Here is a 71,780-nt window from a genome sequence, read left to right on the forward strand (position 1 = left end):
GTTGATGCTTATTTTGCTACCATGTGTTGGCTTGCTTGGATTTCTGTTGACTTTACGATTTTCATTGACCTACTTCCTCTTGTCCAAATGGCATGAAAATTGATGTGTAGCTCATTGAATGTGTTCTGTTTGAGCTGGAATTTTTGTGGAATTTTTTGAGCTGCTTTGATATTTGTTTGGATGTAATCATTCTGTTTGCTCATATAGGATTCACAATTGCCTAGTTTGACTTAATTTGTGCATGAAATGAATTTAGTGCATAGTTTTGATGTGAGACTAATTGGATTCTCTTTTTAATTGATTAATCTTGGTTTTGATCATGTTTCACTTGCTGTTTTGACTTTTTCACTTCCTTTTGACCCTAGGCTTGTCCTAGTGGTCTTGTATCTTATGTTTGAATGTGATTTTCAGGTTGAGAAGCAAAATACCTTAAGGAGGTGGATTCACATTTGATTGAGTTGTCTCTTTTGATATTGTAAACTAACTTGTTTGTTTTGTAGGATGTTTGGCTCCTTTGAGTTGCTTGCACTTTGGTGCATTGGATTGTGTTTGTCTGTGTATAGCTAATTGTGAACCATTTGCTGTTTAATTCTGTGATTGGTATACTGATGATATTTGATTGATTTCAGGTACATTAGTTGCTAATATTGCTTTGCTTTGCTTGATAAGCAATTTGCACTGAGGTATAACATTCTTGTCTCCATGTAGTCTGGAAGACCTGGCCTGTTACTTGGCCAGGCAACTGTCTGAAGTCCTCCTTAAGAGGCGATGTTTGTGCTTGTTTATTTTTGTCCTCAAGCAGGTAAAGACCTTCTGATAAGGCAATTGGCAGAACCCAAGGGATGTGCAATCCATCCCCTGCTATTCTGTTGAGTTATCCCTCTGCTTACACCACTGTGTTGATGCATTGGGATACAAACCCAAGATCTTGTACAGTGTACAGTGTCAGTATCTTAAGTGTAGAAGGGTTCCCACTTTCTGGACCCACACTTCTTTGTCTATAGCTCTCCCTGACCAGGGATTAGAGCTGTGAAGTCTAATCTTCACTCACCTTTCATCTGGCTTCACCTTGACTCTCAATGTCAAGGTTAAGAGCTACCTTTACCTCTGTACAGATGACTTGCTCTTGCAGTCTTACCCCTTGATTGAGCCTCACTTGTGTGCATATAGTGTGTGCTGTTTGTGACTGTTTGCTATTGCTTGTGCTTTAAGATAGGCTTGCTTCCTGTGCAAGTTAGCTAGAAACCTTGACTTAGGGATGATTTTGCATGATAACATCTAGGCTCGAGTTAGTCTCCCTAGTTGTGTCTCCCTATGTTATCTGGTTAGGCTAGCCTTGTGTCCCTTCATAGGGAAACTACGTCGCCCTGATCCTCATACCAGATGAGGTACGTAGGCAGGAGATGAGCAGATCTCTCCGGGCGCCTGTGTCTTTGTTTTGTGTTGTTGTGTGCTTGGAAGCTGATGTAAGTCCATCGAGTGGCATTCGGGTTCTAGTGTGGGTTTGTTGGTTCGGATGCTGATATAAGTCCAGTGATTGGCATTCAGGCTCCACGTTTGCCTTCTTGTGTGTGTTTGGTTCGGATGCTGATATAAGTCCAGTGATTGTCATTCGGGCTCCACGTTTGCCTTCTTGTGTGTGTTTTGGTTCGGATGCTGATGTAAGTCCAGTAATTGGCATTCAGGCTCCACGTTTGCCTTTGCCTGTGTTTGTTTGCGTGCGTGTTAGCCGAGCTACGAATGCTCTGATTCTCCTTCGTCCAAAGGAGATACGTATGCATAGGATGCGATATCCTAGCGAGCATGTGTCGTTTCCCCAGTCCGAACTACTTTGACTCTGATGTCTATGCCTGATAGACTAAGTAGGCCCAGGACGCGATGTCCTGCCGAGTCAGTTTCAGTCTGTTTTCTTGTGTCTCTTTCAGCCTGTGTGTGTGTGAGCAGTGTTTTAGCAACCGTTTTCCCTTCCTATTGGGCGTGGATCCCGTCGAGTACGACGGATGCGTAGGGGTGCTAATACCTTCCCTTCGCATAACCGACTCCCGATCCCATTCTCTTTGGTCGCGAGACCATGCTTTTTCCAGGTTTACTCTGAGCGTTTCCTTTCCCTCTTTTGGGATAAATAACGCACGGTGGCGGCTCTGTTGTTCTTGTTTTCCCGCCGGTTTTTCGCGTAATGCGACACATGTGTTATCGGATTCTTGGCCAGATTGATAGCTGACATACTGTCGATCTTCATGGTAATTGCTCAATGACTCTTCGTTGTTATCTCTTCCATCAGATTCACCATCCACGTTGCTTGAAATACCTAAAGGGAAAAAGCTATGTATTATGCTTCGCATGATGATAATGCCACTACCGATTCCTTTCTCTAACTCCAAGTGGTACACTACCTAGCATTGACACATAACCAACTGTGGATTTTCGAATCCTCAGCATCACTACACCAACTTGAGTCAGTGTGTCCCACTAGTTTGAATTCTTTTACTTCATCAGTTGCATGAAACAAAATGCCATGGTCGAGAGTCCCTTTCAGATACCTTAGTATCCTCTTCGTCGTTGCTAGATGTGATACCTTTGGCTTCTGCATGAATCTACTCACCATACCTACATTATATGGTAAGTCAGGCCTTGTGTGATAAAGATATCGAAGTGACCCAATAAGTCTTCTATATTGGGTTGGGTCGACATCATCTTCATCTGAATATTTCAACAGTTGTAATCTGGGCTCATCTGGAGTCGAAGTTAGGTTGCAATCTTGCATCTCAAATCTCTTGAGTATTTCGCTTGCATACCTTCTTTGATGCATCATCAAACCTCTACCTCTCTTGTAGAATTCTATGCCAAGGAAATATGAAATGTCACCCAGATCTGATATTTCGAATTCCTTATTGAGATCACCTTTGAAGTCTTCGATCTTCTTCTTGCAACTACTTGTTATAGACAAGTCATCGACATAGAGACATAATATAAGCAATCCACTCTTGCTTATTCTTACATATACTCCATGTTCAGTTATGCACTTCACAAATTCCTTCTCCCTTAGAAAGCCATATATCTTCTTGTTCCAAGCTCTTGGAGCTTGTTTAAGTCCATATAGGGCTTTATGCAGCATGTACACCTTTCTTTCTTCACCTTGATTCACAAACCGAGTTGGTTGTGCAACATAAACTTCTTCTTCTAAGGGGGCATTCAGGAATGCCCATTTCACATCCATCTGACACATCTGGCAGTTGTTCATGTTTCCTAGACCAACAACTAACCTGATTATTTCGATCCTAGCAACAGGTGCAAAAACTTCGTTGAAGTCGATTCCTTCTTTATGAAGAAATCCTTTCGCCACAAGTCTTTCCTTGTGTCGATTGACTTATCCTTTGGGATTGAAATTCACCTTTTATACCCACTTCAAATCGATTGCCTTCTTGTCTTGGGGCAATTCGACAAGTGACTAAGTGTTGTTGACTTCGATTGACTTCAGTTCTTCGTCCATTGCTTTCACCAACTTTGAATCTTTGAATGCCTCAACTGCAATGACTGGTTCGACATCTGCGTAGAAAGCATAGTGTACCAGATCACCTTTTTCATTGACCATATCATCTGATGTAATCATACATTATTGCAACCTTGCAGGCATGTGTCTTGTTCTTTGAGGTCTGCTTCGGCCTGCTTCGCCTCTAACTTCTTGTCGAACTTCTCTTTCGACTTCACTAGCTGGTTCATCACATAAGATTCTCACTGAATCCTTCTTAACAGTCTCAGTCCAATCTCATTCCTTAATCTCATATATGATCATGTCCCTGTTGATCACCACTTGCTTGTTCACTGGGTCGAACAACTTATATCCCCCAGTCGAATGATATCATATCAGGATCATCTAACTCGACTTGTCATCAAGTTTTCTTCTCAACTGATCTGACACATGTCTATGTGCTATAGATCTAAACACCTTCAGATGACTCAAGCTAGGCTTGACACCAGACCAACATTCTTCTGGTGTGATTTCTTATAGCTTCTTCATCAAAAATCTGTTCAGGTTATATGTTGTAGTCACACAACTTATCCCCATAATTCTTTGGTAGATGCTTGCCTTTCAACATACTTCTCACCATATTCATGATGGTTTTATTCTTCCTTTCTGCGACTCCATTCTGTTGTGGAGTGTAGGGTGGCACCACCTCATGCACAATCACTTCTTTCACACATAATGCATCGAAGTCTTTCGACACATATTCTCCACCACCATCAGTCCTTAGAATCTTAAGCTTTCGACCGTTTTGTCTTTTGACCATATATTTAAACTTGACAAATACCTCGATCACTTCACTTTTCTTCTTGATCAGGTAAGCCCATAATTTTTGACTGAAATCATCTATGTAACAAATTATATGTTACCTCCAATCAAATCCACATGGATAGGACCACATACATCAGAGTATATGACTTCAAGAATTTCCTTCAACATGCTTCCTGCATCCTTACTGAAGTTGTTCTTGTGTTGCTTCGCCTGCACACATTCTTCACACACTTCGTTTAGAATGTCGATTTCTGGTAATCCTGAAACCATATTTCTTCTCTTCAAATCTCGGATCTCTTTGAAATTGAGATGGCCAAGTCTATAATGCCATATCCATTCATCTTTGTTGGTTGTTGTTGCAAGGCACTTATGCTCCATCACATTAAGCTCAATCTTGAAGGTTTTATTCTGAGACATTGGAGCCTTCAAGATCAACCTTCCATTTGAGTCAATAATTCTCATCATCTTGTCTTCGATCGACACCTAGTAGTTCTTTTCGAATAACTGCCACATGCTGAGCAAGTTGCTCTTCATGCCTGGTATGTGCAACACATTTGAAATTATTGACCTCTTGCCATCTTTCCTCATAGTAAGAACATCACCAACACCTTCAACTACTAGAGTATTGTCATTTGCAAATTTCACCATGTTCTTCATTAAGGGCTTTATGTTGACAAACCAATCTTTCCTTCCAAACATGTGTGATGAGCATCCTGAGTCCAAGTACCACTAGTCCTTGAATCTCTCTTCATCTCTCGTTGTAACCATCAATAACATATTTTCTTCTTCATGTTTCGCTAGCTTTGCATCAGTTTCTTGATTCTTCTGCTTTTATGGACAATCACTAGAATAATGATCATTCTTCTGACAACTGTAACATTGAATGTGACTTTTGTCTGACTTTCGACCACCACCCCTTCCTCTACATGCAGCACCACCTCTTTGGTTGCCCTGGTTCCAAAGTTTTCTCTGATTCGACCAGTTTCCTTCTTGTTGATTTCAACCAATCAAATTGTTGTAGCCTCCTCTTCCTTTGTTGTCATTCCAGCTTCCTTTGCCTTTCCTTTCTTTTGTTGATTGCGCTTGCAAAGCCACATCACTCTTCGAATTTCTCGCAACTCTTTCAGCCATTCTTTATTCAAGAGATTCAAACGTCCCTTGGAGCTCTTCCTTTGTCAATTTTGACAAATCTTTCGACTCTTCTATGGCTAATACCATGTGGTAGAACTTTGGAGCCAACAACCTCAAGATCTTTCCAACAACAGATCTCGATGTCAACACTTCTCCACATATCTTGATTTGATTCACTAGTTTCATAACCTTAGTGGAGAAATCAATTATGCTTTCATTGTCTTCCATCTGAAGCAATTCATGTGTTCTTTTGTGAGTTTGTAACCTCACCTCTTTCATCTTCTTTGCGCCTCCAAACGATTTCTCCAGAATTTCTCATGCTTCTTTCCCTGACTCTACTTCACTAACCTTTTCAAAGTTATTTGGATCAACACATTGATGGATTATAAAGAAAGCTTTATAATATTTCTTTTTCAATTCTTTATGCGCAACCCTTTCTTGATCCGTCTCATTTTCTGTAAGCGTTGGTACTCCTTCCTTCACAAGATCCCAAAGATCTTGATAACAGAACACAACCTTCATCTGCTTGCATGAATTCTCATAATTATTGTTCTTGAGAATCAGAAGATTCCCTGGAAAATGTCTGTTTGGATTATTCATTGCCATCATGATTTTCTTCCCACGAATCGCTCAAACTGGAGCTCTAGATACCAAAAGTGGGAAATCCACCACAACCTATGGAGAATTTCTATCAATCTTGATGAATAAGATTGTTATCAACCACACAATGACAATGAAAAGAAAAGAACGGTTTTGAAAGAAAGAAAATAACGTTGAAGAAGAAGAAGAATATTTTATGCAGAGTTTTCTCTCTGCCGACAACCTGTGGAAAACTTCTTTATTCACTTTGCAACTGCACAATTCTGTGAATACAATGTTATGAGTTGTTGTAAGAATAGGGGTTACTCCCTCTATTTATAGAATTATGTTAGCTTACTCTAAGCCAAAGTCTAAAACTATAAAAGTCCAAAATAGTTAACACTACTAAAAATATGCCTAAGTCAAAATCCTGTGTGAAGCAGCATGCTTCGATACTTCGACACACTAATGCAACTCTACACACTAAGCTATTCGACACATCTTTGTTCTGTCGAACAACCTGCTTCGACACAAGAAATATATATATATATATATATATATATATATATATATATATATATATATATATATATATATATATATATATATATATATATATATATATATATATATATATATATATATATATATATATATATATATATATATATATATATATATATATATATATATATATATATATATATATATATATAATAATAATAATAAAAGGTAAGAGAAAAATAAAGATAAATACACTATTGATATTGTAAACTGAATTTTGTATTATTATCTAAAATAATATATAATAAAAAACTAACATAATATATGTTAGAAAATAAACCAATAATTAATATTCCAATGTGAGGAAAGACCATTGCAAAGGAAACTCTTCAAGATTTATGCTTTTCCCAAAATTGTGGCCATTAATTAAAGACATTAGAAAGAACCCTTTCATTTGATTTTGTTGCAGTCTCAATAAATTAAAGCAATAACCATTCAAGTGAGACAGAGTGACACAGCGAGCTGTATGCACTCACGAGATTCAACTTCAAAAAAAAAAATCCTCATTTTATTTGTTTTTCTTTTTCTGATATTTTTATATAAATAATTATTTAATAAATGCAATAATAAAATTCATACTTATATATGCGACTAGTGGAAAAGAGTTTCTTTTTAATATTATAGAAAAAAGTTCTTTTGTTAAGTAGTTAGTTGTTAAAATTCATAATCTAATTGTGTATTTTTCTTTTGTACAAGTTACCGGCTGATCTGGTTTGAGTTTCTTTTCTATTATATCCATATTATTTTTACTAATTATAGATCTATATTTTTTATTATATATGGATATTTAATTATATATATATATATATATATATATATATATATATATATATATATATATATATATATATATATATATATATATATATATATACACGATTAAAAGGCCATTTGACACGTAAAAAAGTTATATATCTTTTTTAGAGTCTCGCTCATAGACAGAATTCCCATTGCTATCCTTGTCAACTCAAATTAACCCACAATAGAAAATTCACAGATTCATTTTATTTTCTCTCATTGTTTCTTTTGTTGTCATATTTTCAAAATAAATTCTTCAACATTTTCTTAGTTCTGATCTTTTTCTCACCCAAATTTCTTTTTTCTCTTGTTTCTTCAGCCATCATTCCACAAAACAATAACCTCAACAAAAAAAACCACAACAGAAAACAGAAAAAAGGTAGGTTGGGTTAAATGCTTCCATTTTTGAAGCAGAGATACAAATCCAATTGTTGAAAACACATCGACCCAATTGAAGAACTATTTCAAAGTTTTCATCTTTTGGTATTCTGAGTAACAAGAAGCTTCAAACATTAAAAGGGTATGTAAATAATAACATTATCATTAATAATATCAAAGAAGAAACATAGTATTTTTGAGATAATAATGTTTCTTCTTCTTGTTGTTGTAGAGTGCGCAGGGGAAAGGAAATTACGGATCGGGGAAAATTGGTAATTCAGAAGAGATAATTGGGTGTGCGTTCATGAAATCGTTGTTGAGATCCGCCGTAATATTGGTTTTGCCGGCAGTGTTAATTGTCGGCGCGTTGGTGTACACGCGGTTCATCGAAACACCGGTGAGTATTGTTTTGCTTGATTGGTTCGTGTAGTTTGCTATTTTTAACGTTAGTTATTTGTTTTGTAAGTTACGGTTGTCCCAAACTCAAAACAGACATGAGAATCGCTCGCTCTCAAATTCTCTTCCACCTAGGCATATTTGTCAATCTCGAGCCTATTAAAAGCTATGACTATTTTTTATTTACATAAGTTAGTTTTACAAATGACAAAGGGTTTATTTAAGATTCATAAGGGTCAATATATAGTGAAAATAGTACGTTTAATTTAAAATATTAAAATATTATTTAAAGGATGAAATTTTACTCAATACTAGTAGACTATTAAATTAAAGAATTGTTGTGACTAGGTGATATTTTATTTTACTATCAAACCCATATGGCTAACATTTTTTTACATTTCCTTAAATGTTGTATATCTATAAAAATTCAGAAATGCTATATATTTTTTAAAAAATTTAACACTAAATACAACCAATTTATATATATCATAGATTTTTGAAAAGTTAAAATGAACTATTTAAACTTATTTTCTTTATGTATCTATACAATTTATATATTTCATGAGTATTGCCAAAAAAAAATTTAAATAATAGACTTTTTTACAAATATAATTATTTTACTCTATTAGAAGATTTCTACACCAAAATTTTGATATGTACTACGTAATTTACCTGTGAAATTAACTTCACTTCATATCAAATTCCTATTATTGTCGTTTATAAAACATTGTCTGTTTTAATGTTAAATTTTATATAAATTTATTTTAAAAAATAGTTCATTAAATTGAAGAATGTAGTATTATTTAGACTCGATTAATATTATTTTAGTGTATTAGAACATCTAGCTAATAAAATGTAAGTAACATAATTTTAGTTTCAATGGTACTTACTCCTTCTTTTGTTTTTAATTGTTAATTTTTTTTGTCTTTAAAACATATTAAGTTAATAATAATAGTAATTTTTTAAATTATGACTTTTTTTATAATATCACTATTTTTAATTTAAAAAAAATATTTTTATAATAAATACTTAAAAATAATTTTAACAAAATAATAATTAATACTATTTAAAATTTTAGGGATGACAATTATAACTTTTTTTTTTATAAAAGTGACATTTAAAAAAAATCGAGAGCCAAAAAAAATAAGAGGACATGAAATTTGTATAGATGAAAAGAGTGTATTACAAGTTCAATGACTTTGGTATTATTAGGTTAACTCTTGCTAACCAAATTACCCTTTTGACACCTTTTTCCACATGAGATAAGATGTCACTTGGTTTAATTGTCAACAATATATTCAACTGTCCAATAACAATGAGGATATAATGTTGTCCAATAACAATGAGGATATAATGTTTCATTATCTTTTCAAACTAACGACTTTCTTTATATAAAAATAAAATCAACTTTAAAGTTCTGAAATGGAAAAATGATTTGAATACTTAATTTAGAAGAAGGATGTAGAAATTTTGAGGCTGAAATGAGCGCCGCTAATGTCGGCCAACAAAACATAGAAAATTAAAATCCTAAGATCTATGGTTGTAATGAGAAGAGTGTTAGTATGCCACGCGTCCTTTAGGTCCCACACGTTACTTTTACAACTCACATCACTTTATAATTTTGCGCCAATTGTTTTAAGCACGTAAATTAAACTTGGATTCATCTATGATTGCTCATTTATTGCTCCTTTAGTAGGTTTTTTTTATAAAAATAACCTACTTGTTTAAGCAATTCCCAAAATACTTTTGATTTAAAAAAAAAATCCTAAAATACCCCACTTTTAGGAGGAGTCGCCAATTGAATTGGAGACTCCTCTTAAAATTTGAATGGAGGCGTCAATTGGATTGGTTAGGGCAGGTGCCCTAGTCAATCCAATTGACGCCCCTGTGTAGGTTTTAAGAGGAGTCGTCAATTCAATTGGAGACTCCTAAAATGCAATTTTTTGTGTTTTAGGGTATAAGTGATAGATAAATTTGCTATAAGACCACTTGATATTAATAAAATTTTCCGTTTACACAAAGAAACCTAATGGTGATGACCGGGATCACCTAACCGACCTCCGGTCCCACATCCTCTAGCTACCCAAACCCTTGGTCCTAACCCACGTTGACGATTCTGCACCGGTGTTTGATCATCTGAGGGGCCAGGAGCGTCACTACCAACTACAGGAGAAGGTCCGTTGAGGTATTCGGACAAGTCGGCATAGTCTTCAGTATGCATCGATGGTGTACCGCCGTAGCTGAGCTCATGACCCATGTCAGAGAAGTTGGGATGTGGTTGACTCATTGATGGGCGACCGAGAAGGTTGAAGGGAGACATGGGTGTGAACGATGCGTCGAGGAAAGGTTGGAAAGGTTGTTGGGGTGTTTGATAGAGATAGGGTTGTTGGATGTTTTGGTTTTGTGATGTTTGACCTTCTTGGCTACGGTAGGAGGATGGGCGGTTGGTGTTGAATGATCGTTGGGTGTTCTGGCTAAGGCGATTTTGGTAGGGTGACGGGGTGGGTGCGAAGCAATGTTGGGTCTCAGGTTGATGGTCAATTTGCTGGTGGTGGTATGAGGTATGCTCTTGGTATTAGGGTTGGGTGAATGACATGCTTTGGTTGTATGCTTGTGTGTTTTTGGAACGGAAAGTTTGACGGATAGGGGGTTGCGAGTAACCGGGCTGACAATGTTGTTAGGGGTTAGATGTTGATCCTTCTGGTGTGTAAGTTGTCTGGCGTGGGTCGTATAGGTACATATCCTCGGCGATAAACTGAAAACCAACCGATCTGTACCAAGCCGTATAAGTACGACTTGGTTTTTCTTCAGTTGGCATGACTGCGTCAGTTAACACATGGTCATGACGGTGCTTCCATTTGCGACACTCCGATCTTGCGAAGATTTGCCATGGATTGAAGTTCCATTGGTCGTTAACTTTACGCAAATGCCATTCTCCTAGGCTAGCTGGGGGATCTGGGATATTCTGGAGCATACTGAACTGCAGCTTCACACGATCACTGTTGTGCATTTCCACAGTTGTGAACCGTATTATCGGTGTGCATGCAGTCCATACGGTTGCGTCTTCAGCGTTGACCTCATGGTCATGATCCAAATTAAGGTATGGACGCCAAATGAACTGAAATGTGAAAGAAGATAGGATTATAATCAATGTAGAAAAAGTTAACAAAATATAATGAAATAATTAAGTTATTTTGCTTACGTCTGTCGGTCGAAGGTGATTTAACAGGTTGCGATACTGAGTAATACAGTGTCTTGGACATCTGTTGTAACTCATACCACGTGCAGACCATCTACACCAAAAAGTCAAAAAAAATTAGTTAGAGGTAATAAACTTTAAAGAAGTAAGTAAAGATATAGCAATTTAAACAACTTACTTTTGTGCATACGGAAATGTGAAAGGGTTGTTATTGACCGGTGCTAGAGACGGTAGTCTTGACCAACCCCATGCTTGTAGCAAAACATCATATCCAGAAAATATAGACGTGTCTTTGTGTGAGTTTTTGCACAAGGAGCTATAGAGATAGGCTAGACAAGCAGATCCCCAACTGTAACTTCCTATTCTATCTACATGTCTAAGTAGAGGTAAGTACATAATATGAATGCTAGAACCACTACCTTCGGGAAATAAAAATGAGCCAATTAATAGCATAATGTAACACCTAATTTTTATTATTCGAGCATCTTCGGTAGAATGCTCATCTAAGTATAAACTATTATAGTATGACTTAAGGCGTGAGAGTAGTATACCTTGACCTCTTGCATTATCATCTAACAAATCAGTCTCTAAGAGCTCCATGCAAATTGAATTTGCATAGTTGGTCTTACCATTAACAACCTTACCTTCAATGGGTAGTCCTAAAAGCATGCAGACGTCTTCTAACGTCACGGTACACTCACCGGTTGGGAATCAAAATGTGTGTGTCTCTGGTATCCATCTTTCGCATAAAGCTAGAATGAATTTTTTATCTATGGACCAAGACAAAATCTTGCTAATATGACCAAAACCGGCGAGTTCAACATAAGGTTGAATCATCGGGTCCATAGGGACATATTCGTGGACCCGAGTTCGGAACCTTGATACATCCTATAAAAGAAAGAATAAAAAACTTGACTAAGTTGGTATGTCAAAATAAAAGGGGGTTGGTGAAGATGAAAGATAAAAAGTTAACAAAAGAAAAAACTTACATATGTTGCGATGTTTGCAACCGTTCCTCTATGTGCTTCGTCCATTGTGAGGATAGACATTTTGTCGAGGGGTTGGTGTAGATGAAACTACAAGAAGTTGTTGCAGATGAAAATGTAGAAGAAGTATTATAGAAGAAGTAGTGAGAGTGATGGTGTGGAAGAAGTGTTGATGGAGTGGATGTATTTATAGGCAAATGGATGAGAGCATGAAAAGTTGTGCTTGCATGGTGTCTCCATTTGAATTGGAGACCATGTACAACCTTTAAGAGGGGTCGCCATTCAAATTGGCGCCTTCATAGGGACATGCATGCAAGACCTAGGTCTGATTGATTAGTTTCGAGGTCTGAATGCATGGTGTCCCCACTTGAATTGGCGCCCATGTGCAAGGAATGAGTGGGGGCGCCAATTCATTTGGAGTGTGTGTCTGCATGTATGACACGTGTCTGTCTTGTCTCTTGCATGCTGAACATGTCACTTCTTAGTAGCTTGCATGGTTGACACATCATTTCGGAGAAGCTTGCATGTGCGACACGTTATTTCGGAGTAGCTTGCATGTGCGACACGTCACTCCGAACTAGCTAGCATGTGAGACACTTCACTCATATATTTAAGTGTCTTACTATCAACATCCAAGACACTTCACTCACATTCATCTGCAGTAAGAAAATAGTTTTCATCTGCACAATGTCATCTTCATCATTATACAGTGTCAACGTTCACTGCAACGGTGAAACATACGAGTCTGAGCTACATGGTTTTTGTTTTCGAAACACTGATACCATTAGAATCACGATCAAGAGAAATGCAACCTTCTTGAATTTGAAAAAAAGAATATAATCCTTTATAGGATCGGGTATTGTGTCAAAGATCACATATCAAAATCCAATATTTTTTGAGAATGGTCAATGCAATTATTTCCCCCTTAAGGTACGAGACGATGAAGATGTTGAATACATGTTTGTTAGTCATGAACATTCAGGCTGCAACTGTATTGAGTTGTACATTACTCTTCAACCATGTATACCATCTCAACAGTCTCAACTAACCGGTCAGGATGAATCTGGTGAAGATGCTCGACAGTGGTCAGATGAAGTCAACCCAGAAGCAGAGGCAGAAGTGGATGTCGTTGATGAAGAAGAAGAGGAGACCGAGATACAGGTTGATCACATGCTGAACAACGACGATGAAGATGATAATCAACCACCATAAATACCTCCTAGTCATGTCTACAATCCGCCTCAACATATGACAAATATGGATCTTCACGACGATGAAACATCCAACAGTGTTTTCTATAATCCGTATCCGATATCAGATGGCGAATTAAAGGTGGGAGATATGTTTCGTACCAAAGAAGAATGTGTTCTGGCAATCAAAAAATTCCACATGAACAACTCCGCTGACTTTACAGTGAAACGCACTGATTCTAGAAGGTATGTTTCACATTCTACAAACCTACTATTCAAATTGATGGCACTTGGTTATATGGAAAATACAAGGGTACTTTGCTCATAGTGGTTGCACAAGACGGCAACAACAATGTCTTTCCCATTGCCTTTGCTCTTGTTGAAGGTGAAACGACTGGTGGATGGGGTTTCTTTCTTCGACATCTCAGAATGCATGTGGCTCCACAAGCCAATCTCTGTTTGATTTCTGATAGACATGCTGCCATTGAGAGTGCCTACAACAACCATGACAACGGATGACATGATCCTCCTTCTACCCATGTCTACTGTATCAGACACATTGCATAAAACTTCATGCGTTCTATAAAAGATAAGAATCTTCGTAAGAAGGTGGTGAATGCTGGGTATGCTCTAACTCAGTCGTCATTTCAATATTATCGTGATGAAATTAGACTGTCTAATGAAGACGCAGGGAGATGACTAAATAAAATACCAGTAGAGCAGTGGACAAGGGCATTTGACGGTGGTTGTCGATGGGGCCACATGACAACAGACATTGTGGAATGCATGAACGGGGTATTCAAAGGAATTCGAAATCTGCCGATAACCGCCTTGGTAAGATCAACCTATTATAGGTTGGCTTCTATGTTCGCAACCAGAGGTGAAAGATGGAGTGCGGTGTTAATGTCTGGGCAAGTATTCAGTGAGTGTTGCATGAAGGTCATGAAAGAGGAGAGCATCAAAGCTAGCACACACGCTGTAACAGTCTTTGACTGTCATAGACAAAATTTCAGCGTCCAGGAAACAATGGACCACAACGAGGGGAGACCAAATTTAGCCTACGTTGTTAGACTAAATAGAAGTTGGTGCAATTGTGGAAAATTCAGACCTTCCGCATACCTTGCTCCCATGTCATAGCAGCATGCGCTTATACTCGTCAAGACGCTTACAACCATTTATTTGATGTGTACAAGGCCAACACCATCATGAATGTATATACTCAAAGCTTCTCAGTACTACCAATGGAGGATTCCTGGCCTCCATATGAAGGTGATATTGTCTGGCACAATGACGAGATGCGTAGAAAGAAGAAAGGAAGGCCAAACAGCACACGTATCAGAACAGAGATGGATTCCACAGATAAAATGATAAGATTATGTAGTATCTGTCGTCAACCAGGACACAACAAGAACAACTGTCCCAATCGAGGAGCATCATCTAGGTCTTAAGCTTTTTGTAACATTGTATTTCTGTAACTTTTAATCATTATATATCATTAAGTTTTTGTTACAACGGGGTTCACAACAAACATCAGTACAAAATATCTGAAAACATATATATTTCTAACTGATTACAACAATCAAATTGATGTTGTCTCGACCGAACATCATTTCCCTAACATCCTTATCAGTCTTCATTCGCACCCAACCAACAATACTGTCAAGTCTCTCAATACTTCTGATTTTTTCCCCTTCTGGTATTTTCCCATCTAACCAACGAACCAACTCCCTCTTCAGTTGATCGAACGTGGTGATGTTCCAAAACAACATCAGCATTTGAGGCTTGTCTCTCGCATAAATCACCTTTCTGTATCGGCGACGAACACCAAACATGATTCCCAAATGATTATATGAGATGTGGAACGATTAGTCACACAACGCATCTATTTATAGGACAAAAATTGCATTTTAGGAGGAGTCTCCAATTGAATTGGTGACTCCTCTTAAAACCTACACAGGGACGCCAATTGGATTGGCGCCTCCATTCAAGTTTTAAGAGGAGTTGCCAATTCAATTATAGACTCCTCCTAAAAGTGGGGTATTTTGGGATTTTTTTTTTGAAATCAGAGATATTTTGGGAATTTCCTTCAAAAAGTGGGTTATTTTTGTAAAAAAAACCCTTTAGTACATTACAGTATTGCATTTTCTTATTGGATGTAGATTTATTTATATAATCTTTCTGTCTCAATGATCCATAAAGACTGTGTTCTAAACTAAATAATTTATTTTAATTTTTAATATTTTTTAATTATATTATTGAATTAATATTATTTTTATCATTTTTAATATTTATAAGGAATATCTTGATAAAAATATTATTCTCTTTTATTTTGTTTAATACATATCAATTCATTCATTAATTATAGAATAGAGGGAGTATTTTATAAAAAGTGTATTATTTTTAATTTTTAGTATTGATTTGTATTTTAAGTTATTATAAAAAATAAAACTTTATTTAATTAATTTCTAATTATAATTAATGAGTAAATTTTAAAAAATAATTTTTTAATTATTATTATTATTATTATTATTATTATTTTATTTGATATTTTTAAAAAACTATGAAACACAAATATGGCCTTTTTATAATATAGGAAGAGTAATGTCTTTGATCTTCATACTACGCAATTCTTTAAAGATTTGTTATTTTATTGACAAAAAATTTATAATTTATATATAATTTTTTTATAGGTGAAGTCAAATGTCTTTAGTTTAATAATTATAATAAATTGACAGTGTAAAATATATTTGTATATTTATAAATAAAATCAAAATAATTAATTTTAATTAATTAATATTTTATTGATATTTTTTCAATTTTGTTATAATTTGATTAAGATGGAGCAACATAGTGCTATTAGTATCTAAGTAGAACTATAGTGACTTACTCATTAGTTGTTAGATTAGAAAGTGTATCTATGTGCACCGACGGTTATATATATATATATATATATATATATATATATATATATATATATATATATATATATATATATATATATATATATATATATATATATATATATATATATATATATATATATATATATATATATATATATAATATATATATATATATATATATATATATATATATATATATATATATATATATATATATATATATATATATATATATATATATATATATATATATATATATATATATATATATATATATATATATATTATGATATAATAAAAGAATGAGCATTGAATTAGCATTGCCAAAATAATGTAGAGTAACGGCAACGCAACGGCACTTTAATTAAATTGCCCACATCTAGTTATCAAAGGAGTTAAACCGTGAATACCAACCCTAAGATAGATCAAATTAAACTTATAAAAAGTACTATACAAAAATGAATCGATTTTTCTTAAATAACCATAATGTAATATTTGTGTGTGTAGGACATTTTCTCCGGTGTTTCATCTACCGAACCAATCCTAATCACCAAAGCATACGAAACACCAATAAAGCCCCTGAATCAAATTGAGATTCCACTCAATTGCAATGGATACAACCTCACCAAAACATGTCCATCTAACAATTCTGAAATTTCTTTCTTTAATCAAGACCGTTCATCTAACTCCACGTGTCCCGATTACTTCCGTTGGATCCACGAAGATTTAAGGCCATGGGCCCACACAGGAATAACAATGGAAATGGTAGAGAAAGCAAAACCAACAGCAAATTTCAAATTAGTGATATTAAAAGGAAAAGTATATTTAGAAACATATGAGAAAGCTTTTCAAACAAGAGATACTTTTACTCTATGGGGTATCCTACAATTGCTAAGGAGGTACCCTAGAATGTTACCTGATTTGGAGCTTATGTTTGATTGTGTTGATTGGCCTGTTGTTTCAATTGGTCAAAATAATGTTATTGACCCACCTCCACTCTTTCGATACTGCGGTAACGATGATACATTAGATCTCGTTTTTCCTGATTGGTCCTTCTGGGGATGGTAAGTACATATCGATCATTTGATAGATTTTTAAAAAGTGATTTTTTTTGTTTATAATAATTACTGGAGATTGTAATTGATTGCATAGGGCTGAGGTTAATGTAAAACCATGGGAGATTTTATCGGGAGAGTTGAAAGAAGGCAACAAGAGGATTTCATGGGATAAGAGAGAACCTTATGCTTATTGGAAAGGTAATCCAAGTGTTGCTAAAACAAGACAAGATCTAATGGCATGTAATATTTCAGACAAACAAGATTGGAATGCTCGTTTATATGCTCAGGTATTCGTCTTCATTAACCTTGATTAACATATATGTAATTGAGCGATATCAAATATGATTATTGAACAAACTAATGTTCACTTTTTTTTCTCGTGATTTATATGAAATGTGTCTCTTCTAATCTAATTTTATTTTGTGTGTACAATAGTAATGACATTGTCAAAATTAACAAATGAAAGTTATTTTAGGATTGGGGACGAGAGTCACAGGAAGGGTACAAGAAATCAGACTTGACAAATCAATGCACTCATAGGTATAACACTTATTTTATAACTTGTTTAATTCGTGTTTTTATATACTTTTTAACTTTACATTTTCCCATGACTTAAACACGAATTAAAAATAAGTGTTATTATAAATATTTTCATAACTATTTGATATTTATAGCTATGAAAATATGAATGTTTAAATTGAATCATGATTATTGTGTGTAGATATAAGGTGTACATAGAAGGGTCAGCTTGGTCAGTGAGTGAAAAATACATTCTAGCATGTGATTCTCCCACTTTACTTGTGAAACCTCATTATTATGATTTCTTCACAAGAGGGTTAGTTCCGGTGCATCACTATTGGCCCATTCAGGAAGATGATAAATGCAAGTCCATTAAATATGCTGTGGATTGGGGCAACACTCACACTAAAAAGGTAAAAAATCTACTTTTGTTTATCTACCTTAATCTTGTTTCAATGTTACATGTTTTTATTCTTCATCAGGCACAAAATATTGGAAAAGCAGCAAGTGATTTCATTCAACAAGAGTTGAAGATGGATTTTGTGTATGACTATATGTTTCATCTCTTAAATTCCTATGCTAAACTCTTTAGATACCAACCCTCCATAAGTGATAAAGCTGTTGAACTATGTGTGGAATCAATGGTGTGTAATGCACAAGGAATAGAAAAGAAATTTATGTTGGAATCATTGGTCAAGGGCCCTTCAAACACTGATCCATGCATCATGCCTCCACCTTATGATCCTCCATCTTTGCAAACACAAATAAAAAGAAAACAAAGTTTAATTGAACGAATCGAATACAAGGAGAAGAGTTATTGGAAGAAAAAAAATGTGACATCGTAATGTATATTTTTATTACGGAATTTTAATGCAAGTGGTTGATACGTTGAACATATGAATGTTGTAAACCCTTCTATTACGACTTTGGTTTTTAATCATTGCAAAAAAAAATGTCATCATTGTTAGAGATTAATGTTTATCCCTTCCCACATAGAGTTTTGGGGTAGACAAAATTTTTGTATCCATTGTCTCGTATATAGTTTGCTAAATAAAATATATCTACAAAAAGTAGTACTATGCTTCATCATTCTTCTAATTTTGATCAACTTGCTCAAATAATTAGTTCTTAATAATTCTAAATAAACTAGAAACTTCAGAAAATTTTAAAATAAGCTAGTGAACTTGCATTCTTAACACTACATACACAAAATCAACTATACAACCAAGAAAATAAATTAATACCAAATTCATTAATTTATCCTCAACTGTTAGACAATTTACACTATAAAAAGGACAAATTAACAAATAGACCAATTAATTCAAATCAATAGTCTCTACCGCGGAGACACCTCGCAACGCATTTTCACTCCTCCCATTTTGCCTACTATCTCATTTCCCTCCTTTCATTTTCTTGAACACTATCCCTTTCTCTCAGCTCCACGCACTCAAACCAAAAATTTCTTCTCTCTCACGTTCTCTCCCCACTTTCAATATCTTCTTCAACTTCCTACTTTAACATACACTTCATCTTCTTCATCAATATCAGGTTATATCTGTCAACCATTGCTTATTCTTTCATTGATTTCTTCTTCTTCTAAACATTGCATTTCTTTCATCACGTGTTACTCTAATTTTTCCTTCCATTTTTTTTACTTCATTTTGGTTTCTACACTGCATTTTCATAATTCAAGGTTTGTCTTTTTCGGTTGTTTTATTTCCCTACCTTTCATTTTTTATTCCCAAAGTTTAACACTTTTCAATATTCTGTTTTTTCATTTTTCGATTGGTTTCTTCCTTTTTTTTTAGTTAGCTTTGGTATCTACATTGCATTTTCATCATCTAAATTTTGTTCTTTTTGGTTGCTTTTTCATTCCTAAAGGTTAACACTGACCTTTCATCATCCAATGTTGTGTTTTTTCATATTTCGGTTACTTTTTTAAAACTAGTAATCTTTTTAACCACTACCCATTTGTTTTTGGATCACTACAATTCATTTGTTTTTAAAAAGTATTTACATTTTCTTGAATATAGTTTGGTCATAGTTGTTTCATTTTTTTAAATGATTGTTGAACAGACAACAACAAACCATTTATGTATTAGTTCCCAAGTGATGTCAATTAGGGGTGGTAATTGAATCAATTAAGACAAAATTCATCCAATCCATCCATAAAAAACTTCATTCAATCTATCCATAAAAAATTCATCCAATCTATCCACTACATCAAAATTAAGTTAATGAATTGAATTAAATCTATCCATTTATAAGCATGGATGGATCCAATCCATCCATTTATAAGCATGGATGGATCCAATCCATCCATTTATAAGCATGGATGGATCCAATCCATCCAACACATTTTAATGATTAAATAGATTTTTTTATCTAATTTAAAAAAAATAATTTTTTTCAAATATTAAAAAAAAAATTTGAAAAATAAAAAATAAAAAAAATTTCAAAAAAAAATCAATTTTTTTTTGAAGAATAATTTTTTTTTTTTTTGAAAATACAAAAAGTTGTTTTTTTCCAAAAATTTAAATTTTTTTTTTTGAAAAATACCTAAATTTGATTTTATTTTTGAAAATTTATTTTTTTACGAATATAAAAAAATTATTTTTTTTCGAAAATAAAAAAAAACGATTTTTAAATTATTTTTTTCAAAAATACAAAAATATATTTTTTTTGAAAAAAAAATGATATTGTTTTATTAAAAAAAATAAAAAACTTTTTGAAAAAAATAAAATTTTCAAAAAAATAAGTGACGTTTTTTAAAAATAAAAAATTCAAAGAAAAAGAAATGGATGGATTGATATCCATCCACTAAAAATATGATAATGGATGGATTGGATTGTATATTTTTAAAAAACTTTTAGTGGATTGTTAATGGACTAATGGATTGTTTTGATCCATCCATTAACGATCCAATCCATATCCATCTAATCCATCCATTAACGATCCAATCCATATCCATCTAATCCATCCATTTTGCCACCTCTAAATTGTCAATGTTTAGAACCAGTTGTACTTGAACCTGTCTAACTATCTCTTCACACCTGATCTGTTTTTTTTTTATCTTCACACTTGGTGTGATGTATACATGATCCATTATGATATTTATTAGTCTACATGCTTTGATATGTTTATACTTTTATTACCTAAACCATCACTGTATTTTGAAATGGTACTCATATATTTGACTTATAAGTTACTAATATGTTTGTTTGACTTATGCTTGTTTTTCCTCTATGCATTTTTTCTCCGATATACATGATCCACTGTTGTGTCCGTTTATTGATATGTTTGATACTTATATGATTTTTACACTAATATGCTTTGATAGTGGTATGTTTACTGATATATTTTGATATTGATATGTTTGTTTTAGTTATGTTTACTAATCAACCATTTCGTTTATTATATGTCAAGACCACCTATTTTAATCAAATATTTGCATAAAGGCAACAATGTATGGAAGATGGCAATCATAATTGTTGACTTATGGAACGTGAAAGAGCGTAGTAGGCAGTTGTATCTTGAGATGGTTATTGAAGATTCCAAGGTATAATGCAACTTTTAAAATAATTTGTTCTTTGTTTGTTTGCTTTATTAAACATTTTCCAACTTTAGAGATAGTTGTGGGGCCTTGTTTTGCAGGTGATATGTTTTTAACAAGGACAACAATTTTTGACGATGACAACTAATTGATGATATCAACTAATGTCTTCTAACAAGTCAAACTAAGTGATTAAGTGAATAAAGATGCAAACCTAAGTATTAGGGTTTGATAAACTTGATTATTCGATGATGGCAATTAAATGGAATACATACTCAACCTCATCTCAAGTAAACTCGGGCAAGTGTCTACAAAGAAAGCATATGAGAAAGTCTTGAAGTATAAGAAAGTCCTAACCTGATTAGTCTGAGTGAATACTTTATAAAGCATAAGGGTGTTCTCATAAAAGTGCATGGCTAAATCTCATACACACACTAAAACATGTTTTCAAATTTATTTTTCTCAAGAAAATACCTTCAAAAATATCTTAAAATTGTGCTAGATGAATTGGGAGTTGTTAGAATAGCTTTGGACAAAGTTTTGTATTTTCTAATCGGCTAAAACATTTATCTAATCGATTAGATCAGTTCAAAATTACGCTCTAAGCGATTACGATAACATCTTAGCGATCAACAATGGCTAGATAAATTTATTTCCTTTTTTGAACTGGTAATCGATTACCTTTGAAGTTTCTAATCGATTAACACTAGGTTTTAATCGATTAACTTGTCTTAAAAAATATTAAAATCAATTTCCTTTGTTATCCAACCTCTAGCCAATAATTAGAGGTCCCTTCCCAAATTTCAAACAATTTAGAATCGTGTTTTAACACTTTTTTTCTCTCTCTCTCTCTCTCTAAACCTTTTCTTTTACTTTCTCTCACTAATATTTTAGTTAATATGCTTTTGTGAGAAAGTTCTTTTCTGAGTAAGGATAAGTTATAATTCTGGAAGGATAGAATTGTAACATTCACCAAGAGAATTTTTTGTTTATACCTTGGTTGAATATTATCCATTTAGGGATTGTTTGGTTAGAAGCTAAACCCGAATAAGCTTTCAATTTTGGGATTATATGATCAAGCCCTTATTTAGGTTTGAGATCAACCAATGGTAAAACTGCATAGATTCTTGGTTAGCCCGCGGTAAACCAAGGTTAGGTTAAAGCTTAGCCCAATATTAAAATATTGGATACGGTTCGAGATTAGCCGAGTATTAAATTCTCTCAAGTTATTGATTGGCCCATGTAAAACCAAGGTTTAAAAGTTTGTGAGCTCAACCCGTGGTAAAATCTTACAAAATTTGTTTGAAAGCTTGAATACTAACCGCTCCAAGATTCTCTTGGAAAGAAGACTAACTACTTCAATCCACCGTTTGGAAGAAAATACTCAAACTGCTAAGTTTGCAGTCTTATTGTTTGGTTGGAATCCAACCATTTTCCTTGTACAAAGGGGTTTGTGAGTATTATCTACTAAAAACCCTTAAAGTTTATTGGATACTCTCAAAATCAATTCTTGAAAACATGAATAGGTCATTTCTTGATTGAACTTATATAATTCTTGGTGTTCCTGTCTTTCCCTTAAATCTTTATTTTCTGTAATTTATACTCTGCAATTTATTTTTCCGTTACTTAATATTTAAACTATTTTCAAAAAGATTTTAAACTCTAATCATAATCCATTTTTTTTCAAAACCAAGTTTTTCTAGACCACACAATTCATGTAATTTTAGTCTGTTTTATTCATATTTTATGGTTTTATGTTGGTGTATTGTGTTTAATTCAGGTATTTTTCAAGTAGGAGCTTTCCTCCGAGAAATCGGGACAAAAAGAGCAAAGAACAAAGAAAAATAACACATACTGCACTCATGGCATTCACCATGGCAATGGCTGTGATGTGGCAGTCAAAAGCCAGCTCAACAAGAAGAAAAGTCAAGAAATACATTTTAGAACTCATGGCGTTCGCCATGAGCCTCAAAACCCATGTTCTCCCACTTTGCGCTCATATCATTCGCCATGAGGCCATGCCGTCCGCCATGGACTTTGAGGGTAGAAAAGTAGCAACAAATTGACACAGTCTCCTCCCACTTCAACATTATTTTTTCCATGAATCTTACAGGATTTCAACCTATTTTCAGAGTCCCAAGCACTATATATAGCCCAAATTTTTATATTTTCATGCCCCAGGTTTATTTTAGAATTATCAGATTTTTGGAATACTAGTTTTAGGTAGAAAATTACTACTATTGTAGCTACAATTTCTCACATTGAGGGACTGCTGCAATTAGAGTTAAGAAATTCTCTGTACTTTGATTATTACAATCTTGTCGGAATCAATTTCAATTTTCAATTTCAGTATCTTTTACATGTTTTAGATTTTAATTTCGAGTTTATTTTCATCAGTATTTTATTTCTGTTTATTTGATTCAGTCTATTTACTTTCATTTCATTTTTGTCTTAATTTTCAGTTGCTTATCATTGCTGTCAATTTTATTTCCAATCTAAATTTACACTTCTATTTTTATCACTCACTGCACTTATTTGTTTCAAAGTAGTTTTATGTTCAAATTGCAAATTTGTACTATTTTTGTTTGTTGGTTTATGTGTTTTTACCATTTGTAAGTGCCACTTTTATATATATATATATATATATATATATATATATATATATATATATATATATATATATATATATATATATATATATATATATATATATATATATATATATATATATATATATATATATATATATATATATATATATATATATATATATATATATATATACTTTTTTCTAAACATGTTCCTCTAAGCTTCTAGAGTCCAAGATATGAGGATCGTCGTTCCGTCGGGATTCAATAAATTTTATTGACGCTAATTTTTAACATTAAATTATTTTCTCGATTCTGAATTTTTAGTTTTTAAATTAATTTTTTTTTTTGCCGAAAGTGAAAACACTCAGATACTGGCCAACAACGCAATAATGTGAGACTGATATCCGATCAATAAAAATTGGATTTTTAACTTCTAAAAACAACGACATCGCTTTAGAAATTAATAAGGACTTATCAGTTTTCAAAAATTGGTTCGAAATGGTAACTTGTCGAGCGACAACATGACTTGTACGATTTCGAAGCATAACACGGGTTGTGCGAAAGTTAGTTGTGTTTTTAAATTAAATATTTCCTCCGAAAAATATTTTAAGCAAAACAAAGTGCCGAGATTTATCTGAGTCCCGAAGGTACACCAAAAAGCACACGATCTCCGTTTATTTAATTTTTAAAACTTCTATTATTTTACATCCATTCTCTAACCAACCAAATTCGATTAGCCTTAGATTTACAATGCAAAGATAAATCACAGTAGTTTGACATTGGTCTCTGTGGGTTCAACATTTTTTATGTTACAATTGATTGGTCTGTGCATTTGTAGATAAATCACATCAAGTTTTTGGCGCTGTTGCCAGGGACTGACAATCAATATTGTGATTCCATTGTAGCAACGTATAGACTAAGGTATTTTATTTTTCTTCTTCTATCGGTTGTATGCCCAAGACTCGCTCAACCATAGAGGATTTAGAATAACCGATCCTTGAAGTCGAGTGTTACATTCACCTCAAACGCCGAATACAGGAACTTAGAGCCATATTCGATCATATGGCTGAACCAGATAATCGTCCACTCAAAGACTTTGCAGTCCCATCTCAAGATGAGCCACACCCAAGTATTATTCCACCTGTATAGTATGGAAGACAACTTCAAATTGAAATATTCTCTATTGCAAATCATGCAACATAACCAGTTCACAGGAAATCCCACAAAGGACCCAAATCTTCATCTGTCAGTGTTTGTATAGTATGCGGACACGTTAAAGACTAATAACGTGAACCCTGAAGTAATTCACCTACGTTTATTCCCAGTTTCCCTAAGAGATAGAGCTAGAGCTTGGCTATAATCTTTACCTACTAACTCTATCACTACCTGGAATGAACTAAAGAAGGAATTCTTAGCCATATATTTTCCTCTGAGAAAAACAATAATTCTAAGATATCACATAATCAAGTTCAGAAAGATAGAGGGATAATCACTTTTTGAAGCTTGGGAACGTTATAAGGATATGATGAGACTATGTGCTCATCACGGTCTAGAGAAATGGCTCATCATACATACATTCTATAATGGTTTACTCTATAACACAAGAATGACCATAAAAGCTGCAGTTGGCGGTACCTTAATGGATAAACCCATAAATGAAGCATACCAGCTTATTGAGAACATGACCCATAACCATTAATAATGGGGAAACGAACACGCTCAAGTAGAGAAAACACAACAAAAAGGAAGAATGTTCGAAGTAAATGTCCTAGACCATGTGAGTGCTAAGGTCGATGCACTCACTCAAAAAATCAACAACTTAGCCATTACCACTCCAGCTACTGTAGTGTCCGTAACTCCAAACTACGAGATTTGTGGAATCCAAGGACATATCACTACTAATTATCAGTTTTTGACAGGGATTGTGTCAGGCCAAGTTAACTACACACAAGGTAATCCCGATTCAAAGACATGTAATCCTAGATGGAGGAACCATCCAAACTTTTCCTACAAAAATAACAACACTTTGTTTGCTCCCAGCCAACCACCAACGACCACACCCTTTCCAACACCATCAACACCTCCAAATTTTCATAAGGGAACTGTAGTTGTTCCCTCTTCTCCTAGAAAATCAAATTTGGAACCGATGATGGATAACTTTAATGCAACTCAAACAAAATAAAACAAGTAATTTATGAACCAAAATGCTCACACAAATGAGTTAGTGAAACAATTGGCGACCAATGTTGATGCCATGGCCACACATAACAAGATGCTTGAGACATAAATCTCTCAAGTAGCCCAGCAACAAGCAGCCACTACTGCCCCTGTTGGCATATTTTCAGGCCAACCTCAACCAAACCCAAAGGGCCATGCTAATTCCATCACACTGTAAAGTGGGAAGGAACTAGATGGACCAGATGACCCGAGAGTTTCAAACTTTGTGATGTATAGAAAAGATGATAGTGAACCAACGAAAGTAGTTGATGAAAGCCAGGAAGAACCATAAAAAGTTGACAACAAGGAAGAAACTGAAACCATTGAAACGGTTGAAAACGAGAAACCTTATGTACCTCCACCTCCTTATAAACCAAAGATCCCGTAGCCTCAAAGACTCGCCAAATTAAAGAATGAGGGCCAATTTAAAAAATTAATAGAGCTTCTAAAGCAACTTCATATCACTATACCTTTTACAAAAGCATTACACAAATGCTCTACTACGCCAAGTTCTTAAAGGAAATTCTATCAAATAAAAAGAAACTTGAAGATGACGAGACTGTGGCTCTCATTGCAGAGTGTAACGCCATTATCCAAAACACATGCCCCCAAAATTGAAATACCCTAGTAGTTTTTCTATCCCATGTGTTATAGGCAAGTTTGTCATTGACAAGGCGTTTTGTGATTTAGGAGCTAGCATAATTTTAATGCCCCTTTTGATTTGTGAAAAGCTAAACTTAGGAGACTTAAGACCTACAAGAATGTCCCTTCAGTTGGCAGATCGCTCACTTAAATACCCTATAGGAATGTTGGAAAATATTCCAGTACATATTGGCCAAGTCTACATCCCTAGAGACTTCATAGTAATGGGTATAAAGCAAGATTCTAATATACCTATCATATTAGGTAGACCTTTCATAGCCACTGCCAGTGCGATAATAGATGTAAAGCGAGGAAAATTAACATTCGAAGTAGGTGAAGAGAAGATTGAGTTTATTCTTTCCCAATTTCTTAAATCTCCAGCTATAGATGAAACCTGTTGTTTCATTGATATCATTTTTGAATGCATAAAAGAATTAGCAGCTGAACAACCACCACCTATTAAGGAACTGATCAAACTTCCATCAGAAGCCATGCTAGAAGAAGATGAGGTCGAATATGACTGTCCTCATACTGATGATAGCTTAAGAGAATGTCTTGCACTTATACCTAAACCTATGCCAATCCCTAAGCAACCTTAAGTTGAACTTAAGGTACTACCAAAAAATCTAAGATACGAGCTTCTAGATGGACGCCTTGGTCAATTATAGTTAACACTGATCTTGATAATAATGAGACTAAGAAACTCTTAATAGTGTTGAAAAAGTATCATACTGCTTTAGGCTAAAATATTTCATATTTAAAAGGGATAAGCCCCTTTGTGTGTATGCATGAAATCATGCTAGACGAGGACTCTAAAGCCTCTAGAGAGCACCAGAGGAGGATTAATCCTATCATGGGTGATGTTGTAAGGAAAGAAGTGCTAAAATTGCTTGAAGCTAGAATAATTTATCCGATCTTTGATAGTCAATGGGTTAGCCTAATGCATGTCATACCTAAGAATGGAGGCATCACTCTAGTTCATAATGAGAAAGGAGAATATGTAGCTAAACGAGTAGAAGCTAGATGACAAATGTGTATAGATTACCGAAAGCTAAACAAAGCAACCCAGAAGGACCATTTTCCTCTTACGTTCACTGATTAAATGCTTGAACATTTAGATAAATACTTATATTTTTGTTACTTAGACGGTTACTCAGGATTTTTCTAAATACCAATTCATATAGATGACCAAGAGAAGACTACCTTCACATGTCCCTATGGAACATTCGCCTACCATTTGGACTATGCAATGCTCCCACAACCTTTCAAAGATGTATGATGGAAATATTTGCAGACTTCCTAGATGATATCATTGAAGTATTTATGAATGATTTTCCATGTGCGGATCAAACTTTGAAGGATGCCTTGCTAACTTAGAAAAGATGCTAGAAAGATACGTTAAAGTAAACCTAGTACTTAACTAGAAGAAGTGCCATTGCATGGTAAAAAAAGGTATAGTCTTAGGGGGATAAAGGTTGACAAATCAAAATCAAAGTTATTAAAAACCTCCAACCACCAAAGATGGTCATAGAGATCTGAAGTTTCCATGGACACGTCAGTTTCTACCAATGTTTTTATTAAAGACTTCTCTAAGATCACCAAACCTTTAACACGTCTCTTGATGAAAGACACTGAATTCATCTTCGATGAGAAATTCCTAGAGTCATTTAATCTCCTTAAACACGCCTTGATCTCTGCACCTATCATGCAACCTCCTAATTGGAGTCAACCTTTTGAGATCATGTGCGATGCGAGTGATTACACCGTAGGCGCTATTTTAGCACACCGAAAAGATAAGAAAGTACATGTTATTTATTACGCAAGAAGAACACTTGATGTAGCTCAAATAATTATGCCACAACCGAAAAGGAACTCTTAGTTGTGGTGTTCTCTATTGAAAATTTTCGATCTTACTTAGTAGGAGCTAAAATCATTATATATACAAATCATGCTGCTATAAAATACTTTTTTAGCAAGAAAGATGTGAGGCCTAGATCACTTCGTTGGATCCTATTGTTACAAGAATTCGATTTAGAAATTTGTGACAAGAAGGGAACCGAAAACGTAGTTACCGAACACCTGTCAAGACTAGATAAAATTAAGCCAGAACACGTACGCATAAATGATGACTTCACTTATGATAGATTGGTCGCATCAGCAGAAATCGAAGGACTTAGATATGATCATTATCTCAATTATCTTAAAAGAAAATACTAAAACATTAATAAAAAACGGAGGAAGAAGTGGCGTTGGAGCAAACCACTGTACCATGGTATGCAGACTTCTTAAATTATTTAGCAGTCGGAGCTTTACCTCTAGATATGACCTATCAACAGAAGAAGAAATTATTCCATGATTTAAAACATTTCTATTGGGATGAACCCCTACTCTTTAAAATAGGCGCTGACGGTATCTATCATCATTGTGTTTTTGAAGAAGAAGTTCAGAGTATCATGAACCACTATCACTCCTCTCCTTATGAAGGGCATGCCAATACATCAAAGACCTACGCAAAAATCCTTCAAGCAGGCCTCTATTGGCATAACATATGGTGCAATGTCCATTCTATGGTCGTAAACTGTGATCGTTGTCAATGCACCAAAAACATTTCTCAATGTGATGAAATGCCTTTGAATATCATATTAGAGGTAAAAGTCTTTAATGTGTGGGGAATTGATTTCATGGGTCCTTTCCCATCTTCATTGGGAAAAAAATACATACTCGTCGTTGTCGATTATGTATCCAAATGGATAGAGGTCATTTCCTCTCCTAAAAATGATGCACAAGTGTTAATTAAAATGTTTAAGAATAACATCTTCCCTAGATTTGGAGTACCTAGGTTAGTCATAAGTGATGGAGGATCACATTTCATATCTAAGATATTTGAGAAGCTCTTACACAAGTACGGGGTACGACATCGCATAACTACACCTTACCACCCCATACCAGTGGGCAAGTAGAGGTTTCTAACATAGAAATTAAATAGATTCTAGAGAATACTGTTGCAACCTCTAGAAAGGATTGGTCGGCTAAGCTAAATGAGGCATTATGGGCGTAATGGACAACCTATAAAACACCTATAGGGACTACACCCTTCAAACTTGTGTATGGAAAGTCATGTCATCTATCAGCCAAGATGGACCATGAAGCTTATTGGGTCGTTAAGAACCAAAACATGGATTATAAAGCAGTCGACGGAAAAAAAATTAGACATTCATGAGTTGGAAGAACTAAGATTAGATGCCTATGAAAGTTACCAGATATATAAAGAGAGAACTAAGAGATGGCACGATCAACACATCATTAGAAGATACTTTTCAGAAGGAGAGCTAATACTCCTTTTCAAATCTAGATTAAGACTTTTTCTTGGGAAACTACGTTCCAGATGACCGGGACCATTTGAAGTGACCAAAGTGATGCAGTCTGGAGTTGTCGAGATCTGAAGTAAATCAACAGGGCCATTCATAGTAAATTGTCAGAGGCTAAAAACTATCGTAGTGAATAAGAACTCAACTACTATGGTTGTTTAAAACTTGATGAGCCCCCTGTTAGCTCGCCCGAGGATTGGTCTTAAATGTATGTCGAGCTAAAAACGTAAAACATAGCGCTGCATGGGAGGAAACCCACAATTTTTCTTTTCTTTTCACCTTCCAAATTAGACTAAGCGTAAAACTTAAATATTGTTAACAAAATTGATAACTTTGTTCATGTTTCATTCTCAGGCCACTCCCATTCTCCATAGCCTCTTTCCTACTAACTCTTATTTGAGAATGGAGCGTGTTGACAACCAGATGATCATGTTCAAGGATAACGACCAGAGGAGGCGATATGAAGTCTTATCTCAGAGAACCATCTCTCCTACCAGGTATCTTGATTTTCAGTACTTAGAAACCTTAGGCTTAAGAGATAGCCTCATGTACATGTTCAATCAAATTAGCTGGGACCAGTTCTCAATTGATAGACAAGATACATACCAGAATCTCACCTTAGAGTTCCTTAGTTCCTTTTATTATTTTCCTCATAAAGGAGTAGGAAAGGACATATGTAGGACTATATTTAGACTCTTTGGGTGAGGTTACACTTTCAATCATAATGAGATAAGAGAAATGCTAGGATTTCAAACCAGCCAAGACGCCTTCACTGAAGTTCCAGGCGATAACTGTATGTAGTATAAGCTCGATAATTTATGGGATATCATTACAATGGAAACCCCGCCTAACTATGAGAGGATGAACGCTACCGTCATCCACAATCTAGAAATTAGATACTTCCAGATGGTCCTAGCATAAACTTTCTTCAAAAAGAGTGAAACCACTGACACTATTAGTAAAGAAGAACTATTTATCATGTTTAGTGTCTTCCAATCCCGTCCAATTCATTATGCAGCATTTCTGCTTGCTAACCTGAATACTACAGCTAATTCAATAAGATGATATATTCATGTTGGCGGGATTGTCACCTCCATAGCCATTGTTGTTGGACTCCAGAACCAAGTGACTCATCTAACACCTATGCAAGAGTTTACACTGATTGATATTAACCACTGCTTAAATGGGAAGCTGATGAGGAACATGATACTTAATGAATTCAAACTTTTGATTCATAATGAAGTTATCCACAACTTCTTCCTCTCGAACTGTGAGCAAACTAGCATCCACAACCGTGAGAATTGGATATACAGACTAGAGGGCCAAGGAGAGGCACCTAAGCCACCTCAAACCCCTCCCAAGCCTGAATACCACCCTGCTTCTCCATTAGATATATCTTCATCATCTTCTTATGTAGATCTTCCTAATGTACAAGGGCAAAATGTTGACTATGAGCTCAACACCCTTAGACATGAAGTCACAACTCTTCACCAAGCACTTCAAGATCAAACTAACAGAATGGTTAAGAAAATGGATCACCTATTTCAAGAGATTTATTCTTTACATAGAACAATGGGTCCTAGAGCCAGGCATCGTGGTACTTGAAAGTTTTCTTATGTCTATCATTTCCTACCGCTTCCGCAGAAACATTAAGGCCAATGTTCTGTTTAAGTGTGGGGGAGGATATATTTTTCGCTTGTCAATTTTATTTTGTTTTATGAAATTACATTTCAAATTTCAGTTGTCGAGCTATTGACGTTAAACAAAACGCTGCATGGGAGGAAACCCACAAAATATTTATCATTCTTTCAGATCAATTCAATTTAATTTTTTTTTTCATTTAAGTCTTGAGTTATTTCTCACTTTTTATTAATTTATCATTATCGCACCGCGAAAAATACCTGAACGCATCACACGCTCAAAGATACAATAGAGTCGCCACCGAACTTTATCTATTCCCAAAGGAAAGAGAAAATATCGATAAAACCTAGGGGTAGGAGAAAATGGATAAGGAAGTCGATTATACAAGGGGGAAGTATTAGCACCCCTCACATCCACTGTACTAAACAGGAACCGTTTTGATTGTTCTTTGTTCGAATATGTGTTATTATCTAAAGGTAACTTACGAAAGGGGAAAAGGTTTAATAATTAGTGTTCTCACCAAGGATTTGAACCCTCGTACCTACGTATCCTCATAGCGCAATAAGGAAATAAGAGCTTTGTGGTTCGTGGTAGAAAATATAGATGCATTAGTTGATTTTAGGGAACAATTATAATCTTATCCTAGAAGTGTGTAGACGTTAGCTGATTTTGATCCTAGTTAGGATGCTCCAAGCTTTTAGTATGACTGCTAAGGAACGAATTATAGAAGTTCTTTTATGAAAAGAAGAGTTGTTTTGAAAAAGGTTTGAGTGATGAAAGAAAAGGAAATAGTTGATTGAGTTTAATTAAAAGGAAAGAAATTTCTTGAATAAAAAGTGTTATTTTGAAATGAAAGAGTGTTGTTTCGATTGAATGAGTGTTGTTGATGTGTGGTGAAAGTATTGTCTGGACCATTGTGTATTGCTTGAATATTAGGAAGAGTGGTGTGTTTGAACCAAAGAGAGTGTGTCATTAAACAATAGATGGTGATTAGCCAACATAAGAAAAGAGTATAGTGGCAACTGATAAATGGTGTAGTTGTCGTACCTCGGTAAATGAGAACACGACCTCATGAAGCCCAATCGCACACTCGCGGGATAGACTGAACAGAGTCGCCAACGACTTTATTTATTCCCAAAGATGGAAAGGGGAAATATCGACAAAACCCCTAAAAGAACGAAAAAGATATTGATCATCATAACCAAATCAGGATTCGGGAGTCGGTTATACAAGGGGAAGGTATTAGTGTTGGTGTAAGCCCTAGAGGCCAATACTTTTGGTACTTGTATCGAATTATTTATTAATAATAAAAGGCTTTTTCTTTATTATGTTTGTTTAATAAAGTCCCTAGAATAGCTAGCCCGTTTAATGTATCAAGTGTGACTTAATCAAAAGATCCCGTTAAACATAAGGACACTATTCTTAAAGTATTCGTAGTCAAGCTTTTTAGTGAAGTAGGATAACATTAAAGCATTAAGACTATTATGTATATATACTAATGATCATATCTCATAGATCATGGATAAGGAGTTATCAAGTCTTAAACATAAGTATGAATATTAGGAGTAATATTTATACTGGATTGACCCGCTGTAGGAATACTACACAGAATGTTATGCAAAGTGTCATAAGTTATTCTCATGGTGATAATGGTGTATACCACCCTTCGACCTGAAACCACTACGGACCCTAGATGTAAAGTTAAGTGCTTTATTGCTGATCAAACATTGTCCGTAACTGGATGACCATAAAGACAGTTGATGGATACTCTACGAAGCATGTTGAGGGACACGAGTGACCTAGATGGAATTTGCCCATCCTGCATAGCAGGATAAATGTCTAAGGGACCAATATTGAACTGGACAAGGATGACACAGTCTATGCCTTGTGTTCAATATAGACATAAGGGCAAAAAGGATAATTGTACACACAAGTATTTTCACAAAAAGGGATTTGTCAGATCACATGGCATTTTCGTGTCTTGAGTAGTAGTGATGTGTTGCTAGATACTGCTCACTATTTATTATGTTAAATATGTGATTTAATATAATTGCCAATGTCACAAAAACCTACAGGGTCACACACAAAAGAACGGATTGATGAGCGATAGAGTAAATAATGAACACTGTAAGGTACGGTGTACTTAAGTGAATTGTAGAACATCGTAAGGTACAATGCAGTTAAGTAGAATACGAAATATGGTAAGGTACCACACGCTTAAATGATTTTCGGTATACCATAAGATATGGGCCACATACACTTAAGTGGGCTTTTTAGCTTGCAGCCTACACAAGTGGTTCTATAAATAAAACCCTTGTGCAGAAGCCTTTGACTTGATGAAATTTTGTTTCTTTCTCTCTCTCTCTCTCTCTCTCTCTCACTCAAAGCCTTCATTCGTAGCAACTAGCATTGAGACTGAAGGAATTTGTTCTTGTGGATTGAGTAAAGGTGTTGTCACCATACAACGCTCATGATCACTCCTTAGATCTGCATCAAAGGCTTCAATTTCCACAAGAGGTAACTGTTTCTATCACTGATCATGCCCATTCGTAAGGATCACTAAAGGATTTTTTTTAATTTCTGTTGCGTTTTAGATCGCAATTTTCCTTCAGTGGTATCAGAGCCACTTACGAAACCATGCATCTGATAGTTGTTTATTTTTTGTATTTTCTGTATTAATATGATAAAAAGACATAATGAATTAAATAATAAACGAGTAATTAAATTTGACATCATGTGTGTATGATTTGGATGATTGATGTTAACTATGCTTCGGAATCCGACATTAGTATGGTGAAGAAGTGATACATCGATCGTCCATAGGTTACACAAATGAGATAGATCAATTTATATATATGATATAATTAATTATGATGCAAAATTGGTATATATGATATACTGTTTCTATTTCGTTCATTCAAACACTTAATGATTGTTATTCCTTTGAGTGCTAAATGGTCATTTGCTTCGGAATCCGACATTAGTACGGTGAAGCAATGACGTGTTGATCAATCATACTGAATTATAAATCGAGGTGTCTTTGACGGTATGAAATTGATGCATTATGGTTCATGACGGTACAACGGTTGTATTGTCAAAGAGTTATGCAATTAGGGTTATGACTGCACAAGAGTTGTGCTTTAAAGTATCAAGTGTTGATGCGAAAAACGATGCAGGTTTCAAATGAATTATTCATTAAAATTTTACACTAGGGCAATGCCCCTAACAACCCCGCAGGGGACGCTTCCCCCTTGACCCCCGTTCGCTGACCGGGCAGCAGAACCCCCGGCTAACTCTGCATAGTGTGATCAATCGCCAAAATTTTATTTGGTTTATTTAATTAAAAAAATTTAAAATAATAATAATAATGTGTTTATTATTATTGTCTTGTGGTGATCAGTTATGGCCTTAGTTTACCTTTATTTTGTTTTTGAGATTGTAAAATACGACCTGCGTGTCGTGCCTCTTTTTTAATCTCTTAATGTAACTTCTTTTCTCATCTCACTCCCTCGTATGTAAAACAAGTTTCTTTTATGAAGAAAGAGAAGAATACAATACCAAAGGGGGAAAACCTTGAAGATCTTGCTTGGAGAAACTTAGATCGTTATTAGGCTAGCTTAGGTTCTCTCATTGGCTTAGGAGAACAATTGCGCTAGGGGCCATAACTGTTTCATTTTGTATGTATATGTTAGCTGGCAAATTTAGGCTAAGGAAAAAATCCAATTTCGACCGGGGGTTCCGTCGGAAGCTCCTCGACAGAAGGGTGTGAGAGCCTGTCAGTCGACACAGGCAAGCTTTGGTCGAAGCCAAAAGGTTTCGAATGGAGAAGGAGAACGTGGGCACGTAAAGAAGTCGTGGGTAGTTATACACTGAGATGGAAGTGGACCGACACGTGGCACCTCAAGAAGGCTTTGTAACCCCCCGACGGTTACTTTCTAATTAGTATTTAAGCCAATGTTAGGTGAGAATTCGAGGGTGGCAATTTGAACATTTGCAGTAGGGGTAAAACTTGAAGTATCAAAGCGTTTACGAGAAAAAAGTTACTCTCCTCACAAACAATGTATTTTGCCTCCACTTTATAATTACAAGTCATTTAATCTTCGCAAAGCTTATCTCTTGTCTTGTTTCACTTTACTGTTTAACGTATTTCTTTCAGTACTTTATCGTTTCTACCTGTTATTTTACCTTTATTCTTTTCTTGACTAGTAAAGAGTCTCATTTACACCCTTTCAACCATTCAGAAACATTGTTTACCAAATAGCCATACACACAAAACACTAAGTCCGAGACTCCTTAGCCGGTCCTGAAAGTAACCCTCATATAAGAAGGCTGGAGATTGTTGCGCAAAACAACAAATTGGCACCCCTGGTGGGACCTCGACAGTGTTAAGTTGTATGCGATTGCACAGTGGAAAAATGACATCTCCTAGACCCCACGAAGAAACGTCTTCGGCGAAAGACACAACGACGCCCCAGGCCGTGGACACCAGCTCTATTATGGCATCGACAGTTTCAACAACGTTTTTGGGACCAATTTTGACGCCGTGTCAGCCACAAACACCGACATCGACAACCATGAGAACTATGGGGCAACATATGCCCAGTTACTCGGCTCCCATACACAGAATGTTGGGAATGCCGACGGAGTTTATGGCAAACATGCATAACCTCGGTTCGACTTACAGCGATACCTCGTCATCACCATTCCCTCGTTATCAGGGGTTTGGACCTTTGGCAGCCCCATTTGGTCATCCCCCAGGGTTCGGATTGACGTCTTAATCAGTCCCAACATTTACGTCAAGCTCCGTTGTCGTTATGAGACAGTAAATGGAAGAAAGTAACCACGAAATGGTACACATGTTGACTAAGCAAATGGGTACTATTTTAAGGCCTTTGATACAGGATTCGACGCAGAGTTATCAACAGTTGGCGACCTAAATGACCAGGATTGAAGACTTTTTGGGAGCTCCAAGGGCTCAAGTGCGTCATAACCCCACGCCTCCTCCTCGACCAGAGACTCCTGTTCGACAAGAGGAGATGACAGAGGATACGGTCAAACAAGAATACCAGGAGTTTGAACATATCCCAAGGGTGGAACGAAGGCCTTCCGTGGTACTGGTTAACCGTAACCAGGATCCCGACCAGGTGGTTCGACAAGTTCGACACGACACAGCCGTAGGGGAACAAAACCTAGAGGCTATCATCAAACGGATCATAGTGCGAAATGGACTAAGTCCGTGCCTCCAACGACAGACATACTCCTCGCCTCTACCAGATTTTGTCTTACAGACAGAATTGCCAAGGGGATGGAAAGTCCCTAAATTTACTAAGTTCACGGGGGATACTGAAGAATCCATCGTCGAACATGTAGCGAGGTACCAGACCGAGGCTGGTGACATAGAAAACAAAGAGGACTTGAAGTTGAAATACTTCCCAAGTTCTCTCACGAAAAATGCGTTTACCTGGTTCACGATGATACCTCCTCAGTCGATCCAAACATGGATACAGTTGGAAAGGTTGTTCCATGAACAATTTTACATGGGACAATCAAAGATTAGTCTTAAAGAACTAGCAAGCGTTAAGAGAAAGGTCATTGAGTCAATTGATCAGTACCTAAACAGGTTTAGACTATTGAAGGAGCGATGCTTTACTCAAGTCCCTGAACACGAACTAGTCGAAATGGCGGCTAGGGGTCTAGATTATTCTATAGGAAGAAGCTGGACACCCAGTACCTTAGGGATATGGCCTAATTGTCCGATAGGGTTCGATGTATCGAACATTTGAAAGCTGAAAAGTCTAAGGTGGGTCGATATCATAAAAAAGAGAAAGTGTCCTACATCGCAGTCGAAGGAGACTCTTCCGACGACGAAGATATAGTCGACAAGAGTGAGGTCAATATGGCGGAGCTCAAGCCCGAACCTCCATATACGTGCAAGGTTTTGAAACCATCGAACGGGAAAAACCTTGTCGAACTAGAGAGAACAGATAAATACGTCGCTAAGACATATACGTTCGACGTGTCTAAATGCGATGAGATCTTTGATCTATTGGTAAAAGACAAACATTTTATCGTCCCTTAGGGTTTAAAAGACCCTCCCCTAGAACAGAAAAAGAAAAGGGGATTTTATAAATTTCATAATTTCCTTGGTCACAAAACTCACCAATATGTTCTTTTCAGGGATTTGGTGCAAAAAGCTCTGAAAGAAGGAAGGCTTCAGTTTGGCGAAAGGCCAAAAATGTAGGTGGATACCGACCCTTTGAAGGTGGAAGAAGCATTGTATGCTGAGCCTCTAGAATGCATGATGGTAGAGGCTACTGATGGTCTCATTAAGGTTCTCAAAGCAACCTCATTAGATGAATCATTTGAAGTAATGATGGTCGAAACTACTGAAGGTTTCAGAGTCAAAGACGAAAGGAGGCCCGATTCGGCCTATCCCCAGCTGGGTGAAAGTTTGTCTGACTTTCAGGAGAAGCGAAAGGGGAAAGCATCAAAGGCTCTGTTATGCCCAAAGAGCAGTGCGGTATTCAACGAGAAAGCCGCCGAAAGACTGAAGGGCGACAACAAGACCAATAAGGAGGAAAAGCCTATTGTCCCATGATTTGTGTTCGACATACACGAAGTGCCTCGAAGGAACAAAGATACAGGAGATAATTTCAACATCCACACATGAAGACATTCATTCCTCCAACCGATGTTCCATAGGAGAAGTGGATAGAACCTGTCAATCAGAAAGGGGGCAAGAAACCGAAATGGAGGGTGTTGGAAAAAGAGGCAACGTCTCCAAAGAAAAGAAGAGATTACATAATCTCTCCTAACTACAAAAGAAAGAATCCTATGACTAGGACACAGTGGAGACGCCACCAGCGAAACAAAAAAGCTGGGAAAGCTGTTACCATCCCACAGTCGAAGACTTCGGAAACTGCTGGACAAAAGGAACAGGTGTCAAAGGTCAAGGGACTTGCAAAAATGGTGGCCAACCAGACAGTGGCCATGATCGTTGACTCGACGGGAAAGAAGGCAGTGATAGCCACTCAGAACATGGAATGTTCATTAGAGATTGAGAGACGACCACGAAGCGAGGAAAGATCGAAGGAGGAGGGGCCATAATATTCTCCCCAACTAGAGGAAGAAGAACCTAAGTATTCTCCTTAGTCTGATGAGGAATTTGACGAGGATATGTATGGCAAAAACAACGAAGATATCTACGGTGATGATTTCATCGTAAACTGCGGCATTGTGTCGGTACTACCAACCGAATACGACATGGTGTATGAAGTTTCTGAAACAGAAGGAGACTTTGTACCAGACGACACAGAGGGGGGAAAGCCTTTATGGTACTATGTCATGAACAAAGGCGTGGTGGAAGAGCAAAAAGCAATGTCTGAAAGGCCTAGTACTGGGATGATGTGCCATCTAAAACCATTGTTCATCAGAGCTAAGGTGGACGAAATGGCGGTGAATAAGGTTTTTATCGATGGAGGTGCTGCAGCCAACCTAATGCCATATACTCTGTTCAAGAAGATAGGAAAAGTCGATGAAGATCTCCAACAACACAATATGGTCCTTTCAAATTGTGAAGGGAAGACCAGCAATATAATGGGAATCAGGATCTATAAAGATAGATCACAAAAACTGCTTGGCCTAAGTCAGAGTACATACATAGGCAAAGTTCTGAGACACTTTAATATACATGATTCCAAGAAAGGATTCATACCTATGTAACATGGCCTGTGTCTATCAAAAACGCAATCCCCTTCAACTAAGGAATAAAAGGATCACATGAATAAGATTCCATATGCATCTGCAATAGGATCTATCATGTATGCCATGTTATGTACTCGACCAGATGTCTCGTATGCTTTAAGTGCAAAGAGTAGGTACCAATCTGATCCCAATGATGCTCATTGGGTAGCTGTCAAGAATATCCTTAATATTTGAGAAGGACTAAGGACTCATTCTTGATATATGGAGGTTAGGAAGATCTTACTGTAATTGGATACATCGATGCTAGCTTCCGGACAGATAAGGATGACTTTAGATCGCAATCTGGTTATGTGTTCTGCTTAAACTGTGGCACTGTGAGCTGGAAAAGTTCAAAGCAAGATACAATTGTTGATTCTATATCGAGGCCGAGTGTATTGCCGCCTCAAGTGCAACACAGGAAGTTGTTTGGATCAAAAAGTTCATTAGTGAACTTGGCATAGTTCCTAGCATTGTGGATCCCATTGATCTCTATTGTGATAACAATGGTGCTATTGCACAAGCTAAGGAGACTAGATCTTACCAACGATCCAAACATATACTTAGGCGTTATCACGTCATTCGAGAGATAATAGATAGAGGAGATGTGAAAATATGCAGAGTACCTACACTTGACAATATTGTTGACCCACTCACAAAACCTCTTGTGCAGTAGAATCATGATGGCCATACTAGATCTATGGGTATTAGGGGTATGCCTGATTGGCTCTAGTGCTAGTGGGAGATTGTTGGTGTAAGCCCTAGAGGCCAATACTTTTGGTACTTGTATCGAATTATTTATTAATAATAAAAGGAATTTTCTTTATTATGTTTGTTTAATAAAGTCCCCTAGAATAACTAGTCCGTTTAATATATCAAGTGTGACTTAATCATGAGATCCCATTAAACATAAGGACATTATTCTTAAAGTATCCGTAGTCGAGATTTGTTATGAATTGGGATAACATTAAAGCATTAAGACCATTATGTATATAGACTGATGATCACATCTCATGGATAATGGATAAAGAGTTATCAAGTCTTAAACATAAGTATGAATATTAGGAGTAATATTTATACTGGATTGACCCGCTATGATAATACTACACAGAATGTTATGCAACATGTCCTAAGTTATTCTTATGGTGATAATGGTGTATACTACCATTCGACCTGAAACCATTATGGACCCTAGATGTAAAGTTGAGTGCTTTATTGTTGATCAAACATTGTCCGTAACTGGATAACATAAAGACAGTTGACAGGTACTCCACAAAGCATGCTGAGGGACATGAGTGACCTAAATGAAATTTGTTCATCCTACATAACAGGATAAATGTCTAAGGACCCAATATTGAACTGGACAAGGATAACACGGTTTAAGCCTTGTGTTCAATATAGACATAGGGGACAAAAGGGTAGTTATATACACAAGTGTTATCACAAAAAGGGATTTGTCAGATCACATAACATTTTCGTGTCTTGGGTAACAGTGATGTGTTGCTTGTCGCATTTCGAAAAATACGACCCCTCGCGATGGTCGCGGAAAAATTAGTTCAAACATAGTCGCCACCTGTAACACCTCAAAATTTGCCCTCCTCTCTTGGGACTAGCTTAGCATATTGCATTTCATTTTGTAGGACATTAGTCATTGCATCTTTGCATATCATGTGGCAACAATAAGCAAGTCATCCTCCTAAGTCTTGCTCAGAAGATAAAGAGGTTAAAAGATTCAAGCTTAAGGGTTTCATTGAATTGATCACTAGCCATCTGAGGGTTTGTGTTCCAATTAGGGTTTCTTGGTTCCTAAAGGAGGTTGGATATTATCTTGGTTAAAATGGTACATCATCATCATCATGGATGCATCATCATCACCAAGAGGTTCATTGTGCTTGATCATTTTCCTTGGGATTAGGGTTTTGACCTCTGGTCAACCCTAATCAGTTGCATTATACCAGTCAGGGCTTGTCGAGGAGATGAGGTTTTCATGGAGATAGGGATCATCATATGGTTTTATTGAGCTTGTGCAAGCTAGGGTTTCATTTTGGAGCCATTTCATCAGGAGATTGAGGCTCAAATTCATCTGTGCATGACCAAGTCATCTATCAACTGAAAAAGTCAACCAAAAGTCAATTGATGGATTTGGAGGTGGGAGATGATTAGAAACACTTCATTCATGTTCAAACAAGTCTCATTTGACATTTCAAACATCAACATTGAAGAAAATGAGGTCAGATGAAAACTTTCCAAAAATAGAAAGTGACTTGTAATTCAAAATTGCCAAAAATGGAAAGGTTTTCTCCTCAAGATTACATCATCAAAAATGCTTCAAATGAAATTTTGTCCAACATGAAAGTTGAAGATCTTGTTCTCCCATTTCCATAAAGTCCAAGAACATGAATTTCTCATGTATGGTTGAGAAAATATAGTCAAGTCTTGGTTAAGCAAATTTGAACTTCACAAGTGCATAACTTTTGAACCAAAAGGCCAAATGAAGTGGTTCTTTTTGCAACATTCTTGTTTTGACATGTACTATCCAAATTATACATCATAAGCCATGCATTTTGATCACAAAATTTTTGGACTTTCCATTTGAATTTTGGAGGGAAAATGGCAATTTGAAAAATATGCATTGCTTTCACTTCCAATCACTTACCTTGGCTCCAAAACAACATTTCATGTGGATTTCAAGTGAATTTCGTGTACTGTAGCATCCATTACATGCACATGAGGTGAATTGCACAATTGGCCAAAACACCTTCAATTTCACTAATCCATTTGCATTTGGCTTAATTGTGATTACCAACATCATTAGCATACCATATAAAAGGATAAGCATAACTGTTTTGGGATTAACTGTTGAAGATTAGCACATATCAAATCATAATCATTTGATTATGATTTATTAAGCTGTTACAAAACAGTGGTGTAAATAGATTTATTCTTTATTATTATTATTTCCTTATTTAGGTAGCAGCAATTATACAGAGTTATTTCTCTGTTTATTAACAAGTTAGTACAGCTTGTTGTATCCTATTTATACCGTACAATGTAATAGTTCCTATCACAATGAAATATACAATATATTTCTATATGGTATCAGAGCACAAGATCTGAACCATCCCTAAATCTTGAGCACCACCCATGGCAGATACTAAAGCAGAAAATTCAGCCAATAGTTTGGCTGAAGGACATGCTCTTCCTATCACTGGTCACAAATTGAATGGCCAGAATTACAATCAATGGGTGCGCTCAGTCAAAATCTACCTTCAAGGAAAAGGGAAGGAAGGTTATATCACAGGAGACTCCAAGTGTCCAAAAAAGGGGGATTCAACCCTCGAAAAATGGCAACTAGAAAACAGTCTAGTAATGTCATGGTTGCTAAACACCATGACAAATGAAATTGGAGAAAATTTCATGTACTATGACACTGCCAAAGAGATGTGGGATGCCGTAAAGGAAACCTACTCTAATGTCGACAATACATCTGCAATTTTTGAAATCAAGAGCATACTCCATGATTTGCGTCAAGATGACCGCTCAGTCACAGAGTATTTTAATACTCTCAATCGTCACTGGCAGCAACTGGATGTATATGATGAAGTTGAATGGAGCTGCACGGAGGACAAAAAGAAGTACAAAGAATTGGTGGAGAAAGATAGAGTCTACAAATTTCTATTAGGTTTGAACACAGAACTTGATGAAGTTCGTGGGAGAATCCTTGGAACCAAACCTCTTCCAAAAATTCGAGAAGCATTCTCGGAAATACGAAGAGAGGAGAGCAGGAGAAAAGTGATGCTTGGAAAATCCAGTGCAGTCCCATCTATAGAAGGATCTGCAATGGCAGCAAGGGGAGATCAGCGTTCTTTCCAAAAGAAAACTCGACCTTGGTGTGACCACTGCAAGAAACCGGGTCATACCAAGGAGACATGCTGGATCATTCATGGAAAGCCATCAGAGCTAAAATGGACTAAAAACCGGGACAGCAGGGGGAACACAGCTGAGGTAAATTCTCACTCATCACCATTCAACAAGGAGCAAATGGAAGCCTTACAAAAAATGCTTCAACAAACAATTGGTACAGCTACTGTGGCACAAAAAGGTAATCTTTTTCATGCTCTAAACACTAGCATGGGAAAACAAAATTCATGGATTATTGACTCAGGAGCATCTGATCACATGACTGGAGATTTGACTGTCTTTGATAGCTATTCTCCATGTCAAAATAATTCGACTGTTCGAATTGCTGACGGTACCCTTTCTAAGGTCATGGGTAAAGGTTCAGTCATTATTTCACAAAATATTACTCTTAGTTCAGTACTGTATGTGCCTAAACTTGATTGTAACTTGCTGTCCATCAGTAAACTTACAAAGGATTTGAAGTGTATCACTAAATTCTTTCCTAACCTGTGTGAATTTCAGATTTTGGAGTCGGGGAGGACGATTGGCAATGCTAAAGAATGTGCTGGACTCTATATCCTTCAGGCTGAAGCATCTAAACCAGAATCCGAGGCAACCTCTTGCGCTGTAGTTTCTGCATGTAGTGAAAATTCTGCAATGCTGTGGCACTATAGACTAGGCCACCCAAATTTTATGTACTTGAAAAAAATGCTTCCTAAAGTATTCAATAAAAATCAGAAGTTGTTTCAATGTGAAATTTGTCAATTGTCCAAACATACACGCAACCCCCACCCACCTCAACCCTATAAACCTTCCCAACCTTTTTATGTTATTCATAGTGATGTATGGGGACCATCGCGAGTCAGAAATGTAACTGGATCAAGATGGTTTGTCACCTTTATTGATGACCATATACGGATCACTTGGGTCTACCTTATGAAAGACAAATCGGAAGTTGGTAGAATATTTGAATGTTTCCATACCATGGTGCAAACACAATTTCAAAGCAAGATTAGAGTGCTTAGGAGTGATAACGGTCGTGAGTACTATAATTCTGCACTAAGCTCATACTTTACGCAACATGGAATAATACACCAAACCTCATGTGTGGATACACCTCAGCAGAACGGGGTTGCCGAGAGAAAGAATAGACACCTCCTAGAAGTAACCCGATCTCTCATGCTAGCTACAAATGTCCCTAACAATTTTTGGGGAGAAGCTGTCCTCTCTGCAACCTATCTAATAAACAGAATGCCTTCCCGAATCCTTAACTTTCATACGCCTTACTCCACTCTCCAAACCTTATACCCAAGCAATCGCATCCTTACATCTATTCCTTTGAAAATATTTGGATGCACAACCTTTGTCCATAATCTTGATCCCCAACGCAGTAAACTTGACCCGAAATCCATTAAATGCATATTCCTCGGCTACTCTCCTCACCAAAAGGGATACAAATGTTATTCACCTCAAAACAAAAAATTCTACCACACCATGGATGTAACTTTTTTTGAGAATCAACCATTTTATCCCAAAGTTGGCATTCAGGGGGAGAAGATCTATCCAATCGAAGTGGTAGAATCCCAACTTTTGGAACTTGAGCTAACTGAACCCAAACTCACTGCAGAGGCATCAAAACCTACACCTGAACCAAATGAAAATGCAACAGAAACTGCAGAACCTACACATGGACCAGAAGAAACTACGTTAGAAAATGTAGAGGAAATTGCAGTAGAAACTACAGCCCCTACAACAGAAACTGCACCAGAAAACTACGTGAGAGTGTACTCCAGGAAGAGCAAGAAGGGAATAGAGTCCTGCACAGCTCCAAGGCAGAACCAAGAAACCTCCAAGACTCTAGAAAATGACGTTCCCTCAGGTAATACTGCTCCTAACTCTGTGAATGTTGACGACATTAATATTCCTATTGCCTTGAGAAAAAATGTAAGATCGTGTACTAAACATCCCATTGAAAGATTTGTATCTTATGGAAAATTGTCCCAGAGTTACAAGACGTTTGTAACAGCCCTTGACAATACACATATTCCAAGCAACATCCATGAGGCACTCCAAAATTCTGAATGGGCAGCAGCCGTAACTGAAGAGGTTCAGGCCTTAATTAAGAATGGCACTTGGGAGATCACAAGCCTACCATCAGGGAAGAAGCCGGTAGGATGCAAATGGATATTCTCCATGAAGTATAATGCAGATAGGAGTGTAAATCGGTACAAAGCTCGACTTGTAGCAAAGGGATTTACTCAATCATATGGAGTAGACTATGAAGAGACTTTTGCACCGGTGGCCAAACTGAACTCAGTTAGAGTTATTCTCTCTTTGGCTGCAAATTTAGATTGGCCACTCCATCAACTAGATATCAAGAATGCCTTCTTAAATGGTGACCTAGAAGAGGAAGTTTATATGCAGATTCCTCCTGGACTTGAATCATCCAGCACCGCAAATATGGTGTGCAGGCTCCGAAAATCCCTTTATGGCCTCAAGCAGTCTCCAAGGGCGTGGTTTGATAGATTGACTCGAGTTGTAAAGAAAGACAGGTTCAACCAATGCCAATCAGATCACACTATGTTTGTTAAACACTCCATGGAAGGAAAGGTAGCTTTGTTTATTGTTTATGTTGATGATATCGTTATTACAGGAAATGATTATGATCAAATTGATCATTTAAAGGGACTCTTGGCAAAGGAATTTGAAGTTAAGGACTTGGGACAACTGAAGTATTTTTTAGGGATGGAAGTTGCTCGAACAAAGGATGGTATCTATGTATCACAAAGGAAATACACCCTTGACTTACTTCAAGAAACTGGAATGCTTGGGTGCAAGGCAGCTAATACACCAATAGAACAAATAAAAGGAAGAGAAGATGAAAGTCCACCAGCCGACAAAGATAGATATCAAAGTTTAGTTGGGAAACTAATCTACCTATCTCACACTAGGCCCGACATTGGATTCGCTGTAAGCTTGGCTAGTCGCTACATGTCAAATCCAACTGAGTCTAACATGAAAATGGCGAATAGAATCCTCCAATATCTCAAAGGCACACCAGGCCGAGGCCTCCACTTCAAGAGGAATTCAAACAGGGACATTGAAGTTTATACAGATTCAGATTGGGCAGGATGCTCCACAGACAGAAAATCGACTACAGGCTATTGTTCATTTGTGTGGGGGAACCTAGTAACTTGGAGAAGCAAGAAACAATCTGTAGTGGCGAGGAGTAGTGCAGAAGCAGAATTTAGAGCTATGGCCCTAGGTATTTGTGAAGGAATGTGGCTTAAGAGCATGCTAGATGAAATCAAAATTCATGTGAACCATTCTGTGAGGTTACTATGTGATAACAAAGCTGCTATAAGCATTGCAAAGAACCCAGTCCAACATGATAGAACAAAACATGTGGAAATTGACCGGCACTTCATTTTAAAGAAAAAATTGATCAGAAGATTATAAATATTGATCATGTCCCATCATGCAAGCAAACTGCAGATATCTTAACCAAGGCTCTTCCAAGGAATACTTATGAAAATATCAAATCCAATCTGGGTATGATAGACATCTACCACCCAGATTGAGGGGGAGTGTTGAAGATTAGCACATATCAAATCATAATCATTTGATTATGATTTGTTAAGCTGTTACAAAACAGTGGTGTAAATAGATTTATTCTCTATTATTATTATTTCCTTATTTAGGTAGCAGCAATTATACAGAGTTATTTCTCTGTTTATTAACAAGTTAGTACAGCTTGTTGTATCCTATTTATACCGTACAATGTAATAGTTCCTATCACAATGAAATATACAATATATTTCTATATTAACAATAACAGAATTCTCAGATCTAGATCTAATTCACAAATCTTCATAATTTTTCTCTCTCACTTTTCTTCAATTTTCTTCATAAACCTTGCATTGTTCTTGATCAAATCCTCATCCATAAGCATTGTGGAGTATCCTTGAAGCTAGATCCAGCAAGAATCGTGCACTTTGAGGACTGTTGAAGGTTGCATCCATTAATGGCAAGTGGAGATTTGAGCAAGATCAAGCACGATTAACATCCAAACTTTCCTCCATTCATTCATCCAAGAGCTGAGGAGCATCTGTTTGTGCATTACAAAGCCTAAATCCATGGATTTCGTTTCTGCACATCCTTGAAGGTCAGATTTCGAATGTCATGATTCTTAAAATTGATAGATGCATGTTGTAGGTATTTTATTGGTGGTTAATCTGCACTTTAGATCATTGAATTTCATGGAGTAATGACTTAGTTATGTTGATTATAAGTTTGGCACATGAAAATGTTTTGCTTCGAAACTTTGAACATAGAATGAATTAGGGCAAAATAATCTTAGATTCGCGTTGCTTGTTGAAAGACCTATCCAATGGTATGAATTTTATGAATTTCTGGACAAAAGTATTCTTGAGCTCAAGAACACGTTGAATCTGTTGAAGAACCTAGGGTTTTTTAGTCTAGAACGTGTTTGATCCTTATAAGCGCGCTTTGCATGAAAGTTTATGTTTCTGGCCATGTATTGGTTGCATGGAATCTGGCGTGTCAATTCGGTTGGCTGAAAACGCTTGCCCGGTGCCACATCACATTAATGAAACGGCACGTTTCATATGTGAAGCGCCTTGGTTCAAAAACGCAGCCAGTTCGATCCCTGGCTCTGGCTATTTCCACATATTGCCTTTTCATTTTATTCTTTGCTTCCATATCCATTCATGCCATGCTTTCATGTGATCTTTATTTTTTCCATTCATTCAAAAATTCATAACTTCATGAATAATTGTCCAAATGAGATGAGGTTTTTTGCATGATGATCCTCATGATCCCTAGAATTTTATGAGATTTTTTTCAGAAATTGTGCACGCATGAATTTTGTTTTGACTTAGGGATTGTGTATGTATGTGCTTTCTTGACCAACCTTGCCATATCCTTCATGAAATGATGGATTTTAATCCAATGATTGTGAAATTTTTCATGCTTAAAATAGACATCCTAATGGTCATTTTGGCATAGAGTTTGCATTTTTCTCATTTCTGGTTGTGGAGTTATGATCTGATTAATATAGGTGTGGCAATGTGTGTCACACCTTTGCTTGCTTGACTTTCTGATTTTCTTTGCCATGCCAATTAAAATCCAATTGATGAGATTTTTTGCATGATGCTACTTCTGGATGTTAGTATTGATCATGAATTTTCTTAGAATTTTTGGATTGATTTCTGATTTGTTTGGGATTTTCCTCTCTGGCTTGTTATTTGTGGACTTTTTGATAGTCATGAATTGAAAAGATTTGTGAAATGCTGGTTGTGTATCATATGAACTTGAAATTTTTAACATTGATTTTAGACACTTTGAAGTTTATTATGGATTTGGTTTGAGACATTTATCATTTGTGGATTCTGTTTTAGGCTTGTGTTAAGTTGATGTATCAAATTGTGCCTCAATTGAGCTTGTTTATGCTTGCCTTGCCTTATGGATTTTATTTGCCATGCTTAAACTTGTCCAAATGACTTGATTTTTGGTGTGTTGATCATGTGATGAATGCTGTTTAGCCATGATTTTTCTTAGGATTTATTGAATCATTTTTGAGTTGATGTGTATTGGTTCATTTTGTTTGCTTCAATGAGCTTTGAACTTGCATGCTTTGCCTTATTTGCTTTGTGAAACGAAATTGGTTGATGCTATTGATATGAGACCACTTGGATATTGTTCTTAATTTATTAAACTTGATTCATGCCAATTTTCATGTTCTGGTTTGAATTATTTCTCCCACTTTGACCCTAGGCCTTGTCCTAGTGGTTTGTGCTTATGTTTGAGTTGTGTTTTCAGGACAAGAAGCATATGGCCATGAGGAGATTGATTCATTTGCTTAAAGTTGGTTGATTGTTGAATGTTGACTAATCTTGACTTGTTTTGTAGGTGGCTTTTAGCTCATTTGAGTTGAGCTTGTGCCTTGCTTGTTTGATTGTGTACAGTTAACTGTTGACTGTTCAACTATTTGTTTGACTTTTTGAGTTGTGTACTGATTGTGTTAGATTGTTTTCAGGTACATTAGTTGCTATAGTTCTTTTGAACTTGCTTTTGCTGTTGCTTGGTTGCTTAACCAATTGAGGTATAATTCACTGACTCCATGTAGTCTGGAAGACCTGGCCTATTATGTGGTCAGGCACCTGTCTGAAGTCCTCCTTAAGAGGCAATGCTTGTGTTTGTTTATTTTTGTGCCAAGCAGGAAAAGACCTTTGATAAGGCAATTGACAGATAAAAGAGATGTGTAACCCATCTCCTGTTAGTCTGTGTGTCATCCCTTTGCTCACACTACATGTTGATGCATTGTGGATATTAACCCAAGATCTATGTTGAGTCAGTCATAAGTGGATAGAAGAGTTCCTGCTTTCTGAACTCCCACACCTTCTATTTGAGTCAAGCTCTCCCAGGCCAGGGATAAGAGCTGTGAGGCACACCCCTCACTTCCCATTTCATCTGCTTCACCCTAACTCTCAATGTTAGGGTTAAGAGCTAACATCACCCGATTCCAGTTGGCTTGTGTTTCACAGCCTAACCTTGTGTGAGCCCATTTTGTTTGTATATAGTGTGTGCTAATTGTGTGTATGTTTGCTTTATTTGCCTGTTTAGGATAGCTTGCTGCCTGTGCAAGTTAGATAGAAAACTCAATCTAGGACCATTACGGATTGCATGATAACTATTAGGCTCGAGTCAGTCTCCCTTCTAGTTTGTCATTTCCCAGTCTCTGGTTAGGAGAAAGTTTCTCCCCTGTTCAGGGGAACTACGTTGCCCTGATCCTCATACCAGATGAGGTACGTAGGCAGGAGGTCGCACGAGATCTCTCCGGGCACCCTTTTTCTTTTGTGTGTGTTTGCTTGACAGTTGCTAGGCTCGAGTGCCAGACTCCTTAGTAACTTGTTGTTGGTTAACCTTCTTGTGTGTTAGGAGATGGATGTAAGCCCAGCGATTGGCAGTCTGTATCCTATTGTTGTGTGCTTGGAGTCCGACGTAAGTCCAGCGATTGGCAGTTGGTTTCCAGTGTGGGTTTGTTTGGTTCGGAGTCTGATGTAAGTCCAGCGATTGGCATTCGGTTTCCACGTTTGCCTGTTTGCGTGTGTTTTGTTTCGGCGTGCGTGAGCCAAACTACGGTAGCTCTGATTCTCATTCCAGATGAGATACGTAGGCATAGGATGCGATATCCTAGCGAGCCCTTTCCCCTCTTTCTCCACCCGTGTTGTTTCCAGTGTGTGTGTGTGTGATGTTTGTGAGCAACTTCTGTTTTAGCAACCTTTCTTCTATCTTTTTGAGCGTGGACCCGTCGAGTACGACGGTCGCGTAGGGGTGCTAATACCTTCCCTTCGCATAACCGACTCCCGATCCCATCTCTCTTTGGTCGCGAGACCATGTCTTTTCCAGGTTTACTTCGAGCGTTTCCTTTCCCTCTTTTGGGATAAATAACGCACGGTGGCGGCTCTGTTTGTTTTGTTTTAGCCCGCCGGTTGTTTTTCGCGGATGCGACACCACCGAACTTTATTTATTCCAATGAAGGAATAGGACAATATCGATAAAACTTTTGAAAAATAGAATAATGGTCGTCGCAACCATATTCGGGTTCGGGAGTCGATTACGCAAGGGGAAGGTATTAACACTCCCCACGTCCGTTGTACTCAACCAGAACCTTTTAGTTAAACTTGCGATTTGAATGTTAGCTTATGTTGTTTGTTTTCTTCGAGTGATAAAAATATTGAAATAATAGGTGGATGGAAACCTCAGAAAGGGGGAAAAGGGAGGTTTTTTTTATTAGTGTGCTCGCCAAGATATCGCAATCTTGTGCCTACGTATCCTTATGGTGAAATAAGGAAATTAGAGCATTTGTAGTTTGGGTACTACGGTTGGTTGGTGTCTTTTAATGAACAACTGGTTAGATCGCATTCTAAAGGATAAATGTTGGATTGTCTACTCTCGGCGGAGGCTTAAGCACTAGTTTGTTGTGCGTGTTAGAAAGGATTAAACAATGTTCTTTTTGAAAAGAGTTAAGTGGTGGGTCGTGCGAGGGCGAGAGATTAAGTTTAAAGTATTTGGTATTTTTTAGAAGAACGACAAAATATTGAGCAATATGGTGCACACCAATTGTTCAATTATTCGAGGAATAATAAGGCGAACGCCTTCTACTCCCTTTTCATTCAAATTGTTATTGAAAGTTGTTTGCGGAATCGAATATGCACGGTAGTGAGGCGAGTGCCTCCCACTTGCTTACTCAAGGAATAATGAGGCGTGCGCCACCTATTCTTTATCCAAGTTTATTTAAAGTATTTTAATCGGACAACGAAAAATCGAGCAATATGACGAGCGCCAATCGTTCAATTATTCGAGAGATGGTGAGGCGAAAGCCTCCCATTCTTTTCATCCGAAGTTTAAGTTATAAAAATGTTCTTAAAAATTATATTAATTTAGAAGAATGATTTGGATTTGAATTTTGTAAGGTTTTTTGATCGGGTGACAAGAATTCGAGCAATATGGCGAGCGCCAATCATTCGAATGCTTAAGAGATAGTGAAGCGAGCGCTTCCATACTCTTTTCATCCATAATTTGGGATTAAAAGTTTTGATCAGACGACAAGAATTCGAGCAATATGGCGTTCTCCAATCATTCGAATACTTGAGAGATAGTGAAGCGAGCGCTTCCTATACTCTTTTTCATCCATAATTTAGAATTAAAAAGTTTTGAGGGGTATATTAATTAAAAGGATTTAGGTCCGGATTTGCTAGAATTAATTGGGCCTTAAACGGGAATGCTTGGTGTTGGACCAAGATTAGATCCATTTTAGAAAAAAAGAATTATCTGTTAACATTAATAATTAGCTTCTTCTTTGATTAATTATAATGTTCTAAAAAAAATTAAAAAAAATAATCAAACTAATAAATATTTCTACTTACTACTATTTAATCATGAGTCTCTTGATATTTAATAAAATATACAAAATAGGAAATAAATAAACCAAAGAAAATGTCTTAGGGTATATAGGAAATAAAGAGGGGTAAAGTTTAAAAGAAAGCAAACTATAAACAAGGCCCAAAAGAGGGCTCCCAATAGCAGTATTTCATAATGGCCCTAAAGCCCAAAATTCTTCTTTATGACCAAGTCAACCGACCATGAGAGGAGAAAAAGAAAACAAACAAGGGGTCAGAGTGGGCCTTAAGCCCAACTCCTTCCGAGCCCATCTAGAACAAGGCGTTGCAGATGAAATCTAATGGGCAGTTGTCCAACTTCCCTAGACACGTGTCATGCGAAATGTGACGGTCAGACTTCCATGGGAAAGCGTGCGGCTTCTTGGGAAGGTGACGCGGCCAGATTCATTGCATGGTGTATAGCTACTACTAATTAATGACCTTTCCCATTAAAATAATATTCTGCCATTAGTTAATAATGAAACCTACTATTAATTTAAACCGAAAGAAAACCAACACATACGAAGATGAAGAATCAATCTTCACTTTCTTCTCTCTCGTTCAACACTCTTCTCTCCTTCAAAACAATAACTTACTCACAAACCATAACCAAAGAATGAACACAAGACTAACCTTCACACTCACACTATCCAGATCGAAACACCTTGCATTTAACTCAAATCAACAAAAACCAAAAGGAATAAAAAATCCCAAACATAACAATCGTCTCCGTTACCCAAATCAAAATGATTTAAAACAAGAAAAATAAAGAACTATCGTTCACCACATGCTCGAAGAATGAGATAGCAGAGAAATCAATGGAGAAACGACATAAATTTACCCATTACGGATTGCATGATAACTATTAGGCTCGAGTCAGTCTCCCTTCTAGTTTGTCATTTCCCAATCTCTGGTTAGGAGAAAGTTTCTCCCCTGTTCAGGGGAACTACGTTGCCCTGATCCTCATACCAGATGAGGTACGTAGGAAGGAGGTCGCACGAGATCTCTCTGGGCACCCTTTTTCTTTTGTGTGTGTTTGCTTGACAGTTGCTAGGATCGAGTGCCAGACTCCTTAGTAACTTGTTGTTGGTTAACCTTCTTGTATGTTAGGAGATGGATGTAAGCCCAGCGATTGGCAGTCCGTATCCTATTGTTGTGTGCTTGGAGTCCGACGTAAGTCCAGCGATTGGCAGTTGGTTTCCAGTGTGGGTTTGTTTGGTTCGGAGTCTGATGTAAGTCCAGCGATTGGCATTCGGTTTCCACGTTTGCCTGTTTACATGTGTTTTGTTTCGGCGTGCGTGAGCCGAACTACGGTAGCTCTGATTCTCATTCCAGATGAGATACGTAGGCATAGGATGCGATATCCTAGCGAGCCCTTTCCCCTCTTTCTCCACCCGTGTTGTTTCCAGTGTGTGTGTGTGTGATGTTTGTGAGCAACTTCTATTTTAGCAACCTTTCTTCTATCTTTTTGAGCGTGGATCCTGTCGAGTACGACGGATGCGTAGGGGTGCTAATACCTTCCCTTCGCATAACCGACTCCCGATCCCATCTCTCTTTGGTCGCGAGACCATGTCTTTTCCAGGTTTACTTCGAGCGTTTCCTTTCCCTCTTTTGGGATAAATAACGCACGGTGGCGACTCTGTTTGTTTTGTTTTAGCCCGCCGATTGTTTTTCGCGGATGCGACAGCTGGCGTCTCTGCTGGGGACTTAGAAGTTGACCTATTGCTGGTCCATCTTCCCTAAGCGAGTCTCTCCTAGCTCTCTCTAGGATAGTTTAGATTGCTTGTGTTGCTCTATTTATTTCATTTATTATTATGTTGTATATATATTTGCATAAATATTTGCATGCATCATACTATCATGTTGCTGTCCTCTGTACAGGTGGTTCCTATGATTTGGGGGGGTGTTCTGAGTGGGGCTAAAACCCAGGCCCGAGTATACACCTAGGATTAGTGTGGTCTCACGTTCCTCACATGCTGGTTGGGCATGTTGTTGCGACGTGACATACCAAAAGCCGGACGAGGTTCATCTAAGAGAGCTCTTCCATTGTGGAGTATTCCACTTTGGTCCAGTTACCTCTTTTGAGCTGTTGACTTCGGTGACCGTTCTTTCCCGGATCTTTGGTTTAGACGATCTTAAGAGAGCTACAACGGCACACCCGAAAGGGAAAACCCGTTGAGTATCTTTGCCCGATTGTCGAGACTATTATCCGCCTTAGGATGACCTGATTAGAATTCACCTGTGAGGGGAGGGTGATTCTTACAGATGCATGTTCTGGTGGTGACTTTGTTGGTGACTAATGGTTCAGTCGTTGAGCAGAGTTCTATTTATAAGTCGGATTTATGGACATTCATTTATGAGACGCCGGAGTTCTGTCCGTATTATTTATCAGTGGGGATCCGTTTATTTCAGGATTCCCCGGGCCGGTTCAGAGGTTTTCATGGTTATCTGTTCAGAGAATCCCTGGTGATGATGGTGATGTATATTTCAGTTCCGTTTATTTCGGAACCCTGAGTGGGATTGGTGGTTACATATTCCTCCAGATGGTTGTGATCAGTTCAGAGATCAAGGCTTCAGTGCAACAGATGTTCAGATGACTGGGAGGATGGCACTATGCATTGCATTCATACATCAGCATCATCCATATTTTGCATTTATCCGCATCTAATTCATGTTTACCCATATGCAGGGACATTTTGATCGAGATCCTGGTTGAGAGACTTCTCTGCTCAAATATGAGGCCCGGTTTGAAGGACGATGTTGTCTACAGTTTCTTTGATCCAGAGATCAGTATGCTGAAGGATATGATAACATTGATTACGCCCGACCATGTGGGGATGTTTCGTGAGATGTATGGGGGTATCCTGAAGATGGTTTTCAGGCTCACTGACAGGGATAGAAGTGCCATCCATACTCTTCTCCAGTTTTACGACCCTGGTTTGAGGTGTTTCGTCTTCCCGGATTACTTATTGGGGCCTTTGATGGAGGACTATGCTGGTATCTTGGGCCTTCAGATCTGAAATCAGGTTCCTTTTTATGCTACTAAGGAAGAACCTGATATTGGTGGGATATCCCGTGCTCTTTATTTGAGTCCGGAAATGATTAAAGGGGGTCTGAAAAAGAAGGGGAAGTTTCCTGGTTTTCATCTGAGTTTCCTAGAGGCTAAGGCCAAGGAGCATGCTGAGTTGGGTGACTGGAAATCTGTCTGTGCTTTGATTGCTGTTAGCATTTATGGTATCATCCTCTTCCCTAACCAGAAGAACTTTGTGGATATTAATACCGTCCGTTTGTTTGTTCTGAGGAATCCTATTCCTACTCTGGTTGGAGATGTCTATTACTCGGTCCATAATCGGAACGAGAAGAGGCGTGGAGGATTGATTAGGTGTTGTGCTCAGCTATTATACAAATGGTTCATGGGATATTTTCCTTCCAGGGGTACTTTTGTTCTTCTCGACCATACTGTCAATTGGGCGACCAAGTTGATGGGTTTGCGGGCCAAAGACATAGCTTGGACTCACAGTAGTGGGGTTGGACAGGAATTCATTTGCAGTTGTGGGAGTTTTCCCAATGTGCCTCTTATAGGAGTTCAGGGTTGCATTAATTATAACCCGACGCTTCTTAAGAGACAAATGGGATTCGCTATGGAGGTTCCTCCTCTCAAGAGTGAGATTCAGGAAACTTTGTACTTCCCAGTTGAGGGCAATCAGGCCAGGTTGAGGCAAGTATCTGATGCATGGCGCAGCATTCAAAGGAAAGGCAAGTTTTCTTGGGGTAGAGCTAATAACAGGTCTTTTCCTCCGTTTGATGACTGGCTCAGCAAAAGAGTGGAGCTTACTTGTCTACCATTTCCTATGGTTGATCCTTGGTATCCGTTGATTGAGGAATCTTCTTCTTTCGTCGGTATGGAAGAGTTCCTAGAGATGAAGAGAGAGAGGGATCAGTTGCTTGCGGAGAAAACGGAATTGGAGATGAGTGTTGCTCGAGTTCAGATGACTAATCAGGAGATCAGAGGGAGGATGGAGGATCAGGATAAGAAACATGCCCTGGACGTGAAGCGCTTCGAGGTAGACACTGCCTATTATCGGAAGGTCAGCCAAGCATTGGAGTCGTCTACAAGGGAGCACGACATCACCAAGGAGAGGTTGGCCAGAGCTTCGAAGGTCATTGAAGATGAGAAGAGGAGGCAAATCCTTGTGAGAGATCAGAGAGATGCCAAAGCCAGAGTCCTTGCTGCGGAATGGGAAGCGGAGAAAGCGAAGATCATTGCCGAGAGAGATCATTATCTTGCTGAGAGAGATCATTACTTCAGGCAGATGAAAATTCACCAGAAGGAGGTGGGGAGATTGCAGCAGGAGAACACCGAGCTTAGGTTCGCCGTAGAGTTTGCTAGGATGGTTGATGATGTAGGGCCTTCTGTGGGACCTTCGGTAGGCTAGACCTTTCTCATTTGTGTGGATTACCGTCAGGCTTGTTGACGGAATTCACTTGCTTGTATTTCCTTTCTGATTCTGGAGAATTGTATTTGATTTGTCTCAGACTTGATGTATGACTGTGGCACTTATTGTGCATTTTTGATATGCAGTGGTTATTTTCATTCAATGATTGATCTTCAGGCTTTATTTGCTTTCCTGTATGCACTCACATGGCACACACATGGTTGGGTGGTACCTTTGCTAAATCATATATCTCTGATCTGTATGATGAAACCAGATGTGATGTCAAAATATTGCCGCCGGATTATTATCTGTCTCGATGAAGCCAGGATCGAAAGACAGAGTGTTCCTCATACGGATAGACATTGCATTCATGCATAGTCATAATAACTTGTCTTCTGTTTTGCAGGTGTCAGTTTCTAACATGTTTGATTGACACAGGAATGATGAATCCACCCAACGCTGACCTTCTCGAATTGAAAGAGATGGTAAGGGAGTTGTTCAATGTTGTGCGAGGGCTCGCTTTGGGGCAGAAAGCAATCGCCGAGAAGGTGGGGAGGATTGAACAGTGGCTGAGAATGGGGGAAATCCAGGGAGATGCTCTATCGTCTGGAATAAAGAAGCCCTCTGGTAGTGGTCAGCACAGGAAGGAGGTTGAATCAGGTGGTGTGCAGGCAAAAAGAGAACGCGGTAAGGATCGTTATCACCCGTATGCTGCCACTGTAACCATTCCTGTTGATAATTCACCTGCACCACAGCGACAACGGTCACCTCAACAGAGAACACAAAGAGCTGGGAGCCAGGTGAGAAAAAGGATGACGGATCGTCATTTCAATAAGCCGCCCGTGACTTACGCCTCTCTGTTTAAAAGGTTGAAGGATCTTGGGTTGGTGCAGCCAAGGACATTGGTTCCAGGGAAACCGGAGCAGAGGCTTGCAAGTTATGATGAGAATGTCAGGTGTGAGTTCCATGCTGGTGCACCCGGACATCACATTGAGGGGTGTAAAGCTTTCAATCATGTCATTCAAGATTTGGTGGATTCTAAAGCCATCAATTTTGCATCGACGCCGGACGTTAATACTAACCCCGTGCCGATGCATAGTCCTATGGGGGTAAATGTGATGTCAGAGGATAAGAGAAAAATAGAGGTGACGGATGTTAACCAGTTGAGGAGTCCAATGTCTATGGTCAAGAAACATCTGATGAAGAAGGGAGTTTTCCCTGGTTGTGATAATCGTTGTGCTGCCTGCACCGTCACTACGAATGGGTGTGTAATGCTGAGGGAGACGATTCAGAGAATGATGGATGAAGGACGTCTCCGATTTGAGAAAGTTGATTGGAGGAAGGAGGACATCTTTGTCAGCCACTTGTCATCGTTCAAGCAGGTAGAAATGGACAGTGAAATATTTGAAACACCATGTCAGGCAGTTGAGACCGTCAAGGTAGAAAATGCCAGTTGTGTTGAGAAAGAGAAAAAGCTGTCCATTTCTTCTTACAAGCAGGCCGTGGAAGTGGTGAAGAATGGGGAAGTCCTAGGCTGGGGAAAAATCATAGACATTATGGTGAAAGCGGATATGTTCGGGGTTGGCTATCAGCCAGACCAAGACTTGTTTGGGCAAAACAGAGGATGTCGTCCACCGTTCACATTCGTCAGTGCTGAAATGTTGGATCCAGGTCACGCCTGTACAGTAGGTGAAGAGATTGACAGTGACTGTGAACTGGACTCGTGGATAAAAGCGTGCGTACCAGGGAACTGGAAGGCCTAAAAGATCATCACTGTCACTCTACTTGAAGAGTAATATTTTCTGTTTTCAATTTTATTTGCATGGAAGCCATACGTTTTGCCCGAAACGTAATGGTTCATTGTAAGGGCCATCTCATGTGTTTCATTGTGCAACATTTTGCATCATTAATAAATGGATGTTTTTTACATTAAAAGCGGTATTCCCTGTTTTTCATTTATTTTCGCAGTTTAAAAAAAAAACAAATAAAAATGGCAATGTTTGTTTTCATTTTTTTTCTTTTTCCCTTTTTGATTTGTCTCGTTCCGACTTCGAAAAATAATTCTCCGGATCTCATTGATAACAATTTGGTTACACCTCATATGACTTCGACAATCCGATCTATCATGCTGAAGAAGAAGGCGAAGAAGATTGTGATCTGCTGGAATTAGCCAGGTTGTTGAAATAAGAGGAGAAGGTGATTCAGCTGAACGAAGAGCAAGTTGAGCTTGTTAACCTGTATACTGTCGAGGTCAGAAAGGAAATGAAAATTGGGGCCGCTTCAGAGGCGAGTCGAGAGCAGAATGGTAGCCCTGTTGAAAGAGCATGTGGATACCTTCGCCTGGTCGTGTCAGGATATGCCAGGGTCGGGTACCGAAGTCGTTGCGCACAAGCTACCATGGAGAGAAGATTGTCCTCTAGAGAAGCAGAACGCCGGTGCCACGTATCAGAGTGACTTTGTTTCATGATATGATTCATCATGAAATTGAATGCTATGTTGATGACATGATAGCAAAGTCCCAAACAGAAGATGGGCATCTGGTGGATCTGGCCAGGTTGGTCGATCGGTTGAGACAATTCAAACTGAGGTTGAATTCAAATAAGTGCACTATCAGAGTGCGGTCCGGTAAGCTGCTGGGGTTCATTATAAGTGAAAGAGGAATCGAGGTTGATCCTGCTAAAAAAGGAAAAAATAGAGAAAAAAAAGCAATACAAGAAAATGCCTGAACCGAGAACAAAAAAAGAAGTTCGTGGTTTCTTAGACAGATTGAACTGCATTTCACGGTTCACATCTCATCTAACAGCCACGAGTGAACCCATACTCAAGTTGTTAAGAAAGATCAAACAGTCAGGTGAAATAATGATTGCCAAGGGGCATTGAGAAATAAAAGAATAAGTTGCAGGAGCCTCCGATTCTGTTGCCTCCCTATGGAAAGAGACTGTTAATCTGTACTTGACGATCATCGAGGGGTCTATGAGGTGTGTATTGGGGCAGCATGACGAGTCTGGTCGAAAAGAGCATGCCATATACTACCTTAGCAAAAAGTTTACCGACTGTGAAACAAGATATTCACTGCTCGAGAAAACTTGCTGTGCTTTGGTCTGGGCTGCTCGCCGACTGAGGCAGTATATGCTGGTTCATACCACTTTATTGATTTCCAAGATGGATCCAATCAAGTACATTTTTGAGAAGCCAGCATTGACCGGACGGGTTGCGAGGTGGCAAATGATTTTGACAAAACACAATATTCAGTATACCTCTCAGAAGGCAATCAAGGGGAGTGTATTATCTGATTACCTCGCCCAGTAACCCATTGAGGATTATCGACCGGTGATGTTTGAGTTCCCTGATGAGGACATCTTGAGGTGCTCAAATCGAAAGATTGTGAGGAACCGATCCCGGAGGAGGGGCTTGACCCTGAATCCGAACGGATTCTGATGTCTGATGGGGGCCATTGACGTGAATGGTATGAATGGAGCTGTTTTGGTTAAGCCAAAAAGATCCCCATTCCTTTGTTGCCCGGATAACATTTGAATGCACCGACAGTATGATTGAGTATGAAGCTGGTATCCTGGGTATCGAACCTCGGTGCGCCTACTGGGGCAAAGCCTTTCCAGCGGTGTATGGGATGGAAGCCGTACTACCGGTTGAGGTTCAAATTCTCTCTTTGAGAGTCCTGATGGACGTAAAGTTGCAAGAGGCGGAATGGGTAAGAACTCGGTATGAAGAGTTGGGCCTGACTGAGGAAAAGAGGCTGACAGTTACTTATCATGGGGCAGTTGTACTAGCGGAGGATGAAGCGTGCTTTGGACCGAAAGGTGCGACCTCGTGTGTATCACGTGGGAGATTTGGTGCTGAAAAGGATCCTTCCTCCTCAAAACGATCGTAGGGGCAGATGGACACCCAATTATGAAGGTCCATTCGTGGTCAAGAAGGTTTTCTCTGGCGGAGCCTTGTTGTTGACGACCATGGATGGCGAAGATTTTCCATCCCCTGTGAATACAGACGCGGTTAAAAAATACTTCGTGTAAAGAGACCCGCTGGACGAAAAGAATAAAATAGTCCAGGCAAAAATGGGCATCCCGGCGAACCGAAAAAAAATGATGAAAAGGTTCGGGCAAAAATTAGGGATAAAAAGAAAAAATGTACACCCGGCAAGTCGAAAACCTGAAAAGGCGACTTGGGCAAAAAAGGGTATCCCGGTGGACTGAAAACCCGAAAGGGCGGTCCAGGCAAAAGAGGGATTGAAACGAACAACTGCGTCTAGCATGATCGTTTGCGCTTTGGTTAAGGCACATGGATAATCCCGGTAGGGATCAGTCAGAAGCGTCTTGTTCAGAAGGCAGAAAGCACGGAGAGTCTGAGGACATATGGGGTGTAACCGAGTTGGAACTCGATGAGATCGCGTTTTCACATTGCTATTAGGATAGATTTTTCCTTTTATGCGCAATTACCTCTTTTCAGGGATTGCTTCCTTGTATTGCTCAGTCATGAGCCACACTTTTTCAATCAATAAAATGCATATTCAGTCAAATAATTTTGTTTTTGTTTTTCATTACCGCTTTGATTGCAAAAACATCCAAATATTTTGATAAAGAATCGTTGCATTTTAAGACATACAGGTCCCTTCCAATGTACGCTTATAAGATTGAAAGCTTGAAATCTTATTCGGAAGGTTGAGTGACCCAAGTGTTGAAATCTTGACACGCCTGGGGCACGTTTTTATATAACGATCTCTTTTGCAGGTGCTGTTAGCTATTTTCACTAACTTGCAGGTTGTGATGTGGAAGCTTTTGACAAGAGATTGGAGAATGGTGGAAAGACGGCGAACGAGCGTACGATGATCCTGGATGTTAATCAAGAAGACTCTTCAAAGTCTGAAGATTAAAAATTTGTACCAATATAAGGAGTTTGCTCTTTGTAGAGTACGGAGAAGTCGGGAATACAAGGTGATGAATCAGAAAAGTCCAGACGAGTCTGGGAGCTCTCAAAATTGGAAAGCTGACAGTGGATTTAGACGGTGAATACCAAGGTTCGACGAGTCGACGGGTGTTCTGTGCCAGAATTTTCTGGTTTCCCCAAGTAGAGTTGGGATTGTTACCTCCTCAGCAGATTCAAGGTTTGTGTTTTCCCTAGCAGGGTCGGGATGGTTATCTCCTCAGCAGGTGTGAGATCGATGTTTCCTCAGCAACCAGGCCTGAAGGTTGCTATTTCCCCAGTGGAGGTATCTATTGGTATTGGTTTCCCCAAGCAGAGTCAGGATTGTTGTATCCCCAGCAAGTCAGAGATTGTTGGTTTCCCCACAGAGTGCGTTGGTGGTTCTTTCCCCAGCGAAGTCCCCAAGCGGGTTGGGGACGGAGGAGGTTTTCCCTAGCAAGGGTGGCCTATTTCCCAGCAGCAGTGTTATTCCCCAGCAGGGTGGAGATCGGAGTGTTGTCGAGTTCCTCAGTAGAGTGCTTCGAGCTCCCCAGGAGAGTCCCTTGAGGGGGATACCTTTTATGTATTCATCATGTAGATAAGCATAACATATTGCATAATAAATCGCGTAGCATTTCCATGATTATGGAGCATTACGCTGAAAAAAAATCATGCAGCATCATTGCAAGCATACGCTAGTCTCAAGCCATGATTACCGTTTGAGATTTGGTTTCGCCAATGGGTGAAGACGCTACTCAAGCTGTGGTTACCGTATGAGGAGTGGTTTCGCTAGTTGGGAAATCAACAGCATTGCAAGTATCAGTTACTCGAGCCGTGGTTACCGCTTGAGATTTGGTTTCGCCGGATGGTGAAGATGTTACTCTGAGGAGTTTAGCATCATGACGTCAGATCAGCAATGTTCCCCAGTAGTACGATACTGGAGGAAACTTTTCTGTCGGGCAGAGATGGAAATGAAGATCGCGATCAGCGCGACTCGAGCCGTGGTTACCGCTTGAGATTTGGTTTCGCCGGATGGTGAAGATGTTACTCTGAGGAGTTTAACATCATGACGTCAGATCAGCAATGTTCCCCAGTAGTACGATACTGGAGGAAACTTTTCCGTCGGACAGAGATGGAAATGAAGATCGCGATCAGCGCGACTCGAGCCGTGGTTACCGCTTGAGATTTGGTTTCGCCGGATGGTGAAGATGTTACTCTGAGGAGTTTAGCATCATGACATCAGATCAGCAATGTTCCCCAGTAGTACGATACTGGAGGAAACTTTTCCGTCGGACAGAGATGGAAATGAAGATCGCGATCAGCGCGACTCGAGCCGTGGTTACCGCTTGAGATTTGGTTTCGCCGGATGGTGAAGATGTTACTCTGAGGAGTTTAGCATCATGACGTCAAATCAGCAATGTTCCCCAGTATTGCGATACTGGAGGAAACTTTTCCGTCGGGCGGAGGTGGAAATAAAATCAAAGGACTTTACGCGATCAGTGCGAAAAGGGGTTCAATTGGAGAAAAGGAAGTGTTGAGGCATTTTCTGGAGAACGGGGTTCAAATGGAGAAAGGGAGACAAGAGGTGTTTTCTGGAGAACGGGGTTCACAATGGCGATCACAAGTTATCGTCAGGCGACTGGGGTTCAAAATGGAGAGTGGGGTTCATTATTTGGCAAACAAGGCTACTATGGAGTTGTCGGGGTTCAACCGCGGTGATCCGGGATCATACGCAAGAAAATATTTGTTCGGGGTTCAAGAAAACGAAAGAGGATTATCAATCAGAAAGTTTCGGGGTTCAAGAAAAAGTAAAAAAATAATAATCCCCAGCGGATAGGTGGTGTTCAGGCCATGGTTATCCCTGTGTTATCATTTATTTTGGTATACAGGTCGATATTCCTGTTTCGGTATTCAGGCCGACTCTTTCTCCGTACCAGACGGATTCTTCTTTGCGAGATTGCTTCTTTGCCGATTCTGACAGGCATTGTTAGTTATTCTCCCATCAGAGTGCAAATTGTTTGTCTGTTCTTGGTATTCAATCACTCTTCACCCTGATCATCTGAAAGCCGAGGCTATTCATATCGACAGGTTCACAGTGGATTGAATAGGGGCAGCTGTAACACCTCAAAATTTTCCCTCCTCTCTTGGGACTAGCTTAGCATATTGCATTTCATTTTGTAGGACATTAGTCATTGCATCTTTGCATATCATGTGGCAACAATAAGCAAGTCATCCTCCTAAGTCTTGCTCAGAAGATAAAGAGGTTAAAAGATTCAAGCTTGAGGGTTTCATTGAATTGATCACTAGCCATCTGAGGGTTTGTGTTCCAATTAGGGTTTCTTGGTTCCTAAAGGAGGTTGGATATTATCTTGGTTAAAATGGTACATCATCATCATCATGGATGCATCATCATCACCAAGAGAGTCATTGTGCTTGATCATTTTCCTTGGGATTAGGGTTTTGACCTCTGGTCAACCCTAATCAGTTGCATTATACCAGTCAGGGCTTGTCGAGGAGATGAGGTTTTCATGGAGATGGGGATCATCATATGGTTTTATTGAGCTTGTGCAAGCTAGGGTTTCATTTTGGAGCCATTTCATCAGGAGATTGAGGCTCAAATTCATCTGTGCATGACCAAGTCATCTATCAACTGAAAAAGTCAACCAAAAGTCAATTGATGGATTTGGAGATGGGAGATGATTAGAAACACTTCATTCATGTTCAAACAAGTCTCATTTGACATTTCAAACATCAACATTGAAGAAAATGAGGTCAGATGAAAACTTTCCAAAAATAGAAAGTGACTTGTAATTCAAAATTGCCAAAAATGGAAAGGTTTTCTCCTCAAGATTACATCATCAAAAATGCTTCAAATGAAATTTTGTCCAACATGAAAGTTGAAGATCGTGTTCTCCCATTTCCAAAAAGTCCAAGAACATGAATTTATCATGTATGGTTGAGAAGATATAGTCAAGTCTTGGTCAAGCAAATTTGAACTTCACAAGTGCATAACTTTTGAACCAAAAGGCCAAATGAAGTGGTTCTTTTTGCAACATTCTTGTTTTGACATGTACTATCCAAATTATACATCATAAGCCATGCATTTTGATCACAAAAATTTTGGACTTTCCATTTGAATTTTGGAGGGAAAATGGCAATTTGAAAAATATGCATTGCTTTCACTTCCAATCACTTGCCTTGGCTCCAAAACAACATTTCATGTGGATTTCAAGTGAATTTCGTGTACTGTAGCATCCATTACATGCACATGAGGTGAATTGCACAATTGGCCAAAACACCTTCAATTTCACTAATCCATTTGCATTTGGCTTAATTGTGATTACCAACATCATTAACATACCATATAAAAGGATAAGCATAACTGTTTTGGGATTAACAATAACAGAATTCTCAGATCTAGATCTAATTCACAAATCTTCACAATTTCTCTCTCTCACTTTTCTTCAATTTTCTTCATAAACCTTGCATTGTTCTTGATCAAATCCTCATCCATAAGCATTGTGGAGTATCCTTGAAGCTAGATCCAGCAAGAATCGTGCACTTTGAGGACTGTTGAAGGTTGCATCCATTAATGGCAAGTGGAGATTTGAGCAAGATCAAGCACGATTAACATCCAAACTTTCCTCCATTCATTCATCCAAGAGCTGAGGAGCATCTGTTTGTGCATTACAAAGCCTAAATCCATGGATTTCGTTTCTGCACATCCTTGAAGGTCAGATTTCGAATGTCATGATTCTTAAAATTGATAGATGCATGTTGTAGGTCTTTTATTGGTGGTTAATCTGCACATTAGATCATTGAATTTCATGGAGTAATGACTTAGTTATGTTGATTATAAGTTTGGCACATGAAAATGTTTTGCTTCGAAACTTTGAACATAGGATGAATTAGGGCAAAATAATCTTAGATTCGCGTTGCTTGTTGAAAGACCTATCCAATGGTATGAATTTTATGAATTTCTAGACAAAAGTGTTCTTGAGCTCAAGAACACGTTGAATCTGTTGAAGAACCTAGGGTTTTTTTAGTCCAGAACGTGTTTGATCCTTATAAGCGCGCTTTGCATGAGAGTTTGTGTTTCTGGCCATGTATTGGTTCCATGGAATCTGGCGTGTCAATTCGGTTGGCTGAAAACGCTTGCCCGGTGCCACATCACATTAATGAAACGGCGCGTTTCATATGTGAAGCGCCTTGGTTCAAAAACGCAGCCAGTTCGATCCCTGGCTCTGGCTATTTCCACATATTGCCTTTTCATTTTATTCTTTGCTTCCATATCCATTCATGCCATGCTTTCATGTGATCTTTATTTTTTCCATTCATTCAAAAATTTATAACTTCATGAATAATTGTCCAAATGAGATGAGGTTTTTTCCATGATGATCCTCATGATCTCTAGAATTTTATGAGATTTTTTTCAGAAATTGTGCACGCATGAATTTTGTTTTGGCTTAGGGATTGTGTATGTATGTGCTTTCTTGACCAACCTTGCCATATCCTTCATGAAATGATGGATTTTTTAATCCAATGATTGTGAAATTTTGCATGCTTAAAATAGACATCCTAATGGACATTTTGGTATAGAGTTTGCATTTTTCTCATTTCTGGTTGTGGAGTTATGATCTAATGAATTTAGGTGTGACAATGTGTGTCACACCTTTGCTTGCTTGACTTTCTGATTTTCTTTGCCATGCCAATTAAATGCCAATTGATGAGATTTTTTGCATGATGCTACTTCTGGATGTAAGGATTGATCATGAATTATCTTAGAATTTTTGGGTTGATTTCTGATTTGTTTGGGATTTTCCTTTCTGGCTTGTCATTTGTGGACTTTTTGATAGTCATGAATTGAAAAGATTTGTGAAATGCTGGTTGTGTATCATATGAACTTGAAATTTTGCACATTGATTCTAGACACTTTGAAGTTTATTGTGGATTTGGTTTGAGACATATATCATTTGTGGATTCTGTTTGAGGCTTGTGTTAAGTTGATGTATCAAATTGTGCCTCAATTGAGCTTGTTTATGCTTGCCTTGTCTTATGGAATTTATTTGCCATGCTTAAACTTGTCCAAATGACTTGATTTTTGGTGTGTTGATCATGTGATGAATGCTGTTTAGCCATGATTTTTCTTAGGATTTATTGAATCATTTTTGAGTTGATGTGTATTGGTTCATTCTGTTTGCTTCAATGAGCTTTGAACTTGCATGCTTTTCCTTATTTGCTTTGTGAAACGAAATTGGTTGATGCTATTGATATGAGACCACTTGGATATTGTTCTTAATTGATTAAGCTTGATTCATGCCAATTTTCATGTTCTGGTTTGAATTATTTCTCCCACTTTGACCCTAGGCCTTGTCCTAGTGGTTTGTGCTTATGTTTGAGTTGTGTTTTCAGGACAAGAAGCATATGGCCATGAGGAGATTGATTCATTTGCTTAAAGTTGGTTGATTGTTGAATGTTGACTAATCTTGACTTGTTTTGTAGGTAGCTTTTAGCTCATTTGAGTTGAGCTTGTGCCTTGCTTGTTTGATTGTGTACAGTTAACTGTTGACTGTTGAACTGTTTGTTTGACTTTTTGAGTTGTGTACTGATTGTGTTAGATTGTTTTCAGGTACATTAGTTGCTATAGTTCTTTTGAACTTGCTTTTGCTGTTGCTTGGTTGCTTAACCAATTGAGGTATAATTCACTGACTCCATGTAGTCTGGAAGACCTGGCCTGTTATGTGGTCAGGCACCTGTCTGAAGTCCTCCTTAAGAGGCAATGCTTGTGTTTGTTTATTTTTGTGCCAAGCAGGAAAAGACCTTTGATAAGGCAATTGACAGATAAAAGAGATGTGTAACCCATCTCCTGTTAGTCTGTGTGTCATCCCTTTGCTCACACTACATGTTGATGCATTGTGGATATTAACCCAAGATCTATGTTGAGTCAGTCATAAGTGGATAGAAGAGTTCCTGCTTTCTGAACTCCCACACCTTCTATTTGAGTCAAGCTCTCCCAGGCCAGGGATAAGAGCTGTGAGGCACACCCCTCACTTCCCATTTCATCTGCTTCACCCTAACTCTCAATGTTAGGGTTAAGAGCTAACATCACCCGATTCCAGTTGGCTTGTGTTTCACAGCCTAACCTTGTGTGAGCCCACTTTGTTTGTATATAGTGTGTGCTAATTGTGTGTATGTTTGCTTTATTTGCCTGTTTAGGATAGCTTGCTGCCTGTGCAAGTTAGATAGAAAACTCAATCTAGGACCATTACGGATTGCATGATAACTATTAGGCTCGAGTCAGTCTCCCTTCTAGTTTGTCATTTCCCAGTCTCTGGTTAGGAGAAAGTTTCTCCCCTGTTCAGGGGAACTACGTTGCCCTGATCCTCATACCAGATGAGGTCCGTAGGCAGGAGGTCGCACGAGATCTCTCCGGGCACCCTTTTTCTTTTGTGTGTGTTTGCTTGACAGTTGCTAGGCTCGAGTGCCAGACTCCTTAGTAACTTGTTGTTGGTTAACCTTCTTGTGTGTTAGGAGATGGATGTAAGCCCAGCGATTGGCAGTCCGTATCCTATTGTTGTGTGCTTGGAGTATGACGTAAGTCCAGCGATTGGCAGTTGGTTTCCAGTGTGGGTTTGTTTGGTTCGGAGTCTGATGTAAGTCCAGCGATTGGCATTCGGTTTCCACGTTTTCCTGTTTGCGTGTGTTTTGTTTCGACGTGCGTGAGCCGAACTACGGTAGCTCTGATTCTCATTCCAGATGAGATACGTAGGCATAGGATGCGATATCCTAGCGAGCCCTTTCCCCTCTTTCTCCACCCGTGTTGTTTCCAGTGTGTGTGTGTGTGATGTTTGTGAGCAACTTCTGTTTTAGCAACCTTTCTTCTATCTTTTTGAGCCTGGATCCCGTCGAGTACGACGGATGCGTAGGGGTGCTAATACCTTCCCTTCGCATAACCGACTCCCGATCCCATCTCTCTTTGGTCGCGAGACCATGTCTTTTCCAGGTTTACTTCGAGCGTTTCCTTTCCCTCTTTTGGGATAAATAACGCACGGTGGCGGCTCTGTTTGTTTTGTTTTAGCCCGCCGGTTGTTTTTCGCGGATGCGACACCACCGAACTTTATTTATTCCAATGAAGGAATAGGAAAATATCGATAAAACTTTTGAAAAATAGAATAATGGTCGTCGCAACCATATTCGGGTTCGGGAGTCGATTACGCAAGGGGAAGGTATTAACACTCCCCACGTCCGTTGTACTCAACCAGAACCTTTTAGTTAAACTTGCGATTTGAATGTTAGCTTATGTTGTTTGTTTTCTTCGAGTGATAAAAATATTGAAATAATAGGTGGATGGAAACCTCAGAAAGGGGGAAAAGGGAGGTTTTTTATTAGTGTGCTCGCCAAGATATCGCAATCTCGTGCCTACGTATCCTTATGATGAAATAAGGAAATTAGAGCATTTGTAGTTTGGGTACTACGGTTGGTTGGTGTCTTTTAATGAACAACTGTTTATATCGCATTCTAAAGGATAAATGTTGGATTATCTACTCTCGGCGGAGGCTTAAGCACTAGTTTGTTGTGCGTGTTAGAAAGGATTAAACAATGTTCTTTTTGAAAAGAGTTAAGTGGTGGGTCGTGCGAGGGCGAGAGATTAAGTTTAAAGTATTTGGTATTTTTTAGAAGAACGACAAAATATTGAGCAATATGGTGCACACCAATTGTTCAATTATTCGAGGAATAATAAGGCGAACGCCTTCTACTCCCTTTTCATTCAAATTGTTATTGAAAGTTGTTTGCGGAAATCGAATATGCACGGTAGTGAGGCGAGTGCCTCCCACTTGCTTACTCAAGGAATAATGAGGCGTGCGCCACCTATTCTTTATCCAAGTTTATTTAAAGTATTTTAATCGGACAACGAAAAATCAAGCAATATGACGAGCGCCAATCGTTCAATTATTCGAGAGATGGTGAGGCGAACGCCTCCCATTCTTTTCATCCGAAGTTTAAGTTATAAAAATGTTCTTAAAAATTATATTAATTTAGAAGAATGATTTGGATTTGAATTTTGTAAGGTTTTTTGATCGGGTGACAAGAATTCGAGCAATATGGCGAGCGCCAATCATTCGAATGCTTAAGAGATAGTGAAGCGAGCGCTTCCATACTCTTTTCATCCATAATTTGGGATTAAAAGTTTTGATCAGACGACAAGAATTCGAGCAATATGGCGTTCTCCAATCATTCGAATACTTGAGAGATAGTGAAGCGAGCGCTTCCTATACTCTTTTTCATCCATAATTTAGAATTAAAAAGTTTTGAGGGGTATATTAATTAAAAGGATTTGAGTCCAGATTTGCTAGAATTAATTGGGCCTTAAACGGGAATGCTTGGTGTTGGACCAAGATTAGATCCATTTTAGAAAAAAAGAATTATCTGTTAACATTAATAATTAGCTTCTTCTTTGATTAATTATAATGTTCTAAAAAGAATTAAAAAAAATAATCAAACTAATAAATATTTCTACTTACTACTATTTAATCATGAGTCTCTTGATATTTAATAAAATATACAAAATAGGAAATAAATAAACCAAAGAAAATGTCTTAGGGTATATAGGAAATAAAGAGGGGTAAAGTTTAAAAGAAAGCAAACTATAAACAAGGCCCAAAAGAGGGCTCCCAATAGCAGTATTTCATAATGGCCCTAAAGCCCAAAACTCTTCTTTATGACCAAGTCAACCGACCATGAGAGGAGAAAAAGAAAACAAACAAGGGGTCAGAGTGGGCCTTAAGCCCAACTCCTTCCGAGCCCATCTAGAACAAGGCGTTGCAGATGAAATCTAATGGGCAGTTGTCCAACTTCCCTAGACACGTGTCATGCGAAATGTGACGGTCAGACTTCCATGGGAAAGCGTGTGGCTTCTTGGGAAGGTGACGCGGCCAGATTCATTGCATGGTGTATAGCTACTACTAATTAATGACCTTTCCCATTAAAATAATATTCTGCCATTAGTTAATAATGAAACCTACTATTAATTTAAACCGAAAGAAAACCAACACATACGAAGATGAAGAATCAATCTTCACTTTCTTCTCTCTCGTTCAACACTCTTCTCTCCTTCAAAACAATAACTTACTCACAAACCATAACCAAAGAATGAACACAAGACTAACCTTCACACTCACACTATCCAGATCGAAACACCTTGCATTTAACTCAAATCAATAAAAACCAAAAGGAATAAAAAATCCCAAACATAACAATCGTCTCCGTTACCCAAATCAAAATGATTTAAAACAAGAAAAACAAAGAACTATCGTTCACCACATGCTCGAAGAATGAGATAGCAGAGAAATCAATGGAGAAACGACATAAATTTACCCAATTGGAGAGTCAGTGTGTTCAAGATCCAACGCTTTTACTTGAGCTTTTCCGACGAGGATTCCGGCAGCGGATGAACGTCCAGATGAGGTATGGTTTCCGTTCATTTCTTGGATGCTCTGCTTGATCGTCCGTTTGTTGCTATCCCTCTTACTGATGGGGTTTTTAAGCTCGTTTACTTCAGAGTTTCAATATGAAGCTCTAAAAGAAACTCGAATCAAAGCTTTTGGTGAGGGGGCTGGTATTGATTTCAACAGGATAACGGTAGGGTTCCTCCCCCTTTCTCTGATTATATCCACCTATTTACAGAGGAAAGAAACTCGAATAAGAGCTTTTAGTGAGGGGGTTAGTTTTGATTTCAAGAGGGTAACGATAGGGTTCCTCCCCCTTTCTCTTATTATATCCACCTATTTATAGAGGCGAGTTGTGGGTCTCGCAATTG

General features: G+C 37.9%; 2 protein-coding genes across 2 annotated transcripts; both read left to right on the forward strand.

Moving 5' to 3' along the window:
- Positions 1-7,489: 7,489 nt before the first annotated feature.
- Positions 7,490-19,084, forward strand: LOC127129704 (uncharacterized). The gene is made up of 7 exons (XM_051058842.1): positions 7,490-7,886; positions 7,977-8,141; positions 16,926-17,482; positions 17,571-17,763; positions 17,952-18,016; positions 18,198-18,408; positions 18,478-19,084. The coding sequence occupies exons 2-7, from the start codon at positions 8,049-8,051 to the stop codon at positions 18,838-18,840; spliced, it is 1,482 nt and encodes a 493-aa protein (XP_050914799.1). The 5' UTR covers positions 7,490-7,886; positions 7,977-8,048; the 3' UTR covers positions 18,841-19,084.
- A 17,860-nt stretch (positions 19,085-36,944) lies between these two features.
- Positions 36,945-37,790, forward strand: LOC127101945 (uncharacterized). Its single transcript, XM_051039371.1, has one exon. The coding sequence runs from the start codon at positions 36,945-36,947 to the stop codon at positions 37,788-37,790; it is 846 nt and encodes a 281-aa protein (XP_050895328.1).
- Positions 37,791-71,780: the final 33,990 nt, after the last annotated feature.

This window comes from Lathyrus oleraceus, chromosome 1 (genome assembly GCF_024323335.1).
Source record: "Lathyrus oleraceus cultivar Zhongwan6 chromosome 1, CAAS_Psat_ZW6_1.0, whole genome shotgun sequence".
In the NCBI taxonomy this organism is placed as follows: domain Eukaryota; kingdom Viridiplantae; phylum Streptophyta; class Magnoliopsida; order Fabales; family Fabaceae; genus Lathyrus; species Lathyrus oleraceus.

Excerpts from the sequence above, each read along its gene's own strand:
- LOC127101945 (XM_051039371.1), top strand. The coding sequence starts at position 36,945 with ATGACCAGGATTGAAGACTTTTTGGGAGCTCCAAGGGCTCAAGTGCGT.
- LOC127129704 (XM_051058842.1), top strand. The coding sequence starts at position 8,049 with ATGAAATCGTTGTTGAGATCCGCCGTAATATTGGTTTTGCCGGCAGTG. Across the intron at positions 17,483-17,570 it reads GATTGGTCCTTCTGGGGATG|GGCTGAGGTTAATGTAAAAC; the intron begins GTAAGTACATAT and ends TTGATTGCATAG. Across the intron at positions 18,409-18,477 it reads GCAACACTCACACTAAAAAG|GCACAAAATATTGGAAAAGC; the intron begins GTAAAAAATCTA and ends ATTCTTCATCAG.